A 60,948-nucleotide genomic window follows, 5' to 3' on the forward strand; every position below is an offset into this window, starting at 1 on the left:
AATTATATTAATTTTAAAGGTTCTCAGAGTAGCTTGCAGTGGTCAATAATAAGACACTTAAGACAGTTTTTTATAGTCTAAGGAACACAACAAAAAGGAAAGGGGTTGAGATGTAGGAGGGGGAAATCTCAGGCATTACTTCTTAGAGTTACAAAGTTCTTGTAAGAGTTCTATCTAGTAGAGGCTAAAAAATGCTCCCTGAAGCTGATTCCTTCCTGGCTGATAGATGGGACCAGGTTGGCCTTATTGTTCTTTCTGAGAATCCTAAAATGTTTTATTATATTAGGGCTATATATATATATATATATACCCAAGTTATAGCCCTTAAATGAAGGTGCATTTAAAATAGGGCTGTGATCTTCAAGTGATTAATGGGTTGATTAATCCCTTTGGAAACAAGGGATTGGATAGAATATATGTACAGTGGTACCTTGGGATGAGAACGGGATCCATTCCGGAGCCCCGTTCGCATCCCGAACGGAACACAAGACACAATGGCGCAATGGCACGTGCGCATGTCGCGTTTCGCTGCTTCCGCACATGCGTGTGATGTCATTTTGAGCGTCTGCGCATGCACAAGCGGTGAAACCCAGAAGTAACGTGCTCCATTACTTCCAGGTTGCCGCGGAGCGCAACTCAAATGTGCTCAACCCGAAGCACATTCAACTCGAGGTATGACTGTACAAACTTGCAACACATGAACAAGCCACGTAGAAAAGTAGACTCACCATGGACAAATTTAATGATATTTGAAATTCATTTTTATAAACAATGTATTAGGTTAGGTTTAAGATAACTACAATAATAATCAAGTAATGTTTATAGTTTTTGCTTGTTTTTTATACGGGTGTTATTTTATTGCCTTATTTTACCTTGTGCACTTACAATTTTATACTTATTTTTCAATAAAGAATGTTTAAAAAGTTGCATTATGTATTCGGGTTGCAGAATTCGGATACTTTTGACCACAGAAATTTGGTATTTAGCAGAGGCTTGCCTTCCTGCCTATGTGTTGTTCGCTGTGAGTAGAAAGTGGCTGTTTTAAAACTTTTTTAGAAGTTCTTTTAAAATATTTTTATCATACTTTTAATTTCATCCTTTTGCTGCTTTTCCACCCTGAACTTCTTTGCAAGTAAGGACAGGAAAGAAATGTCAATAACAATTAATCACCTGCCACTTGTGCCTAAAACATTCCCAAGCATGCCCACCCTCCCTCAGTTTTGCCTTCTTCACTTCCCTCTTAATGCAAGGAGTAGATAGACCAAGACCATCATTGTTGTTTTACCTAGAATTTTTATGGTTCCTTCCAAAGATCATTGTATTAATGTGATATAGATGGGAAGCACTTTGAATGCATGCACACACCCAAAACATCACAGATGTGACACATATACAGGGGAAATGTGCATTTGCAAATGCAATTTGCAAAACACATCACATGGAAATTCACTAATGCACCAGGCCACTGATTCATGGTCGTCAAAAGATGAAAAGGGTTAACCACTTGCCTGTGTGCCACGAGTTCAGCTTTGCTGAATAGATTTATCAATAGAGTTAGCACTCTAAATTATGTAATGTGTTTTGCCTAATAAGGTTGCTCTTGCTGTAATTGCTGTTCTAGGATTAGGTGGTTAATCTTTTAAGTGAAGCCGTTGAACTCACCTTCTGAGAGATGATCTAGAGCTCACCAATAAATCATTCATGGTTTCATGCCCCCCCCCCATCCTGCACTTAAATCTATGCCAGCAGTTTCCAAAAGCAAAGAATTCAGCCCCATGTTCCACTGTGATCAATTAGACCTCATGCTTAGCAATCAGAGACTTCCGCTCAGTTGGAGAAATGTAGCCTCTTTTTTCGATTTCGTGGGAGGTAGAATGGCAGATGGAATTTGCTTCTTTTATTCAAAGACTGTTTACAAGATTCATTTGGTTGAAGGATCATTCCTCCTGGGTTTTTTGTTCTTCTTCGAGGGAGGGAGACATCACCACGGGCTGCATCTCCTTAGAAAATTCATGCCAGAAAAGCTGGCATGCCCAAGGTTTCAAAATACTTAGCTTAGTGTCGTCTTACTTACTCCAAAAACAGTATCACTATCTCTCTTGTCCACATTGGCCCCATACAAGTGTCAAGATTCATTCTAACCTGTGGGTAGGGATGCACAGAATGGTACAGAATAGCAATGACAGTTTTGCTTAGAAAGGAGGAGAAGACTCTAAAGCAGAGGTGTGGTATCTGTGGTGCTCCTGATGTTGTTGGACTGAAATGTAGTCATGCTGGCTTGGGATGATGGGAGTTGGTTCAATAACATCTGGAGCAACAGCATTTAGCTAACTGAAGCAGGGATTTATTATAATTATCATCATCATAAAAATTTCATTTGGAGAAGAGGATAGAATAATGTGGATAAACACAATCATGTTTTATAGTCCTTCTAAAAGGATGTTCTCCAGTCTTTTTAGTGATGTTCCTCTGCAGTCTGGCTTGAGCCCATAAAACTGCATAAAAATGAAGGCATAGACATGGTAGCACATATGTTTTGCCTTCAGAAGGCCCTTGGTTCAGTCCTTTTTCTAGGCAGGGCAAGGGGAACAAACTCATCAGAAATCATCAAAGCCATTGTACTCAGCATAGCCGAAGATGCTAGGTTGATGTACCAGTGGTAGCCTCCTAAGTGAAGTTCTGCTCACACAATGAACTTTTCTTGCCTCCTCCTTCCTGTTGCAGTCCCTGCATTGCTCCCACTCACCTCCAAAGCTTCCCCCAATAGGCATGGAAATGGTATTGGATGAGGCAAAAGGGACTCCTTGAGTAGAGAACTGTCCGATATGAGGAAACCACCCACATAAGTGGAAATGTTACTCCTCACACCATTCAATCCAAGTCCTTAACATAGAATATTCTTTCGAAAGTTGTCTTTCAACAGGAGGCGGCTCCCAATGCCAAATCACAAACTATATTTGAAGGATCATTCATCATTTCAAAACTGATGTCCTATGTGGCCTGAGAAGCTGCTGCTCGAGGAACACAAGTCCAAAACCCCTTTAGGCCTAGGTGTGTAGTAGAGGAGAGGAATGCAGGAAATTAAGTAATATCGCAGATCAAATATTTCATTTTCATGCAAGGCTCATCAAGACAAATATTGTTAAATATTTACTTACCACCCACCAGCATATTAATAATTTTCTCACCCAATACAGCTCATAATATAGAGTGTAGGAAGGAATGTATTGCACTGCATTTGACTAGAAACATTCCATGAGTAAAGCTCATGAGGGAACAAAAATGTTGTTACTCATCTTTATCAGGAGCAGCTGAATATCCCTAGTCAGTTGGCTTGCTGAAAGAGCTGCTCTTCCGTTAATTTCTCTCTCTCTCTCTCTCTCTCTCTCTCTCTCTCTCTCTCTCGTTCAGGGTTAAACATTTTATATAACATCAGTATATCTGCACTATCCATTAAATACCATATCATACCACTTTTAACCATCATGGCTTTGCCTCAAATAACCCTGGAAGTGGTAGGGTACTGAGAGTTGTTAGGAGACCCCTATTCTCCTCAAAGAACTACAATTTCCAGAGTTTTCCTGGGAAGACGGATTGACTGTTAAACAACTCTAACAATTGTAGCTCTGTGAGGGGAATAGGAGTTGGCTAACACTCTCTGCATCCTCGACAAACTACAGTTCCCAAGATGTTTTTGTGGAAGCTATGACTGCTTCAAGTGGTGTGATACTGCTTTAAATGTAAATTAATGAGGTTAATAAGTCACAAAATAAAGTTTTCAATTGGCGCAATGGAATTAGCTGCAGCATGGGTGGGAACTTACCCACCATCTGCTCCCTGAACATTTAACTAGTGAGGTCAAGGACAGGACCTTGTGTATGCAAAGCATGTAATCCACCCCTGAGCAATGCTTCTTCCATCCAAAACTGGGTGAGTTTGTATGGAACACACTGTTCTTCAATGCTTCATGGCTATTGATAGGCCTTAAACACTTTGAATTTTGGACAAACTGTTAGCCCAGTGTTAAAAACGTGCACCAGCATTGCACGATCAATTGCAGATATGTCCATATTTTCAGAGACTGCAGGCTGTTGACGTGTTCAATAAATTGTATGCACACACACCATTGCCAATGTCAGGAAACAGCTTATTTATCCCTAAGGAACTTATATGGTCATTGTCACCACATGTATCATTTCCATAAAGAAAAGAAGTGCATAGCAAACACAAGTGGTGAATATTTTGCCAGGCTTCAGACATTACAGATTGTACAGACTGTTTGCACTAATTCCCTTTTATAATATGTATACTTGCATTGAGTACGTACTTTCTCCTAAAAGTTGTGTAGGAAGACCACTATGTGTGATGCTAGGGGGTTGTATAGCAAACATAAGAAAGAATGTCTAACTGCAAGCACAATAAACCCTTATCTCCCCCCCCACCCCTGTGCTAGGAATGGTTGTAACTCAATCTAGCCAAGGAGAGCAAATCTGCTAGTGAGTTATGTCTGCTCTTCCCAAAGGAATGAAAATAAGAAGTATATTACATTGCCGACTATTACACATTATATTTAATGATAGCATGATCCAAGAGGGATTTCTGTATTACAAACAGAGACCTAATGTTTTTGCTAATACTGATGTAGAAACAATATAATTTATTGCTTTTTAGAATGTCCCATGCTAAAATTATGCATACAAGGGAGAAATTAATGTATATGATTCTGAAAAACAGACACAGCAAAAATGTGTAGAAGTAATTTCAAAGGGGCCGTCCCCAGTTTATTTTGTATCTAAGGCATCTTCCTGGTCAATGAACCTCTGTGAAAGATTAATGTAGTTTGAACTTTTATTGAGGAATATCATTTGTGCACTGTCACATTTAGCACAAATGGTGCTTCAGTCACAGTTCAGTAATATTCCAGCATATTATTTCCAAGGCATTTGAGAGTTTAGAGAATTATTGAAGGGCATGCTGTACTCATTTGGTAATAAGGCAGAGTACAGTTGCAGTCTCCATATGATTTCAACAAATGGAATCTCTGTTAATTCCGTTGCACATAGAAGATGGTTATGTGATAATCACCCGAGTGAAATAAACCCTGTTGGAGAATATGAATGGAATCGGGCACTCCACAAGGTCTTTGGCAAAAGCTTTTTTTTAAAGGAAGAAACTGAACCTAGAGTTGTCAAAGGCTATTTGTAACAAAATATATCCCCCCCCCAAGGGCCAAGAATAGCTCAGGGTATTTTCCCCCTTGCCAGTCTGAGGTAAAATATACCTCCCCCAGGTTATAAATACAGTGGACAGCAAAACACTGGTTTACATCTGAGGCGGTGACTAGACTCAAGAGCAATCAATGTATCCATGGCAGAAGACACAATTCATAGAAAGGCTATGGCTCAAGAATAGCCCCCCTCCCCCCATGCATGCAGTAAATGCTGAGGGAGGGAGAGTGGGACTGTGTCCACCAGCCCCTCCCCTGACACAGATACAATCACTGACACAACCTGACTCATGTAACCATTTTAAACACAAGTGGGGTGGGAGAGTATTGGCTATGTGGAAGTCCTACTATTAGACAAAGAGAGGCAGCCACTTCAGGCAGCAGATGCTGAGCAATAGAAACAGAGCTGTGCATGATACACATTATCTGCCCTGTACCCTCTAAGCTAGTCTTCTGCCCTCAGGTGCAGTGGTGGATGAATGCCCCATTGTCAATGTCAAAATAAGATTCAGTTGCCAGTGTGGTCAGCTTTGGACATGGAATGAGGCAGGTGGACTGTGTTGTCTTGTCATGTGCTTCAAGCAACACAATGCCTTTGGCTGGCCCTTCCCATAGCATCCCACCAATTTCTGTTCTCCCTTTGCTTTACTTTTATAATGCTACTTGTTTTAATCCTGTCCACTCTTTGGAGCATTTCTCTTCATTTAATTGGGTGGCGCTGTGGTCTAAACCACAGAGCCTAGGGCTTGCCGAACGGAAGGTCGTGGTTCTAAACCCTGTGACAGGGTGATCTCCCGTTGCTCAGTCCCTGCTCCTGCCCACCTAGCAGTTCGAAAGTACATCCAAGTGCAAGTAGATAAATAGGTAGTACTCTGGCGGGAAGGTAAACGGCGTTTCCGTGCACTGCTCTGGTTCGTCAGCATGGATTTCTGAAAAATAAGTCATGTCAGACTAACCTGATCTCGTTTTTTGACAGAATTACAAGCCTGGTAGATGAAGGGAACGCAGTGGATGTAGCCTACCTAGATTTCAGCAAGGCATTTGACAAGGTGCCCCATGATATTCTTGTAAAGAAGCTGGTAAAATGCGGTCTTGACTATGCTACCACTCAGTGGATTTGTAACTGGCTGACTGACCGAACCCAAAGGGTGCTCATCAATGGTTCCTCTTCATCCTGGAGAAGAGTGACTAGTGGGGTGCCACAGGGTTCTGTCTTGGGCCCGGTCTTATTCAACATCTTTATCAACGACTTGGATGATGGACTCAAGGGCATCCTGATCAAATTTGCAGATGACACCAAACTGGGAGGGGTGGCTAACACCCCAGAGGACAGGATCACACTTCAAAACGACCTTGACAGATTAGAGAACTGGGCAAAAACAAACAAGATGAATTTTAACAGGGAGAAATGTAAAGTATTGCACTTGGGCAAAAAAAATGAGAGGCACAAATACAATATGGGTGACACCTGGCTTGAGAGCAGTACATGTGAAAAGGATCTAGGAGTCTTGGTTGACCACAAACTTGACATGAGCCAACAGTGTGACGCGGCAGCTAAAAAAGCCAATGCAATACTGGGCTGCATCAATAGGAGTATAGCATCTAGATCAAGGGAAGTAATAGTGCCACTGTATTCTGCTCTGGTCAGACCACACCTGGAGTACTGTGTCCAGTTCTGGGCACCACAATTCAAGAAGGACACTGACAAACTGGAACGTGTCCAGAGGAGGGCAACCAAAATGGTCAAAGGCCTGGAAACGATGCCTTATGAGGAACGGCTAAGGGAGCTGGGCATGTTTAGCCTGGAGAAGAGGAGGTTAAGGGGTGATATGATAGCCATGTTCAAATATATAAAAGGATGTCACATAGAGGAGGGAGAAAGGTTGTTTTCTGCTGCTCCAGAGAAGCGGACACGGAGCAATGGATCCAAACTACAAGAAAGAAGATTCCACCTAAACATTAGGAAGAACTTCCTGACAGTAAGAGCTGTTCGACAGTGGAATTTGCTGCCAAGGAGTGTGGTGGAGTCTCCTACTTTGGAGGTCTTTAAGCAGAGGCTTGACAACCATATGTCAGGAGTGCTCTGATGGTGTTTCCTGCTTGGCAGGGGGTTGGACTCGATGGCCCTTGTGGTCTCTTCCAACTCTATGATTCTATGATTCTATGATTCTATAAGTGGCTTAGTCATGCTGGCCACATGAGCCGGAAAAACTGTCTGCGGACAAAAAACTGGCTCCCTCGGCCAGTAAAGTGAGATGAGCACCGCAACTCCAGAGTTGTTCGCGACTGGACTTAACTATCAGGGGCCCTTTACCTTTTAAGGTAGTGCATAGATTCTTTTCCTGCCCACTGTTCATTAAGTAGAATACGATATCCTGCTGCACTTGATCAGGGAAATGTTGGTTGTTGTTTTTTCCTCTTTTTTTAGTAAAAAACATGTTTTTTTGAGGCGGGAGGAGGTTATCAGCTTTTTATCATCTGGAAAGACTCTAATATAACCATTTAGCAGGTGTGTGTATGACTTTAATTTTCTCTCTAAGTAAATGGTACAGGCAATTTAAAACAGTTTTTTCAGCTTCATCCAAGACCCAGATGGAAAACTGTGAAAGCTTAATTTCTGAGGGCATTCAGGCTGACAGCTCCTCAAGCAGGAGGCTTAATCCAACTTGTGTGAAGATAGTAAAAGGCTCTGCACAAATGCTAAGAATCCCAAACTGCTTCCATCTATCCATGAGGCTAACTTCAACCTCTAAAAATAAATAACATGACAGCCATTTAACAAGAGACAGGACAGGATGCTGTTGTCTCTTCAAAACTACAAGGGAAGCTTCGAGGCGTACTAGGATGCAGCCACCCGGACTGGATTGTTAAACTGGACGTAAACACAAATTACAGCTTTTCTTGGAAAAAGTATAATGGGGATAGCAATGATGTGAAGATCCGCAGGTGCCTGGAGGGCAGTTGCTCAGCTTTGCACCACCCATTGGGTGATTGGAGATAGGAGGAAATCAAGGGGAGAATGGCGGCATGGTAGTGATAATCCACAAGGGATGGGTGAATATGTCAATCTCAGTTTCTCATTTTTCCAATCTTAAATTCCATTCTCCACATTTCCACACCAGTTTGCATTTAAAAAACAAAAACAAAAAAACCCCCAATTCATTGTGAAAATTCCATGGCAGTCTGTGGTTCCCCAGTTTTTGCTGGGCTAGAAACTCATATCAAATGAGCTGTCAAAATTTGGAAAATTTGTTTCTTGCTATTTCTGCTGGTTAGTTTTGACTTACCTGACTCTAAGTTGTTGAAAATAAAGAAGATACAAAATAAAAACCTGACTGTTGGAGAAAGAATACAAAGTAACTAGAATCCCTCTAGAGGGGGTTCTGAGGCATTACAATGGCTGTAGATGGAAAAATACAGGCTGAGTTGGATAGGATGTTCTTTCTCCTGGGAAAGTTACAAGATCAGAGTAAAGCTTTGGCTACAGACCTAACGACCTTGAACTCTAAAGTAAATAAATTTGTGGATTGTGCCAAGGACTTGACTCAAGAAAATTCTGCAGCTAAACAGGAGGAGATACATGTTGAATTGGAGGAGGGGGGAGGAGGAGCGGAAATGCCGCAGGTGAAAAAGGACAACCAGAGGCCTGAAAGAATGGATTATAAAGAAAACAAGAACTTGATGATGAGAATGTGGTTTGAATTTGAGAATGGAGATTGGAGAGATCTTCCTATGGGGAGATCGGAAGACTCACGGATTACAAATTTGATGAAGACGAAAATTGGAGCTCTTGGGACACTTGGGACATTTGGACTTAAAAGGAACAAGAAATATGATTTGGGCTCCGAATTTGAATATGGAGGTCTGGTTGGAAGAAACATAGATCCCACTGGGACAGAGCTTCTCCGAGATTCGATGTCCAACATAAAGGATTACCAACAAAACCGGCAGAGAGGGACTGAGAGAGATTTGAGGGCCTCGGATGTGAGGAATCCAGGCTGAGAACTGATAGACTGATGGATATTTTGGGGGGATCAAAACCGGGAAAGGGGGGGGCGAGAGTTCTGGAATCCAAAGGGCGTATAATTATATCTTGTTTTATGTTATTATGTTCTTTTTTCTTTTAATTAGTTTAAAAATTGGGAAATTTGTGGAAGGGAATGTGGGTCGACCTTAGAAAAGGATTTAAATGATGAGTATCGTGGTTTAATTGAGGTTTATAACTTAAATTTGGTTAATTAAGAAGAATTAAGTAAAATATTAATAAGGTAAAAGTTGGAGATAAGAACTTGCTGAGTTAACTATTGGAATCAGGATGCAAGAAGGGGAGGTGTGGGGAAGTCATGGAAAGTGGTTAAGAAAATAAGGTTTTGAAATTATGCATGTTTGTCTTTGTGTTTGTGTGTTTGTGTTATGTCTATATAAACTATGAAAACCCAATAAAAATTTTATATATATATAAAAAATAGAAACTCCTATCATCTCTGACAAAGTGTCTTGCCAAATGCAAGGTGGTTCCTTTAAAATGAGTATCAAAGGCAATACAAACACAAGTGAGTGAGAAGATTAAGTATTTTATTCTAAACAGCAAGCATTATATACATTACCAAACAGCACTTCGATCTACCACTTGGAAGCCCTCAAGAAGTGGTGAAACGACTCCCACAAGTAGCCTCAGTTTGCAGGGCCCTGTGATTGATCAGTCCGTGCATGAGCTTCTAAAAACTATACCCGATTTATAGATAGCTATCCTGTTAGCCTTCATGGCTTGCCTGACAGCCTACATGCATTAGCCACTTCTCCCAATGCCTTACTTTCTTCAAACCATGTCTAACATCAAAGAAGGTGAAGGTACCCAGCACTATCACTTTCTTCCAACAGATTAGGACTAGGAAATTAAAGGCTGTTCTTCAGCCATCAAAGAGCTTAGAGAGGAAGAAGAGGAAGAAACAGGGGCAGGAAGAGGGCCACTGAGTTAGATCACTAAACTCCTCAAAACACAAATATCTTCAGGATTGCCCATACACAAAGCTATCTTGGACTGATGGGAGCTAGAATCAAACATCTGGAGGGCCACCCATTTCCTCGTGCCTTGCATTATAAGGAACAGGGCAAGACAGTAGCAGATCTTCAGAATATTTTTGTTTTAATCATTCATTCCTACTCCTCCACATGCAAGACATAAGCCACAACCATCTACATAAAATGCAGTGTTGTGCCTGGCCTCTCTGATTCATATTCTGCTATACATAAGCGTCTGCTGTTATACATCTGTTGTGGTGCAAGCGATTTTCTGCACTTTTATGATCTGACTCAGTATTTGTACTTCTGTCTCATAACTGTGCTGAAAACATCCCTAGCTGCACCGCTCTGTAATTGGTATCAAAATATTTGGTAGCAGAATCAACAACACCCACAACTTTCCACTTTGCCTTATGCCAGTATGGAACATTAGGGCTTCCTTGTACGTTTTCGGCAGGGTGTGGGAGTGCCGCTGGCTTGATTTATTTTGGAGAACCATCAGCATTGCATTGTCCCTGTGCAGTTTTGTGAAACTTATATATGTTTGCAGCTATCCTAGGATCGAGTTTTGTAGATCTGCCGTGGACCACTGATCCCCAAAAAAGGTAGTGGCTATAGACTGAGCCCAACAAAAAGTCCAGCATTAAATCTATCAGTGACAAATAAAGACACATGATGAGGCTCTCATAAGGGATGAAATGTATGTGTGTGCGCCTGAACAGTTCAGCTGGTTAAAGCATGGTGCTGATAACAGCAAGGTTGCAGGTTCGATCCATGTACGGGACAGCTGCATATTCCTGCATTGCAGGGAATTTGACTAAATCATCCTCAGGGATCTATGATTCTATTTCCTTACAGCAACTTCATAAAATGAAAGTCAGGGTGTGGAGCTCCGTGATTAGTTTAAAAAGCTAATCTCTGACATATATTCCCCAACTATTATTATTATTATACCCCACCTTTTCCCCTGATGGGACTCAAGACTCAGTTTCACCTAGAGAATACAACTACATTACTCAGAGGCGGCATGGGGAAGCTGTGGTCTTTAAGAAGTTGTTGAACTCCAACTCTAATCAGTCCCAACCACTGGCCAAGCTAGGTTGGAACTGATGGGAGTTGGAGACCAACAACATCAGGAGAGCCACAGTTTCCCTGTCCCTTTTTAAACACTGATCTGTATTATGCGGTTGTTGCATCTGCTCTGTCCTCTCCAAGTAGTCCCAACAGTTCCACAGAACACTTAGGTAAAAAAGGAAGAAGCCTAAATTATCTCACCTTGAGAGGACCAGAACACAAAATACTGTGTTTAGTTTCCTCACCGGAGAAAGTGACTACCCCTTTAAAATGCTCCGTCACCAAGGGAGACATCTTCCAGGCTTTCCTACCTGCTAGTATATAGGACTCTCATCTCACTCCCCAAAACACACACAAATATATCTAGCAGCTGAGAGAGAGAGGGAGATGCATCTATAGCGCCTCCCTCAATATACCAGAGTATTTAAATACGTAGGCAGTTTTAGGGGAGGTTTACCACACAGAGATATTATGTGCACGCCTTCTTAATTTGAAAAAAGTGCTGCGGCAAAACTTCAGAAGAAAATTATGGGGACCACCTAATGGGGGACCTACTGTAGTTTCCTGTGGGTCCCCCAGTGTGTGAAAGCCTTCACATAATACAGCTGCATATGAGAATGCTCTCTTCCCACAGACATTTGTGCTGTGGGCAGATGTTGTTGGCAGGGCTAACTGGGGCGCAAGTTGGGGCACAGTTAGCCAGCCCAGCACTGCTTTCTTCCCATGCAATGAGGTGAACTTCCGAACAAGGCTGACATTGCCACCTTATCAGTTGCTTCTGCAAACCAGGCCTCTTACTGATGTGTTTTTTACTGTCTTATACAAGCATTGATTTCTACAGGAGGTGAAACAGTCAACTCTTGAAACCCCTTTACAATCCCTTCTACACAACCTGTCTGGTCTATCGCTTGAGTACTTCATGTACCATTCAACTCTGCTTTTTGGGGAACTGCCAGCGCTCATTAAAACATCTTACCAAGTAGCAACTCAGAGTCTGGGGAAGGAAATAAGATTTTTGGCTACCTCTCCATTCAGGAGTCCACTTTCCAAGTGTGCCAGAAAAAAAGCTGTTTGGTTTTTTCTCCTCTCAGTTTTTGATCACTAAGCACCCAACTGGTATAAAATTCTAACCTTTGCAAAATCCTAAGCACAGATCTTGGAAGCCTTAAAAATATAAAGGAAATGGGGAACGAGACCCTAGGTTTATTAGCTTCTTTCTAATTATACGTACAATTATATCTCAAATGTGTATATGGTACCAATTCCCTTTCCAGATTTTTTTCCCATAAAATGGTCGTATTCTACACCACTGGCCTATAAATAACCTCAGCATTGTACGCAAGCAAGGATAGCATGGTCAGAATATACTTTGATGTGAGAAAACGGCCCCAAATACCTGCACACAATTACCTGCTGTAAACAGAAAATAAAAGATCTTGGTAGTCAGTTGACTGATTCACTTGGATGTGGGCAAAAGAGGCTACATCCTCCCAGAGCAGGGTCCAAAAGTGATTAGACCATTCAGTTCATAACTGAGCAAAATCTGGACATACATCATCTGCAGTTCAAGTTCAATAGCCCATCGCCAACACTCCACAGGCTCTCTAACATCTAAGGATGCAATCCTAACCCGACTTACCTGGGAGTAAACCCCAACAAGTCCAGTAAGACTTAATTTCTAAGTAGACATGATTAGGACTGTGCAGTAAGATTGGTACAGAACATAAGACGATGCTTTAGTAGCAAAAGCTACTAGGATATATAGACACACACTAGACAATATCTACCTACCAGGTTGCTCTTGATCAACTTTGGTTCATTAAAAAAATACATTTGTTTGTTTAAAGGAAAATTGTGCAGGAAAAAATATGGTAGATTGCACCCATGATAGCTTTTTTTCATGTAGACTTACTGTTGTATGATTTATGTATGACAGCCCAATACCAAAAGTTTTGAATACAGTGGTACCTCAGGTTAAGTGCTTAATTCGTTCCGAAGGTCTGTACTTAACCTGAAACTGTTCTTAACCTGAAGCACCACTTTAGCTAATGGGGCCTCCTGCTGCTGCTGCGCCGCCAGAACACAATTTCTGTTCTTATCCTGAAGCAAAGTTCTTAACCTGAAGCACTATTTCTGGGTTAGCGGAGTCTGTAACCTGAAGCGTATGTAACCTGAAGTGTATGTAACCCAAGGTACCACTGTATTCAAATATTTTGCAGGTTACTTGGATAGGTGGATTGGCATTATGTTTTGAAATTGTTTATCTTGTCATAAACAGTGTATTCAATTGTGGAGTTTTTCCAACTCTTCCCATCTTAGCCATATACATTATTCATGTCAAAAAAGAAAGAACATATGAAAACCACACATTTCCTGTATGGGCTCTCCACCTCAGCATAAAAAAAATTAAAATTCTATGAGAACTCTAAAAAAACCCCAGAGGAATCTACTATCAGATATTGAGAGAGAGAGAAGTAGTCCATCAGTTCATAGGCCTATCCTGCCGCTAATCTACATACTGCAAAATGCCAGGATAAATCATCATGCATCCAAAAATCAAACCTAAGTGCAATTCAAAAGCTTGCAGTCCAGTCTCTTTCTCAGATACTGAGTTTCTGCAATAATATTTCTATGCTGCCATCTAGTGCAGCGTTGGCAGAACATGTATGAAATTTCAAGACGAGTTAAAAAGAAAAATAGTGAACCCCAATATGGGGGGAAAATGATGCCTCCCAGACAGCAGCTTTGGAAGGAAAACTTCAATTTGTGGGATGACATACAAAAATAGAAGATGAGAGTGCAGACCATTGCAGTAATCCAGGTGAGAAATGACTAGTGTGAAGGTTGGCTTTTACTGAGAGGGGTGGAAAGGTTGCATTTCTGCAATATTGGAAAAACAAGAGTTGGTTACAGGCTAATTATGTGGGGGGGGGGCAAAGTAAAGAGGGAGCCAAAAATAAAACCAAGACTTTGTGCTTGTCAATGGATAAGAATACACAAGAATAGAGCTTAAGAGGAATGATGAGAAATTTCAACTCTGACACACAGAGATTTGGAGCTATTAAAAATAGGACATTGCATCTAATCAGAATACATATTTTCTAGCAAATTAAATGGAGTAATCTGACTTTTGGAAGAATAAAGAAAACCAATGGCGTTTTGATACCAATCATGACTTATCATAATAGGTGGCCAAGGGCAAGGGGACAAGGCCTTCAACAATGGAATAGAATCATAGAATCATAGAGTTGGAAGAGACCACAAGGGCCATCGAATCCAACCCCCGGCCGAGCAGGAAACACCATCAGAGCACTCCTGACATATGGTTGTCAAGCCTCTGCTTAAAGACCTCCAAAGAAGGAGACTCCACCACACTCCTTGGCAGCAAATTCCACTGTCGAACAGCTCTTACTGTCAGGAAGTTCTTCCTAATGTTTAGGTGGAATCTTCTTTCTTGTAGTTTGGATCCATTGCTCCGTGTCCGCTTCTCTGGAGCAGCAGAAAACAACCTTTCTCCTTCCTCTATGTGACATCCTTTTATATATTTGAACATGGCTATCATATCACCCCTTAACCTCCTCTTCTCCAGGCTAAACATGCCCAGCTCAGTTAGTAGTAGAGCTGAATCAAGTCTCATATACTATACACTAGAATCCATACTTTGTTTCTGCTAACAAGCAGTATGTTTCTGTAGCTTGCATCCATGGACATGGCAACCTGAACTCTACTTCCATGGATAATAATAGTTTCTCATTATCAATACACAGGCACCCCCAATACAAGTTGCAGTCCTTCTCCCTCAATTGTGACCATGAGCACATTTTGATCCTTATGAATTCTGAAAGCAAAAAACACCAGCTTTAAAGAAAGGGATGGAGACTCTATGGCCACCCAGATATTCTCCCTGTATTCCCCAAAAGTGTCGCTAACGGGGAGGATGACTGGAGCTGTGATCCATCAATATCTGGATGGCCACAGGTTCCCCATTCCTGCTCTAGAGACAAAAACCCTTAAAAACTCTTATAAAACTAGAGGAATGCCAGTTCATTATATTACACTTTTATTTTACAGTATTTCCAAAGCTCTTTTACAGATGCTTTAACTGGGAGAGCTGCAATACTGACCAAAGGAAAAAATATATACCTACAGATTGATTACACAAGTCTTAATATCTACTTGTACTGAACCATTAATATCCAAAGGGGTGTGTCAGGTAGGGCAGTGGGTGTGCGGCAATGCAAATTGCACAGAGAGAGAGAGAGATGTTAAAACAAAAAGTAAACATTGTATCCATGGCTACACAACAGAGGGCTTTGCAAACACGTTTGGTACTGTAACATTCTAGACAGCAATATGCTTCGAAATACATATTTAATACAATACATGCCTTAGAAAGCTTGTATTCTGTGCGTGTAAACTTCAACCAAATAAACTAGGTACGTTAAAAAATAGAAATAAAATCTGAAAGTAAGCTCTTTATCTCAAAAGTAGGCTGAATTTATGAGAACTTTGATTTATCATTGGAACTTTACACTTCCCCCTGCCATTTTGTTTTTACTAATAAGCGTCTTGATGCTACTTAATTACTGCTACTGTGCAAGACACAGAGATAAGACCTCCAAAAGGGCAAAAGCACTGCCTTGATACATGTACGTCACTGATTTAAGTAAAAATTTGTATGGCTCACACCACAAAAAGAAGCACTGCAGAATCAGCTTTAGGGTAGCATCGCAGTGTCACAGCTGTATTCCTGTGGTGCAGCTGCGTACAAGGTTTTCTAACGCACTGAGAAAAATCCCAGACAATATTTCAGTAACCTAATTGCTATGCTTCATATTTTGCCTACTGAATATTTACTTGCATGATCCTTTCTGGAAGCTAGGCAGAGACAAGATGCGATGGTCCAAGCACCTTAATTGTCTGCAAGATTGCCAAGTGAAGCCAATTCTTCAGGCGCAGGTTTCCGTGTTGTCTAGACTAGGTGAGTGCACTTACAAGGACTTTTTCCAGGATGCTCACCCCCCCCCCCCGGCATCAGGCACATGCTGGCTTTTGCCCTGCTCCAGGCTTCACTAACAATTTTTGGATTGTTCCATATTTCATAATGGTTGTCCACAGGGCATAACGGTGGAATTGGGAAGCAAAAAAGGCAACTGGGATTATACATGAAATTTCCACCAAGCAACAAAAGTCTAGATTGTAGGGCAGTGGCACAAAGGCATATTAGGCATTTTATTCCCACCCACCCACCCATTGGCCACTATATTACATTTTTAGCTCTCATTAAACCAATTGAAAACAATATCAGATTAAGGCCAACATCACACTTTCTACCACAGACAAATTCTGCAACCAAGATGTCACTGGAGTAGGTTGCAACTTTTGAAACCAGAGCTTCTTTATCCAACCTAAATTGCAATCAGTGGTTTCTGATCATATTTACAAAGTCATAGGCATCATTACAAGCATTTTTTTTACAGATTATTTACTTACACGTTCACATTTCCACCTTCATTTATTTACTAATGTTCAAATTGCGAGTGGTCAAGGGCTGACAGTTTAGAACAAAAACAAAAATTCCAGCACATCAAGGGCTGCAAAGTTCAAGTTTGAATCATTCTTGTTGCAATGGAATAATGACATACCAGCTCTGAACCAAGTGTGCAGGGGAAGGGAATAAATGGTAAACAATTCGGGTTTTCCCCCATTAGAATGACCTTCCAGGGGAAATATATAATCTGAAATAAGGCAAAAAGAAAAAGGCATTTCAATCTATGCAAAATTAAGGGCTAATAATTTCCTTGTACAGATGTCCTGAGATTTGTACTGAATGGGTTCTGTATGTGTTTATCACTAATATTAACTTAAAGCTCTATACACTCAACAAAGTTTGGTTAATCATGGACCCTTATTAAAAAGTGAGGCAATAAAACATATGAGAACAGAAGTGAGGGCAAGGGCATTAACAAATGCCTCCATCTTTCTCACCGGCCTGAAAGACCAAATGTCCAACAAAATGTAAAAGACAGCATATGTTTTGTGTAGTCTAAAAATCTGTTGTGATAACTTATTGCAAATTGCACTTGGCAGTTCACCACACCAATGGAAAACTGGGCCCCTGTTGGTTCACACAGTCCTGTAAGCCTTGACTCAAAGTCACCAGTAGAAGGATCTGGAGAGAAAGTTTGCAGCTGAGCTCAGCCAGCTGGCTGCACCTTCTGGGTGTGATCCAACCCGGGACACTGCTTTGTCTTGCTCCTTTGAAGGGCTTTCATCTTCTGGCAGATACTCAGGGAGGTCGGTATTCTGTTCCACTTCTACAGGAGTATCTTGGAATGGAACCAGCATCTGTTTAATGGGATTCAGAAAGTCGTTTTACCCAATCTGACCTTGCTGTGAAGCTCAGCATCACTCATTCATGCAACTGCTGTTTTAGACATAGTTCAGAGTTTTAGCAAAACTAGGAACTGTGGCATGCAAGATAACTTTATAGGTCTGAAAAAATAACTCCTCCATTCACTTCCTGATAACCCTCAACCAATGGGAAGAGTTTACCTACACTATAGCAGGCTTTGGACCAAGCTCTTGGAGACCTGTGTAATTAATCTGAGTTTCCAAAACGGTTGCGCTTAATATAATCACTGTAATTCAGAAGACTGCAAACGCTCTTAGCAACATGATATTAATGCCTTCATTGCATAAGGCTATTTTGCACCTCTTGCTAACTGAAATCAATATTCTACAATGCTAAACCGGTGACACACTTTCAACTTCTACCAGATTTTCCATGTGCAGTTGGCATGAAAGCTCCACAAAAGCAGAAGCTTTCTCTTGTTTCAGGAAGTGAGGTGCCCTGTATGAACACACTGCTGCTTACATTGCATAGATATAACATGCCTTGGATTCAAAGTAGAAATTAAAGGCGACGACATACACACACACCCCAAAAAAAGCCACATCAGCATACAGTTTCATGTATGTTCAGCCAGTGGGATTATTGCTGCACCCAAAGAATGGACCAATTGCATTTAATTGCTTTTCTTTAATTGCCAACGCTACCAACAGGCTTGTTTTCTAAATTACGGAGCATTCTCTCACCTCTTCTCCACTTTCACTTTTCACAACTTGCTGGGCTTTCATAACTTTGGTTGATGCTATTGCTGTTGCCAGTGCCTATACAACAAGAAAATGGAAAATTAGAAAAGAAGAGCAGGTGAGTAAGTCTTTACTCGGCGTCAGAAAAATGTGAAAGGCAAACCGCTGCAAACCTTACCTCTGCTTTCAAATCTGATCTGATTCGGACTACACATCTTTGAACTGCCATTTGAAACGTGAAGCTGATGACCCCTTTAATCTTCAGCAAGGCCTCTTCGCAAAGGTTTCTCCGAGACTAAAAATTAACGGCACCAGTTATTTGCAAACACCTAATAAATAATTGCGTACGTTAAACACAGATCAGTTAAGAAACAAGACACATGAATTGAAGCAGAATGATGCTTTTCAATATATATATATATATATTAAAAGAGGAGAAGGAATGGCTCTGAATTTAGCCATAAGAGAATTTAAAAACAACATTCCTGCCTACATTTTGACGACAAACCAGAATGGAATCAACTGTGAATAATGAGGGGAAAGTGCTGAAAAGCAAAGCAAGCTTTTCTCCGTATGATCAGCTAAACAGTCCCCTGTGGTTAAGTTCTGACTGACTGCAATGCTCATTGATGAGCAGTTAGTGTTTAAGTTGCTATTTATCAGACACCTTGTATCCATACTGACTGAATGCATCAAAGCAGCTGTTGTATCCTTCAGCTACCTCATCTGTGGCAGCTCATGGACATCACTGCACTGCACAAACTGAACTCTGATTGCAAAGGAAAATGTCCGCTCACAAAACACACAAGTGAACGCTTACGTTTAAAGCAAGTGACAGGGCCTACTGTGCAACAACACGACACTGACCTGTGCTAGTTGCACCTGCTCTACGTTAGCTCAGCGTGCTTCCGTGCATTTACTGAGTGTCTCAAAGACATCAGCATACAAATAAGTGGCCTCCTAGAACTACCACAAGTGCAGTGTGAAACACAGCCTGGCCCACATAATCATGTATACGAGCTGCTTGCTTGGTGTCTTACGACACGAACACGATCTTCTCAACCGGCACTGCATTCTTAACTCCCTCCTCAAGCCTAGCTCCCCATACCCAGGGTTTATGGCTAAGGCAGCAGATTGGCTCAGATGTAACAGGAAGCCATGGTGTTTTGCCATGTTAACAAGCCTAAACAGGCCTCAGACTGACACACTTTCCTCCTCCTCTTATTTTGCATAGCCACCAGTTTCCCATTGCATCCAAATTTGGGGATGCAGGTTCCTTAAGAGCAAGAAAGGATCAAACCATGGTTTCAGAGCCCAGTCTGAAGTTTAGCCAAAGTACAAATCCAAGTCCATACCTTATGGGGAACTCCCAGTCTCCTCGCAAACAACACAAGACATGGGGAGCACACAAACATGAGACTCATTCATAAGTAGTACAGTGGTGCCTTGCAAGACGAAATTAATCCGTTCCGCGAGTCTCTTCGTCTAGCGGTTTTTTCGTCTTGCGAAGCAACCCTATTAGCGGCTTAGCGCTATTAGCGATATAGCAGCTATTAAAGGCTTAGCGGCTATTAAAGGCTTAGCGGATTAGCGGCTAAAAGGCTATTAGCGGCTTAGAAAAAGGGGGGGAGCGAAAAAAAATTGGAACACTCGCAAGACGTTTTCAGCTTGCAAAGCAAGCCCAGAGGGAAAATCGTCTTGCGAAGCAGCTCAAAAATGGAAAACCCTTTCGTCTTGCGGGTTTTCCGTCTTGCGAGGCATTCGTCTTGCGGGGCACCCCTGTATCAAACTATGGTCTGACATTACATGAGCAACTTTCAGGTTTAGCAATTCTCGCTATAAATCACCAATTCTGCCCTATACATTCTGGTGCTTGGCAAACTGTCTGATACTACATTCATATGGAAAAAGCTGTGGTTTGTAAAAACCAGTATCGGTAATTGTCTGCAAAACCAGAACTGGAAACCACAGTGGAACATAGGAAGATGCCTCAAACAGAGTCATACCATTGGTGCATCTGCTAGCTCAGTATTATCTAGACTGAGTGTCAGTGGCTCGCAAGGGTTTCAGGCAAGGCACATTCCCAGCCCTACCTGGACATGCCAGAGGCTGCAGCTGAGATCTTCTACATGGGAAACAGGTGTTCTACCACTGAACCAGAGAATACACTCGTTGAAACAATATGTAAAACTTCAGCATGTACATCAGGCCAACACAGGTGAAATAAGATTAGTCAAATGTGCTCCAATTTTCAAGTTGTGTTTTTTGCTTCAAAGCAGCCCCATACAGAGAGCATCATTACAGTGACCTAGCCCCCGAGGTGTAACTAGGGCATAGATAACCAACTCCAAGTTCATCCTCTATAGGGAGGCCCAAAGCTTTTAGTCAATATTCAGAAAAGCTGGAAGAAAAATGAACTAAAATCCAACAAGTTCATGTTTGGCAAGATTAAGTCAAACTGCTGAATTTTATCTGGGTTTCTGCCTCAAGAGTAACCTACAGATACACCTGACTATGCATTGGAAATCTGTATTTATGAGAAAGAACAGTCCTAGTCCTACACACACACACACACACACACACACACACACACAGCAGTATTGTTTAGGGTTTGTGGCAGTTATTGAAATTATATTAATTAATTTTTACATTTTATAATGATTTATGTGGAAATGGTTCAATTATGGCTGTGCACTTTTTGATGCCTTTAATTTATTGTTTGATTATTTTTGTTATGCTTGTAATTATGCAAATCTTTTCACGTTGTGAGCTGCCTTGACCATGGTTTTAAGTATGGAAAGGCAGCATACAAACAAATGATGGTGGTGATTATGAGATGACAGGGCAAGCAGGAGTAGTGACAAAATGTTCATGATGCCCACTAAAGTATATTGCTGGGATATACATAGAGCTTTAGATAGTAATTACATAAGATTTCACAAGAGAGGACAATTAGTATCATTTCTGTGAAAAACAAAGTACAGCTGTTCAGTTATTATTGTCCTTTAGGGTTTGCATTTGCTTGCTTGTTTAATCTTCTGGGTTTTTTTAACTGCCTAAAATCTTAAGAAAAAGAGGCAAAAAGAACATGATTATCCTAGTTGTTGTTGTTGCTGTTGTTATTATTATTATTTCTACACTTGAAGATAGCTTACATTTCACGGATGAATGTAGGTGCCCATGTTAGAAGCACCTCCCTGAAAATCAGAATTGCTGCAAGTGCTGACTATAGTTTAAGATAGCACTTGGAGGTCAAAATGATTTACAAACAGTGTTTTTCATTGCCCTTTGTAGACTGAAATCGCATGCTGTGCACAAACTAAAAAGCAAGTAAAAATCTCCCTAAGAGCAGAGAAGGTTTTGAGGACAATTTAAAAAACCGAATAAACTTTAATACACATTTGCCCCTTTTTGCTCTTGAAGGAATATACTGCCAGGCCATCAGCAGTTAAGGAAGCCCTCCAAATTAAGTATGTCTACACTTCTTACTGCATGCTGGCTACTAGAAACAAGCAGCTTTACCTCAACAGAGAGGAGTAAAACTGCAAGGATCTGCATTAGCATTGTTTTAGGAGAGCAATACAGGCAGCTTTGAGATATGCTGACCACAGACCATTTACGGTGGTAACGTGTATTTAAATTGGCAGGCAAAATAGAAACAGGCAGCATTTTTCTGGCTTTTAGAGAAGCTTTAGAGACAGTGATGAGCAAACAAATGAGCTACCAAGTCAGTAAACATAATAAGGACAAGACTACTGGAACTGATTAAACCTGGCTTAAAGAAGCGGGTCGGGCAGAGGAGGGGAGAGAGAAATATAAGGAGAGAGCAAGATGGCGGTGGCAAGAAGAGGAGGAAGGTAACTCTGGGAAAGGAGGGGTACGCATATGCTCATTATTCATCCGATTAACAGCCACTGACTTTATTAAAGAAGATGGGATATATATACAGACCTGGTTCTCTTAAAAGGCTTACTTAGGCCCCCCACCCCCAAACAAATGTAAGCCAGTGCAGCAGAAGATCAGGTTTGATAATTTAAAAGGCTACAAAACTGAAACAGAGACCTGAGGGCACTTGTGGATAACATGCTCAAACAGCCTTGCATGCTGCTTGGCAGCCATAAAAAGGCAAACATGACCCTGGGGTGTTATCTACAGGGGAATGGAGGATAAATTTATAGAAGTTATTCTGACATTGCATGGAGAATCCACTGAGACCTCATTATTACAACAGTTATCCAATAGCCAAGAGAAATTTCAGGCAATGAGAAAAGATGTTAGGAAGAGCAGGCTAAGAAAATTCAACATTTCCTTAGGCCTGAACATTGGGAAGTTGATAAATTGTTATGAATGTCTCATGATGTGAAGAAGAAAAAACACCGGGGGGAAATTACCATTCATCTGATGGCTAGGTTGATCAACCTTTTCCGGTATAAAGTATCACTAGAGAGACCAATGATCTGACTCAGAAGAAGGCAGCTTGTGATGTTCTGATGTCCAAACTTAATGCGATCAATTATTTAATGTGATCTTTCTACTGTCAGCTTCTTGGGGGTATTTAACGTTTTGCATCAGTAAATTCTGATGCATAGTACAGTGGTGCCTCGCAAGACGAAATTAATCTGTTCCGCGAGTCTCTTCGTCTTGCGGTTTTTTCGTCTTGCGAAGCACGGCTATTAGCGGCTTAGCGGCTATTAACGGCTTAGCGGCTTTTAACGGCTTAGCGGCTTTAAGAAAAAGGAAACAAACTCGCAAGAACTCGCAAGACGTTTCGTCTTGCGAAGCAAGCCCATAGGGAAATTCGTCTTGCGGAACGACTCAAAAAACGGAAAACTCTTTTGTCTTGCGCGTTTTTCGTCTTGCGAGGCATTCGTCTTGCGAGGTACCACTGTAAATTCAAAAGACGTCTCCCCCCAGCCCCTTGCTGCAAAAGACGTGCGGGGGAAGCGGGGAAGCGAAGCACTTCGCTTCCTGCTGCCCCCAACCTCTTCTGAAGCAAGGGGCTGGGGGGAGATAGCGATCTCCCTGCAGCCCCTTGCTGCAAAAGACGTCCGGGGGAAGCGGGGAAGCGAAGCACTTCGCTTCCCGCTGCCCCCGGACCTCTTCTGAAGCAAGGGGCTGGGGGGAGATAGCGATCTCCCTGCAGCCCCTTGCTGCAAAAGACGTCCGGGGGAAGCGGGGAAGCGAAGCGCTTCGCTTCCCGCTTCCCCCGGACGTCTTTTGCAGCAAGGTGCTGCGGGGAGATCGCTTCTCCCGGTGCTCCGAAGCCGGGCGGGGGGCAGGGGACACCTCCCACCGCCGTGGGGACACCTTTTGAAGGCAGGCGGGGGGGAGCAAAGACTTTCGCCCCCCGCCCGCCTTCAGAAGAGGTCCAGGACCTCTTCTGAAGGCTGGCGGGGGGCAAAAGTCTTTGTCCCCCCTGCCTGCCTTCCCAGGGGCTTTTAAATCGCCCCGGACAGCGGAGAAGTCCTCCGCTGTCCGGGGCGATTTTAAAATGCCGCCCGCCAGCATTTTAAGATCGCCCGGACAGCGGAGAAGTCCTCCGCTGTCCCGGGGTTTTTTAAAATGCTGGGGGTGGGAAGAAAAGCCCTTGTCCCCCCGCCCCCCAGCCTTCAGAAGAGGTCCGGGGACAGACTGTCCCCGGACCTGGTCTGAAGGCGGTTTCCCTAGGAACGCATTAATTGATTTTCAATGCATTCCTATGGGAAACCGTGCATCGCAAGACGAAAAAACCGCAAGACGAAGAGATTTGCGGAACGAATTAATTTCGTCTTGCGAGGCACCACTGTACAGACTTCATATATGTTATTATGTTTATGGCATTTAGTACAGAGCAGTCTAAGCTGTAAACTCAAGGAATGCTTACAGAAAACAAGGTGCCCTTCACACACCTTGATACATAAGTGTGCATTGTATGCCCCAAAACACCCTTTTCTTACCGAATCATCAAGGCCATCTATGTGTAACACGACTGTTTTAGCACGTTTATTTGTACTTCCCAGAAAAAACTGAGCTTTCCGGCGCCGTGAATTCATCTCGTTCACATTGTCAACGTCGGACATTGTGGAAGACTGAAGAATATCATAGATTTCAGAAGCCAACAGTTTTGTCTCTCCTGGTGTGGTGGTCCTAAGGCAAAGCAAACTGAGGTTTGTATGGATTTTGCTTTACAATCCTTCGTATTTTAGTTTTGTTAAATATATTTCAACAGCTTAATACAGTCTCTAAGCAATTTACAAATAACATGATATATATATATATATAACTCAGAAATTAGGGTACAATGCAATGCAATAAAATAATAAAATCTGAAAGAACAAAAACATGGCACCATATCTGAAACACCTTTAGAGTCATGGACCCCTTCCCCCTTCCTCTTACCAAGGCACATCCTGACTCACCAAATACTACACATCACACTCAAGTGTTGCCTTAAAGGTAAAGGACCCCTGACAGTTAAGTCCAGTCGCAGACAACTCTTGGGGTTGCAGCACTCATCTCACTTTACAGGCCAAGGGAGCCGGCGTTTGTCTGCAGACAGTTTTTCTGGGTCATGTGGTCAGCATGACTAAATATTCTGGTGCAACAGAACACCGAAACCAGAGCAGCGCACAGAAACGCCATTTACCTTTCCACCAGAGCAGTACCTATTTATTTACATGCACTTTTTGGGGTGCTTTCAAACTGCTAGGTTGACAGGAGCTGTGTTGCCTTACATCTACACAAATCAATGATACCTACTACTTATTCAGTATCACTTGTCCCAACCTACACCCACACCTCATTCATACCCACCAATATGCACAAACACGCCATCCACTCAGTGATTCCAATACAGTGGTGCCTCGCAACACGAAAAGAATCCGTTCTGTGATTCTCTTCGTCTAGCGGTTTTTTTGTCTTGCGAAGCAAGCCCATTGACGGATTAGCGGATTAGCGCTATTAGCGGCTTTTAGCGGCTTATCTGCTGATCGGATCAGCTGATAAGCGGATTAGCGGCTTAGAAAAAGGGGGGAAGGGGAAAAAACCAGCAGGAACTCGCAAGACATTGTCGTCTTGTGAAGCAAGCCCATAGGAAATTCGTTTTGCGAAGCACCTCCAAAACGGAAAACTCTTTCGTCTAGCGAGTTTTCCGTCTTGCGAGGCATTCGTCTTGCGGGGCACCACTGTACTTCACACTCAATCACCAACCACTTTCATCAGTCGAGTCCTTCCACTGCACAAAAGTGTACTGCAAAAACTAGGGAGACAATGAAACCATTCACTGACAGAGCAGTATAAATAACAAGGGAGGTGGTCACCCATCAGTCACACAGATGAACTGCACCCCCCTGCACCTGGTACTCCTTCCTCTCACCAAAAATTGCCCACAGACAATTCAAACCACACAAGAGGAATTAAAAGAAAAAGAAAAACCTTGAAGGAAGGCACCCATATAACAATCCCAACACCCTTTGCCTCAGCAGTACAGTACTGGTTTTATAAATTTCCAAAATGCAGGTTCTCAATATGAAGCTAAGTGATGCGTTAACTTCCTCTTATGCTGTCTGGTTATCTTTAGCTGAATTAGGAACCATACATACATACATACATAATTTTATTTGGATGCCGCCTTTCCACAGTTCAAACCCCCCTCAAGGTGGTTTACAACATTAAAAAACACATAACTGCAACGTAACTGAAGTATTTATAAACAATAAATAAAACATTAAATACACAACCAAACTGAACAATTTCCACATAAATCACAATAAAATATAAAGATACAAAAAAGCCAACAGCAGCAACAGAAACACACAACCCCAACACAACCCTCCCCCCAAACAACATGAAAACCAGGCAGACATCCATGGTTTCCATACCTTGTCTGCATGACCCTTTCTAATGCCCCAATATGAAAAGTTTTCATCTGACTATCAAAACTGTATGCACCGCCTTAATTCCCATTGAGGTTTCTTGCCCACACTATGCAGAGCCCTAGTTGACTAGCAGTTCTATTGAGCTGGGCTTCTTCACCTCAGCACTGCTCCCTGCAAAGTTTTCTCTGGAACTCTCCTGTCTCCAATATTCCTCTTGCTCTCCCTCTTCTGCCTATAACATCCATCCAGCATTCTCGTTCTCCTGTCTCAAACCATGGATCTCCTGTATATCTGTGTATCTGAAGAAGTGTGCATGCACACGAAAGCTAATACCAAGAACTAACTTAGTTGGTCTTTAAGGTGCTACAGGAAGGAATTTTTTTATTTTGACTATGGCAGACCAACACGGCTACCTATCTGTAACTGGAACCATGGATCTCCTTGTTGTCTTTTCCCCACAGATACTCTGCATTTCACAGTAAGAGTGAACAGCAGCCACTTACTTTTGACAGAATGCCGTCCAACAGCACCATTAGACCAACAGAAAACCAACTGAACTTATCTGCATTGCCCCAACTAGGATTTTATTTCTTGCTCAGAGAAGTGGGGTGGTTCTTTATTTGATCAGAAAGCAATGGGTTTTGCATTTTAATGTACTTAAAATATGACGAGTGGGGGGGGGGAGTATTTCGTGACACAAGCAACTTTTCTGCATCAGCTGACAACAGAGGGACCAAGGGACCAAGCAACATTGCTCTCCTTTGGGTAACTGTAAAAACACCCTTTGAGTCAAAGGAGTAAAAGGAAAAGAAGCAAGTCCACTGCCAGTCTGGCTATTTCCCTTCCGTAGGGACTGACCTCAGCCTGGAATACTGTCAGTCTGGCATCTTTCACATACACTAACGTCAAATTAAAATATGCTGCCCCCTTTAAAAACAGCAGCTTGAGCAATCTTTGCTTTTTATTCCAGCAAGCTGTCAAGAACGGACGGCATATCAGACAAGAGCCTGTTTCAGCATTTCCCCTTCATAGCTTTTCGATTTGCACGGAAGACTACAGCATTTCTAACATCTCAGAATTCAGACGATGCCCAGCTATCAAGTTTAATGGATGCTTTAAAATACTGCTTGTTCCATCATCATCACCTATTTCCAATTCTATGCAATGAAGCCCAAAATTATTATTTGAAGGTACTTGGGGGAGGGGGGAATAATGGTTTCCACTAAAAAAAGAAGAATGGAGTGACATGACTGCTTAAAGCAAAGAATGAATTTCAGCACATACCCTCCCCTCTGGAAAGTGGAGAAATGGCACCCAAATTTGCAGGTTGTGAATGGGACAATGATATTCAGGGAGCGTTTTGGTACAGCTATAGATGAGCCCCTAACCAGTTTTGAAGATTTAATGTTTAGCATGATTGCAGAACACAATATTTGTATAAGATCACAAAACAAAAGTTGATGTTTAAGTTGTTTTGCAAAATGCTTACTGAACTCCGAATTCCTGAAATATTTTCAATTCTGAAAATTTGTAGTATGTATGTATGTATGTATTTCCTTCCGACCAACAATTATAATTCTGACAAAACACATAACAAAACAAGGTGTATCTTCTGATCAAGTAGAATTATTTTGGTCTGTTCTAATTTGACACACTAGATGGCGTTATTACCTTTTATTACGATGTCTTGCAATTCATCCAACACTGCATTCCCAAACTCTGCACGATACTCTTAGTGTGCATGAATAATTTATCTTTCGGCTAAGTGTATAAAACGTTCACAGCCCATTTAAAAGTATACCATATAATCCTGTTTATAGTGTCAGAGAGGGCATCTTTTTCTTCAAATATCCTTTTATGGGGAAGGTGTCATAACAAAGGATCCAATTTTAGAAGGCTACTTGTGACCTTCTAACCATGGTTAATTATTTGTGAGAGGTACAAGCAAGTAAAATTGTCTTAAATCAAAACTGAGGCAGTGGCTTGGTTTACAGGATTGTGTGCATCTTATCATACTTGAAAGGGACTCCTGTGCAATTAAATACATAGTTACTGAGCTAATCGTTTTAGGCAAATAATAAATTTGGGGGGAGTGAATAGATGGGTTTAGTTCAAGTAGTTCAGTATGAGACTCTGGAAGAGGCATATTATCTTGGAATAGAATGCTTCGAGCCAAGTAATTGGATTTTTGCTTTCATTAACTAGCCACTTAGTATCAAGAACTACTGAACATACCAGTATCCTCACAGTGTTTTGAATGTTACATGCAAAGCCAGGAATTCATGTATTGGAGATTATGAAAGGGATCTGCTTGAACCTACACAAGGAAGCCACCTTTGCAATCTAATTCCCAGGTCCCTTATGCTTAAAACAATTTTAAGACAGAAACAAAATATATACCGCAATAATCTGACAGTTTGTAAGGGGGTACAGACTCCCTCAGAAGGTGGTGGTAGGAAGGAAATACGTACATACTCCAACCTTCATTGGAAGATTTTAAAGCAAATGTTGGATGTCATGGATGCTCTAGCTGAGATTTCTGTATTGCAAGGGCTTAGACCAGAAGACTCTTGGGGTCCCTTCCAACTCTACAGTTCTAGGATTCTATTATAAATCATGTACTTTTACTATAGATAGCACACTATACTTACTTTTGCACAACGGTTTGTAAGCTCAGCATCATACCTAGTTCACTTTTCATCTTTTCTCTGTTGGCACGACATTCCGCCAAATAGCGGAGAGCCTGTAAGAAAGGGCAAGTTAAAGTAATCTAATAGAATAATGCTAGTGTTTCTAATTTTTCTTTTATACATCTCTCAAAAATAAACTATCAATTTTGAAGAGATTTTATGTAATGGTTAGAACATATGCAATTTTAGTTTAATAAGCTGCACCCCAAAATATTTTTGGTGTATTCTTGTCTAGAAAAATCCCAGTAATTATATAAATATGATTTTGACTAAATATTGAATTAAGAGAACTGATTCTTTCAGTTGTCTATCAGCAAATATAGTATCATATAAAACTAAGTTAACATTTCCAGCAAGTTGTGTATAATGGGATAACTCAAAATATGAATGTTAAATGTGCAGCTGTTCAAAGCATTGTATTTGCATTGTTGCTGCTGAAGAAGTGTTTTTGTGTTATATATATATAAAACATATATATATGTGTGTGTGTTATATATATATATATATATATATATATATGTAGGTTTTGGTGTCTTCGGGTGTCTTCCCGTGTAAGAGTTGGGGTGTCTAGGCGACGTTTCGACGAGGTCTCACTCGTCATCTTCAGGCTGGTGCTTTCGGCTTCTTGTTACTAGAACAGAGCAGGATCTCAGTGTTTGAGTTCCTATAAATACTGTTGAGGGGGTGTGGTGTATAGCCTCCAACGTTCTGGGCAGAGAGGAAGTTCCTAGGTTAATGTGTCTTTTCTTCTTTTGTTCATTAATTACTTGAGGGATATCTTGAGTGATTACTTGAGTGATATTCTGAGTACCACTTAGGAGGGTCATTAGGTGTGGATTAGTTGCTAAAGCTTTCGTGTCTTGACCTCTTGACCTTGTAAAGAGTTTTTCTGAGAAGATGGCTGTACTGCGCTTAGTTGTGCTCTGGCTTGGCTTCGTGTATAGGGGCGAGCTGTGGTTTTGTGCCCTGTGCCAGCCAGATCTGTGTAGGGATTGCAGGGGGGTGCAGCATCCGGAGGTGCCACTATGGTTTGGCTACTGAATGGTGTCTGTAATTTATCTGTGGAGAGGGTCTGGGTTTGGGTCTGGTGTGGTTGATTGGAGATGGCGTTCTGTGTGCCTCTGGTTCTGGTGTCGGTTTTTGTGGGGAGGGCTAATTTCCAGATGTCTGGCAGGCGGGACGTGTCGTCACGCTTGTTCATGTTGTGAGGGTGTATATATATATGCTTTCGTAGATTTTCACGGGTACAGGAATGCAGGTTTTGGTGTCTTCGGGTGTCTTCCCGTGTAAGAGTTGGGGTGTCTAGGCGACGTTTCGACGAGGTCTCACTCGTCATCTTCAGGCTGGTGCTTTCGGCTTCTTGTTACTGGAACAGAGCAGGATCTCAGTGTTTGAGTTCCTATAAATACTGTTGAGGGGGTGTGGTGTATAGCCTCCAACGTTCTGGGCAGAGAGGAAGTTCCCAGGTTAGTGTGTCTTTTCTTCTTTTGTTCATTAATTACTTGAGGGATATCTTGAGTGATTTCTTGAGTGATATTCTGAGTACCACTTAGGAGGGTCATTAGGTGTGGATTAGTTGCTAAAGCTTTCGTGTCTTGACCTCTTGAGCTTGTGAAGAGTTTTTTTCTGAGAAGATGGCTGTACTGCACTTAGTTGTGCTCTGGCTTGGCTTCGTGTATAGGGGCGAGCTGTGGTTTTGTGCCCTGTGCCAGCCAGATCTGTGTAGGGATTGCAGGGGGGTGCAGCATCCGGAGGTGCCACTATGGTTTGGCTACTGGATGGTGTCTGTAATTTATCTGTGGAGAGGGTCTGGGTTTGGGTCTGGTGTGGTTGATTGGAGATGGCGTTCTGTGTGCCTAGACACCCCAACTCTTACACGGGAAGACACCCGAAGACACCAAAACCTGCATTCCTGTACCCGTGAAAATCTACGAAAGCATATATATATATATATATATATATATATATATATATATATATATGTATGTATAAAACTAGGGGCTGCACTCCTGCTTCCTCCTCTCATCAACCTACCTACCAGTTCCCCCATCCCAACTATGCAACTACTAAGCTCGCTTTCACCTTCACCTCATTTCTGAAGCCACTTCTCTCTCATTCTGCAGTCCTGCTTTACACCCATTTTCACATTCACCCCATGTCCTTGCCTCCTCCCCCTCCTTTTGCACAATTCCCCCTTGCACACCTTCACGGTAACTTTGTGCACCTTCCTCCTTCCACATATTGCACCTACAAAGCACCCTTTTCACAATCCCCTCCTATTCTTTAGACCTTCCATCCCCTTTCATCTTCAGCTCCATTCCCATGCCTCTTGTTGTTGTTGTTGTTGTTTAGTCATTTAGCCGTGTCCGACTCTTCGTGACCCCATGGACCAGAGCACGCCAGGCACTCCTGTCTTCCACTGCCTCCCGCAGTTTGGTCAAACTCATGCTGGTAGCTTCGAGAACACTGTCCAACCATCTCGTCCTCTGTCGTCCCCTTCTCCTTGTGCCCTCCATCTTTCCCAACATCAGGGTCTTTTCCAGGGAGTCTTCTCTTCTCATGAGGTGGCCAAAGTATTGGAGCCTCAGCTTCACGATCTGTCCTTCTAGTGAGCACTCAGGGCTGATTTCCTTCAGAATGGATAGGTTTGATCTTCTTGCAGTCCATGGGACTCTCAAGAGTCTCCTCCAGCACCATAATTCAAAAGCATCAATTCTTCAGCGACCAGCCTTCTTTATGGTCCAGCTCTCACTTCCATACATCACTACTGGGAAAACCCATGCCTCTTACCCCTCCTTTTTTCAACCACCTTTACACCCCCCATTTTCACCTTCACTCCTTTTTCCTCACCCTCCTCCTTTTCTCAACTCTTCCTTGACACAGATCATTTCCATGCCTCCTCCTCTCTCCTATTCTGCAACCCCTTTTCCACATACATCCCAAGCTGATAGATGTTACGGTATCTTTAAGATGAATAGACTTTTAAGAGCAAGCCCGTCAGCTTGTTCAGTTGGAGAAGGATAAGTTTAGTTGACAAATGTTGTATGTATATGGGTGTTTGCTTTTGGGAGGTAAATTGTTATCATACAAACAATTTGGGTTTTTCATTGTTCTACTTAGCATCATATTTTCTCTGAGCTCTAAGACTGCATGTGTCACGATTAAGTGACATTCAGAAACAAGAGGACCTTGAACCAGTTGTCATTGTGTTGTGTAATTGGTCTTGTGCCAACGTTAATGTTTGCTTAGTTCCTAACAGCTCTGATACAGCATGTCCATTGCCCTAATACCTGCTGAAGAGTATTTCTGTTATGTTTCATTATTAATTTAGACTGCCAACTTACACTTTATACTGGGAGTAAGGCCCATTTATTTCAGTAGAACTAGATTCTGATTTGGAGAGTGGGAAGATGAGAACTATGACTACTTTTACCTTGGGGTGGGGGCGTGACCTGGCATCAAACAGAATTAACACTACTCCTGAACTCTCATATTTGATATACATTGCTAAACTTTGGTATCATTCAAATTTGCATCAATAAATTTCTTTCTTTTTAAAGAAATCCTCCACTTCAATGCCATAGTTTCTCAGAATGTACCAGAGTGACAAGAGCATAAACTGCATTTCAGTTTTGCTGCATCTGGGATTGTCATTTTTAGGTGATCCTCTCTGGCTAAGAATCTGTGCTATTACAATACATCTTTTCTTCTTCAGTAAAATTTTCTAAAATGTTTTGTTTTAAGATATTTTATGGAAACACACTGGTGTAAAATATGGTTGCAACAGCCAATGAGTGCTTATTTAATATTAAATCCTGAAATTTAGAGTGCCAATCACATAGTCATGCTACAGAATGCATAGGGAAAAAGTTGCACAATTAGGAAACAGATGATACTTACCAGTAGGGCTGAATGGACAACTGGGGGATTGGGATGATCCAAAAATAAAATAAGGCCTGGTAGACATCCCTGATCCTGGACAATTGCTCTTCTGTTTAGGGGATCAGCTGCAAGGTCCCTCAGCTGATTAACTACAGATAACGCATCAGGCTCTTCACTCATGCTGCTGTTCATTTTTGCTTGTCATACATAAAATTCTGCTGGAAAAGAAATGTTATTAGAAATATTGTGGAGTTAATGGCCACTGTCATTAGCTTGGTGTGGTTCAAATTATATTTCCTTAAGTAATTATTTAGGAGTCTTTAAAAGACTACATGTAGACACTAGTCAGCACATGCTGCTCAGATCACTATTCAAAATTCAACAAAAATGCAAACCTAAGACATAGTATGTATTGTTTTAAATTTTAATGCACTCAAAGTTCCCATTTCCTTTCACCAAAATCAGACAGCAAGTCAAAGAATCTAATAAATAGCACATCTTATCGCTATTTCAGCTATCAACATCAGAAGTTAGCCATTCACTCAGTAATAGAATAATTCTTGCTGGGCAAGAATTATTCCTAATCCACAGTTATCACCATCTTGTACATATAAAGATATGTAAAGCTTGACAATGCTCAACCCTTTGGCCCATCCCACTATGCAAGGACTCCCAGCTTTACCCCAAAAGCAAGTAAATGGGATAGGTGGGTGAAACAATTACTAAAGCATTTGCATTTCACCTTCACATACACACAAAGCACAAAAACATAGTGAGAACTGGCCCCAAGTTTTTAATATTGTGAAGGCTTCAGTCAGACTCCAAAATGCTATTTTAGATATAACAAGGGCTTCCATGCATTGTGAACATAACATTTCACATACAGCTTTCAAAAGTGCCTAAAGGGACTATTATACAGTAAACAGAACAGAATTCTCTTGGGTAAGCAAATGAAGACATGTGGTTGTTCAGGTCTTGACCAGTGCCCAAAGAGCTTCACGCAGCTTATGTATTTATCAGTTGCAATGCTGGATGGAACATGAAGGTATACAATCTCCATAAGGATCTATATTCCAAAATTGTGCATTGGAATTATCATCTGAATAAAGGAAGCATGGCATGAGTAGTGGAAAGTTAACCTTCTCAACTGCTGCATGCCACCCCTGGCAAAACAAAACACAAAGCACTGTTGAAACCCAAATTCAATAACTAGATTATTATAATAGCAATTTTCAAACTTTGCTCCTGAGAATCCTCATATGCTTATCATAGGTTCCTCAATTGAAAGAGCCATGATGAACAGTCAAGGGATTGAATCCAACCAAGTCATACTCAGAGTAAACCCACTGAAACAGACTTGTTAACGATATCCAATGATTTGAATGAGTCTACTCTAAGTATGGCTAATGTTGACAACAACCCAAGCTTCCTAGACAGACAGCTTGCCTATTTCTCCCTGCATAGTATGAAGACATTGTTGAGTATAATCCAGGGTGCACTCACAGCTCACATGCAGCAACAATGAGGACCAATATGGCCGGTGTTCTCTATGAAATGTCTGTTCACCTTAGTAAACATGGTCCAGAATATTCTGAATGCACAAGGTTCTTTAGGGTGGACACCCTCAACTTCTGCAGCAGACAAAGCAATGCAGAAAGGGCTCCTTGAAGGTGGAATTTGAAAACCACTGAGCTAAAAATATGAGCTAACTCCACCATGAATAAAGTATTGAGAAATTAAACTGGTCTGGAAATCAGGATATTTGTTTCCATGAAGCTAATTTCAAAAGCTGTGCTTAGGATCAACCCTAAATACTGTATGTGGCTTTTACTGAAATTGATGGTCCTTAGGGCCACAGACAAATATTTGTGCTATTTACTGATTCAGAATTACACAAATATCGCCAAAGAAACTTGATACAGCTTCTGACCACAACCTGAGCCAGAGACTGACAACATGCTCATATTAAGAATTATATGTGATTCATTAAAACAAATATGCCTCATCAATTTCACTGTTGTTGTTTTTTACTTACTTCAGTGCACAGCACAATCCTATATGCATGTTTATTCATAAATCCCACTCCGCCAGTAGGGCTTGCTCTCTGGTAAGCATGCACAAGTTCATACTCAAACTCTGCCAGGTGTATGCATGCCTTCTTAGAAGTCCTACTTGTTTCAATAGGACTTACTTGCAAGCATATGCAGTCTGATAAAAAATATCAAGACCCAAAGAAATCACTTTTGTTTCTTTTTTCAAAAACAAAAGCAACTCACCATATAGCACTGTGGCTATATTCAAACACCAAGTCTTAGATGCTGCAGCAAGGCTTTTCTAAAATGAAACAACCATTAACCAAATAGTCAGCCAAAAGTAAATCTAGCTCACTGCGATGGAACTTATTCCCAGATGTGGACATCCAAGGTGCTATGTTTGTCATTTGTAATATTTCACGCACTGGTTTGTATCGCAAAAATATCAGAAGTTCAGTACACAAGGGATGGCTACCTTATGCGCCAGCGCTTAAACCTCCTCCCCTTCCCCAGGGCCAGATAACTGAAATCAGCTTCTGCTGCAATCATATCCCCCGTTACCTGGGAGGACTACCCATTGAACCCAATGGAATTTCCATTTGAGTAGACCCACATAGTAGACCCACACTTTAGGCTAGCAGGGACTAAGCCCCACTAAACGAAATTGGGCTTAATTCAGAGTAAACATACATAAGCTGATACTGTGAGAGAAAGGCAGCCATTAGAAACCCCCGATGTTTTGGTGATTTAAAATAAGAGCTTGTGATGGGAAGAGGTCAGGGGACTCCATGTTACCCTGCCCGGGGTCACTCTCCTTGGTCTGGCTTCCCCTGCCTTCAGGGTCCTAATACCCCTTAACCCTCACCAGCCTCCTTGTCCCCACCGACTCCCCACTCCGAAGGTCCCCCATTCCCCGCCCTCACTTTCATAGGATGCGAAAGGGGAGGCGCTTTCTTGCTCCCGCCCCGCCAGAAGAAGGAACGGTCCAGGTCACGTATCTGCTGCCGCGGAGGCCGCCCTCGTGCGAAAGGAGGCCGGGCGGGGAGAAGGCGCTTTGCACCCCGGGGCGCCCGGCCAGAGGTCAGCAGGATTGGAACCTTCTACCCCCGGAGACAACATTCACCCAGCCAGGCGGGCGCTCACAGGTCTCCGGCACCTCGGCGATCCGGGGGACCCCATTGGCTGCAGCCGAAAGCACCTCCTGGCCAGTCGCGGCTCGCCTTGTTACGCGCGTCTCTAATTGGTGAAATGCGGCTGGCTGGACTTCCGCGGCATTGTGGGTTGGAGCCGGTGAAGCTTTTTTTTTTTTTAGGTGGACCTAAGAAACTACAAGTCCCAGGGAGACCTTTCTCGGCGTCGTGAGCTTTCGCTGTCACGCGAGAGTATGGCGCGAGCGGGGTTGTAGGCGAAAAGGATAAACAGAGCGATTGTGTGAGCGCTTATGGGAAGCGAGTCCCGCTCCTGTTCAGCGCGATGTATTTGTGGGTGTTGCCTCGGGGGTTTGCTACCGCAGGATGAAAAGGAAGTGTTGCAGCGCAGCCCCGCGTATGTATATTCTGAAGTAAGCCCCGCTGCGTTGAATGGCTCTTCATCTCTAGTTTGGGAATGCAGGCAGCCTTATTAGCCAGTTCTACTCAGGAGTAAGTCGTATTGAATTGAATGGGGCTTACTCCTGGGCATGTGGGGCTTGGATAGCAGCCTTAATTTCCTCTTTCACCAGCATGCCGTGAGTCTGAAAAATAAACGAATTTTGGAGTACTTTCGGAATAAAACCTTTTTTTCCACTCGTAAAAACCAAAAATAAACATTAAAAAATGGAGCGTGGGGTGACCCTGTTCGCTACCCTTAGCTCCCTGGAGTAACGGCAGGGTAAAACTTCAACAGATAAACAATTACAAATGGGATCTGCTCCACAGGAGTGCTCTTAGGTTAGAGCAGGAAGAATTGAGGGGTGGGAGGAGAAGGCTCTGAAGTTTCCCCCTGCTGTACTATACAGTACATATAGCAATAGAGGGCTCCTAGCTCCTAACGTGGGTCCCTATATGAAATAAGAGGGGAGGTATCCAGTTCTGGAGAGTGGGAAAGAGAAATGGTATTGTCTTGAAACACCCCTTAAATTATTCCGGGGAGAGGGGGGAGAGCAAGTCAATTCCCTCTCTTCCCCTGCTTTCCATCTTCCTTATTTTCAAACTGACAACATAAGACAGCATTCCATTCTATCAGCTATCTTAACTGATAGAAATCAGGCAGACTTTCTAAGTCTTGAGTTTTTTTGCCATAAGACTTTAACAAATCAGTCAGGACCAGGGGGCATTGTGGCAAAGCTGTTGCCACCCTGTTGGACTCCATCTAAAGTTGGACCACATCAAAGGAAGACTATGCGGTGTCTTGACTAGGATGCATTCTTCTGTAGCAACATGCATTTTATCAATTTCCGTACTTATAAGACGTTTTATCAGTGGTATTTAACTCCCCATAAATTTATTGAGAAATGGGCTTTTTCTTGATGTATTGAAATAGGAAGTATAATGACAACACAGCCATATGTTGTTTTCAGTTTACTGTAAAGTTTTTAGTTGGGAATTTTCGTTACTGTATTGCAAAGTTATTGCTTACTGCAAACACACTGCAATCTTTAAAAATACTAATAATAGTAATAAAATACATTTTAAAAAAAGGAGGTAGATACCTGGATAGCTCAGTTGGTTACATCATGGTGCTGATAATGCCAAGGTTGCAGGTTTGATCCCCATATGGGACAGCTGCATATTCCTGCATTGCAGTGGGTTAGACTAGATGATCCTCTGGCTCTCTTCCAACTCAACAATTCTACGATCTAAGCTTTGTAAGTAGAGTGCAGTCTTTTGGGAGTTGGCCACCCCTGGTATAGGATAAGAACCCAAGCCTAAACATACTTGGGAGTAAGCCTCATCAAAGTACAGTAGTAGGAACTTAGGAAGCTGTCTTATACCTTAGACTTAGGCATGTTTAGGCTGCTCACAAGGCAGCTTACAAGACAAAATGCAATACAAATATATAATATAAAATCTAAACAACTACGTATTTAAAACAAACGCTTGACAGCGTATCAAGCCATATTATTGCACAGGGCTACTGCAGTCCTCAAATAATTTTTAATTTGCATATTGCAGCCCTTTTGATAACGACAGTACCGATAAAAGCGAGTTGCGAAATGCTACCGTCGTAGCGGACAGGGACCTAGTCCGGACGAGAAAAGAAACAACAGTTGTACAGCTTTACTACGCTCTGCTAAGTAATCATTGGCTGTTGTACCGAGAGCTCCGCATCGGCAGATGGCGCTCTCGCGCGATCCTTCAGTACTGTTCACGCGAAGAGCAAGAATTTCCCAGCGTGTCCGCAAACCAAGTCACCCGTCTTCTTTTCCGTCTCGATGGTAGACTAACGTCTTGTGACCCGGATAAGGCGGGAGCTGAAGCCTCACCCTCCGCAACGGCAAACGATGATTGGCCAAGAGCTGTAGCCGGTGCAGCTGGAGGATTGGTTGTTGAAGGAGACGGGCGGGGGAGAGATGAGGAGCGTGTGTGGGAATGAACTGCCGGGACTTGGCGGCTGCTGAGGTGACTGAGAAAGGAGTATTACCGGCAGGGCGAGGCGGTGAGTCTGAGCGGCGAGGGCGGCGCCCTCTCCGTTCGTGCTGCGGTCCCGGGGTCCGCTGCTGCGGGTTTAGCCCTTCGCGCGGCGCTTGGTACGGGAGGGGCTTTTGAACCGGCTTCGGAGGGGGCTGAGGGAGAAGTTGGCCGTCCGGATTTGAGGATGCCCACACAGGCGCCTGAGGGGACCTGCCAATACCGGCCCGGTGCGGCTGGTGGTGGGAGCGAGTGGCTTGGCGGTGGCCGCTGCCCCAGAGCTCCTCGCGCCGAGTGCCGCTTAGTCCCAACAGTTAGTTGAGAGCACTGCTGTTTTCCCTCCGCTTTTCCTAAAAGCGGGCCTTGATCCGAGGCACACTCCAACCTGGGAGCATGTAGCACTGTAGCGCTAACAGTAAAAAAAGAAAGAAATGGGGGCGAGGGTGCCTCTGAGCATGTGCGGTGCCCTCCCCCTTGAGTAATCGCAATCCGCCATCGCGTTGTCGAGGAAAAAAGGGCACAGAGTAGGCAAAAAAGCCTGATTTCCAGGGTTAGGCCTAAATCTGGCCGCTCCTTGGGTTACAAAATAGGCACTGCTTTTTTTTGCTTTTTTTTCAGGAGTCAAGTGAAAGGTCAAAATGCTCCGCCGTCTGAGTTCTCTCTTTGTCTCCAGTGTGAGGACACTGGTTAGACAGCGGCTAACCTTGAGAAGGTTCTAACCTGTTCTTTTCTCCTACTGCGTCCTAGTAAACAACACTGTGGGCCATCGTTGCTAGCACTTTGAAACTTGCCTGTCTGTGCCAGCTCAGTGGTGACTTCTGTAAACAAAAAGCAGAGGCGGGGAAGCAAGGCATTTTGACTTTTTTGTCGGGACTGAGATCAAGATTTGTTTTTGCCATATTTGAATACATTGACACACACACACATCAAAAACTTGTATCTAACATAGCTAGACCTAGTTCATTCTGGTGCTTCTTACATTGCTAGGTATATAAAAACAAGTTGTGCAGAGAATAATAGTGTGTAGAAAACATAGTTGCATTTAGGTGGAAGTCATTTAGAAATTGCAAGTTACTGTCTTCTAATGCTGATGGGGAAACCCAGTCACATGGGTAGGGTATAAATAATAAAATAATAAAATTATTATTATTGAGACAAGTATTTTTAAGGTGACATAAAAATGAGGACTCTTTGTTCTTCAGGATTGTGTGTTCTGTTAAAGCTCAGGCAGCATTTTGGGAAAGGAGCCATAGACCAATGGTGGAACACATGTTTTGCATGCAGAAACTGGCATCTCCAGTTAAAAGGATCAGGTAGCAGGTGATGAGAATGCCTGAGGCCCCAGAGAGCTGCTGTGAGTCAAGGGAGATAATACTGGGATAGATGGAAGTATTCTGATCTCTGATACAAAGCAGCTTCCAGTATACTGTGCTTATTGTGGAAACCAGTGTTTGTACCACAAATGAAAATTCTGTGCTCCTATAAATTAGGCAAATGTTTTAAAAGAAATATAAACGCCTTGCATTTCTGTTTCATTATCATAGGTATTTGTAGGACTTTAAAATATGAACATTATCATTTCAGACTATCTAGCTTAAAATAGGGCTTGCCAAAATAAGTGGAAGTTCAAGAAAACATATCTCTGTACTGCATACAGAATAGTTGCAAATGAGCAACATGTGCAAAGCTGGTAATTTTGAGTAGCAAACCCTCACCTCTAGCCAGATCATTAGGTTGATTAATCCTCAATTAGTGACCACAAAGTCAAATGGAAAGTGAATAGGGATTGCTTATGTACTCTGAGATACAATGCCTATATTATGTTCTTGGTATCTTATGTATTACTGGGTATACTTAGAAAACACTAAATAATATTCTAAAGCACATCAGGGATCTAGGTGCTGCAGGCTTAAAACCCACTTATAAAAAAGAAGAAGTGGGGGAAGGAATGAAGAAAGACAGGAGTGTAGATATTTAAATCCAAACTGCACTTGCTTGCTGCTGTATGCAATGAAGGTTAACTGTTTGTGTCCCCTGTTGCCAAATCAGCCATTTGCATTTTGAGGTATATAAATTGATTTTTCCATTAGTTTGTGAGTTTCATTACACTGGCTTAGTTTGCATGTCACAATAAGTCACAATTCATCTTAATCAGTGTTTTAATTGTGAATGCTGGTCACATGGGTCCCTATGTCATTCCCCCTGTGCAGCACCCACACAGCTCAAATAAGCAATAACATGACTTGCTGTGTAGCTTGATTTTGGATCATGCTCTATTTGTTTCAAATAAACCAAATGTAATAAGCATATCTCAGTTGGAAGAGCATGAGACTCTTAATCACAGGGTCATGGGTTTGAGCCCCACATTGGTCAAAGATTCCTGCATTGCAGGGGGCTATACTAGATTATCCTTGTGGTCCCTTCCAACTCTGATACCAATATTTGTTCCTGTGCCAACTCAAGGTGACTATGAGTTGTATTTCATGAATTTCTATTTCTACTCAGAGTAGACCAATTGAAATTAATTACTCCAAGTAGGTCTGTCATTGACTACCATCCTATATGTTTCCTCCTCCTGGACAGAACATTTTAAAGATCAGGATTAAAAAATTACTTTAAAATATTGCTTTTCTTGACAATGCAGCCTGGCTCTGTAAGCTGCTTTTCTTAGATTTAAAGAGCTGAGGAAGCACAGTTAGGATATGGCAGATGAGTAGAGGCCAAGGAGGGGATTTGTTGCTCAGTGGTAGAAGAACACATACTTTGCATGTATGAAGTCCCCATTTTGATCTTTGGCATCTTCAGTTGGAAGAATAATGTAGTGGAAGAAAATCTGTCTAAGACTCTAAAGAGCCAATTCCAGTCAGACAGGCTCACCCGGAAGACTGTTTCATCTTTTCTTGTACAGATAGGTACAAAAAGTTAGCCATGTTAGTCTGTAGCAGCAAAAGCAGAAAATGTCTTATTATGGTATAATCACAAATAAGTGGCAGTAGAAAGCCATGCAGGTACCCTTGATAATTTCAGATTGCTTTGATGAGAAGCCAAGGGGAAGTCAAAGTTTGCAAAGAGGGCTCCTGATATTTTCCCCTTCTACGGCTTCCAGAATGGAACCATGGAATTACAGTATGTATTGTCATGTTTAGGTTTGAGAGTGGGGTGATACATTATTTCCCAGATGGGTCAGAGAAGAACTTGCTGCTAGCAGATATTTGTGCTTTCTTAAGAAAGTATGCTTTAGTCTTCTGGAATGATCCATCTAAGTCTAAGAAAATGATTCCAAGTTCAAAGGGATACAAAATAAATGGCAGCCCTGAAGTGCATACCATGTACTGCATGTGAGAAACTGTCAACTGAACAGCTGCACCAGCATCTCAAACATCCCATAAACGGTAAACCTCAACGCAGTGCAACTGAGGTTGCCTGTGCCAAGTTTCCACATGAAGATATTATTACCTAGGAGTGGTAAACTGTTGACTAAAACAAGCTTGTAATGAAAGCACTGGCAATGAATTAACTACAACAGTTCTTGCTAGAACTGTCCCAAGTGTCTTGTAGTCTGCTGACTTGTCATTTTTTTAAAAATTCCATTCAGTTTTTCCATTATGTAGCTGACTAAGAAGTTTAACAAGTTTCCAAAATGATCATAATTATGTTCACATTATCAAATTCGTCTTCTTTCTTAGAGGGACTAAACTGAGACCAGTAGGTATTTGTAGGTTTTTTGATGATTTATGCATTTGATTAAAAAATCCTGAAATACACCATTTTCAGGCCAAGGGCATATATTGACCCTTAGTCAAGTTGCCATGTATATGTGGGTATGCAAGACCAAACTGTAAATGGAGACATGGTGAGAACTGCAGCTCTCAAGGCTATTTTCTGAACAACTTTCTCACCAACTATTTCATGCTATCTTAAATCAAGTTTTATCATTTATTATTTGTTTCTGTTATAAAAAAATTTAAAAGGACAAATTTTGGGCATTTGTCACAGGACTGGAAGCAGTGTAAGATTTTTAAAAATTGAAACATTGTGGGGTAAGGCTTAGATGTGCACAAGATATAACCAACGTTCCTTGTGAGAGGTGTTTGAATGAAATATAAGCTTCTTGAAAACATAAGCTCTTAAGAATCTTGTCTTTTAATTATCACTAGTACTTTTTTGTCAGTTATGTTCCATAGATACACACATTCAGAGTGGAGCCCTGGCAGCTGCATTCTGAACCACCTGAAATTTCCAAAGGCAGCCCCACATAGAACACATTGCAGTAGTCTGGTTGGAATATGACCAAAATGTGGATGACTGTGGCAGAGTCATCCCATTCATGTTAGGGGGGCAGTTGGCATACGAGCCAGTGCTGAGAAAACAAAAACCGAAAACACTCCTGGTCACTGATACTTACTGGGTTTCCCCAGTCAGTGCCAAATTCATGAGCACTCCCAAACTGCACACTTCTTCTGTCAGGGAGAGTACCAGTCCATCCAAAACCAGTTGTAAACTATCATCTGGAACTAGGGAACTCCCCACCCACAGCATCATCTTGCGCTGATTCAATTTTAGCTTGTTTGCTGCATCCATCCCAGAACTGCCACTAGGTACGGTCATACCTCATGTTATGGATGCTTCAGTTTATGTGTTTTCGGATTGCGGACTGCGGGAAACCCGGAAGTACTGGAATGGGTTACTTCTGCGTTTCACCACTCACGCATGTGCAGAAGTGCTAAATCACACTTTGCACATGCGCAGCCGCACCAATTGTGCCTGTGCAGACCCGGCGCTTCAGGATGCGAACGCTGCGGATTGCGGACGTGCCTCCGTCATGGATTATGTCCGCAACCCGAGGTTCCACTGTACTGGTTTAGGATTTCAACAGCCTCCTTGGGAACTGAACATGGAAAGGAAAGGTAGAGCCAAGTGACATCAGTATACTGATGACCAAACCTGCTTGCACCCTAGAACTTTATTTTCAATTTCTGGAAATCCTACATGACAGTTTTGACAGAGCCTAAAAGTGAGTTTACAAATTACAATCAATAAATACTGATTGCGTACTTGCGGTGAAAATTGTGGACTTAGCTTTTTTGATATGTTTTCTTCTAGGTCATTTCTCATAGTTTGAAAGAGTTGCATACAGATACTCATGGTTTCACACTTGTGTTTTTTCTCCCCAGAGTGACTATGGAACATTTGCATTCCATCAAACTGAGGTGGTTAGCTAACAAGATTGTGGAAATCCTGCATTGTTCCAGATGATTTACTGGATTAAGCACCTACTTAGGGTGATATTTGAGCAAGCAGCATTAACTATGGAATCGGTAAGTGCTACAGTGAAGTTCAGACCTGCCTGGCTGTTAGGATCAGTGTGAAATACCCTATTGACAGTGCCACCCTTTTGAGGGTCATGTGGCAGTAGTGTTTGAGAGCATCTTTTTGTGCCTGTGGCCCCCAGGTTATAGAAATCTCTCTCCTCCAAAGTGCATTTGGCCTTGCCATCATACACTTTTTGTCAACACATCACAGTATGCTTTTTTGCCCAGGAGTTAAATGAATGTTACATTAGAAGGGGTAGTCAAATCTCTGTACAGTGGTACCTCTAGTTACGAACTTAATTTGTTCTGGTGGTCCATTCTTAACCTGAAACTGTTCTTAACTAGAGGCGTGCTTTCGCTAATAGGGCCTCTTGCTGCCGCTGCACCGCCGGCACACAATTTCCATTCTCATTCTGGGGCAAAGTTCTCAACTCGAGGTAACTCTTCCAGGTTAGTGGGGTTTGTAACCTGAGGTGTTTGTAACTCGAGGTACCACTGTATTATAAACACTTAATTTTTTTTATTTATTCAGGCTTTGATCCCATCCTTCACCCTAAGGTTCCAAGGAGGATTACTTAAAATTGGGAAAATAGATTAAAACAATAAAGCATCAATTAAAATATAATTTAAAAGAAAGTGGAGCTTGAAGTCACTACTGATCATCAGTAATTTCAAGCCCTGCTTAATTGGTCTTGTATTTCTATTTTTAGCATGGCTTGTCATGCTACGAAAGAGAAATGACTCACCTTACGTCAAGGAATTGACAAGTGAGTGGGCTTGTTTGTCTGCATCCATTTCAAAACTGTCAAAATGGCCTGGTGGTGGTGGGTGGAGGAACTCAAGGTCTGGCCCACTGGCCAGATTCATTTCCTTATCCTTCTCTAGTCTTCTGTCCACATGAGAATTCCAGTGTAGATTATCCTTGTTAAAACATAATGCATGAAATCTCATATTAGCTGTTCTGACAGCCAAACAGATTTCCTTCCCCCCTGCACATCCCCAAACCTGCCCTGTTCCTTTTTTTTGGTTGGGGGGGGGGTGGGGGGGAGAGAGAATGAAAAAGTTCCATTGCACAAGTATTTGTGTGTTGATGGATGCTGCTGCTGCACAATGTACTTTTCTTTATACAGAGGCATTGCAGTGCACATCTGCATATTTATTCAAAAGTGCATTAACTGGGGTTTACGCCCAGGTGATCTGGATTTGCAGTGAAACTTAAAGAAACAAATTATTTCCATGATAGGCAGATCATGTTAGGCAGTAATAAAATTGTTTTTCTTTTATCCTTCCAGTTGCTTTGGTCTAGTAAGCCTTATGGTCGCGATAGAAGTATTGTAAGGAAAATTGGCACCAACCTCTCGCTGATACAATGTCCAAGAGTTCAGTTTCAGGTAAGATTTTAAATATTTGTTTCACTTTCCACAGGGAAATTAAATTAATCTTAGTGGTCAGAGCAAACTAATTGGATCTGGGTCTTGCATTCATATATACTGCCTTTCTGCCAAGGCAGTTTACAATTTTTAAGTATGAAAAGAAACAATATAACATGGCGAGTAGAGCAGGCCATGTAGTTTGTCTATACATGCCTCCCTTGATCTCTTCCTCACAGGACAGATAGTGTCCATCAGCTCAGGGGTGGGAAGGGAGAAGGAACAGTGTATCTGAAGCAGGCCTTGATGTTTTAGATAGGGAGGAGGCTTCTCCAGGGAGGGAGACAATATAAATATTGTCAGATAAAGAGAAAAAATATTCTTGAAAAAAGCTTGAAAGGACCAGCTTTCAGGATGTACTAATGTGTCAGGTGAGGTGTTCTGAGTCGGAGAGAGAGAATGGATCTGTTGAAGCACCTAAAACTTATAGCAAATGTGTTTGTGAGCTTACAATACTCACCTCTTTGTGCCTCATCTGACACATTAGTACATCCTGAAAGCTGGTCCTTTCAAGCTTTTTTCAAGACTATTTTTTCTCTTTATCTGACAATACACCACTTAGAAGGTCTGAAGAGACCTCAAAGGATCCGCTTCTTAGGAGCTGGAGACATACTACAGCATTTTGTTGAAGGTTCTGTATAATTATTAAAATTTACCTTTGTTATTATGTTTTAATAGTTTACATTCTCTATCTTCTGAGCAGCCTGCTAACCCAGCAGACAGGTTTTGCACATTGTATAACTTCCTTTAAAACTGTACCTCTGTTAGTTGTTTTTAAAATTGTTGAATGTCATGGGGAAACGTCTTAAAATACATCTTATGGAAACATTTATTCAGCAAGATATTGTGAGTTGGAAGCTTAATAGTATTGACTCTGGGGAATAGTAGAGATAGCTGTCATTAAACATCTGCCTACAAGTCCAGGGAACTCTTTCAATGAATATTCTGGTGCACTTCCTAGTGTAGATCTATGCTTTGAAAAGTTTGCTTTCATGAAAATAAAGTTAAGCAGTTTTAAAACTTTGCTGTGTCTCTGTCATCTTAGAAGAGGGATTTATCCCAGTCTTCTTCCTATTGTAGAAAGGTTATGCATGTTGTATTAACTTGCTGTAGAGTAACTTTGGGGAGCAGCAGAGCCTATTACTGCAAATGTTGAGTGAGTGATTGTCTCTAATGCAGCTAGAAATTGGCTCTGAACTTGGGAATTTTTTTATTGAAACAGAGCTCCTTTTGTCTACAGCCCCAGGAGTCACATCTATGACTCTTTTTAAATCTTGGCATGTTGACAGAGTAAATGGTAATTATCTTCTCGGATGTTTCCTTCACTGCATACCCAAATTCCCATTCTATGTTATTGTTATGAAGCTTTGGAAATGGGGTTCAGCAGTGGCTTGTTAAGGTGTCACTGTAATTTGAAAAAAAATCTGTATATGGCCAGCTCTTGCACAAAGACTTTCTATATGCTTAGAAGGGAAAGCTCCAATTGCATTTACTCAACCCACACTTTGCCATGTAAAAGCTGCTTGTGATTCAGCTGTGTTAAGAAAGGTCAGACAAAGGATAAAAAGTATCAAGAAGCTTTTAACGTGTTGTGTTCTGTTGTGTTTTCATATATTCTGTTGGAAGCCACTCAAAGTGGCTGGGGCAACCTAGTCAGATGAGTGGGGTACAAAAAATAAATAATTATATTATTATAACTACTAGAGAGTTGATAGGGACACAACGCCCTTGTTACAAGAGCTTCACTAGCTACCAGTCTGTTTTCAGGCACAGTTCAAAGTGCTGGTTATGTTATCTAAAGCACTATACAGCTTTGGTCCAGGCTATCTGAAGGGTCATATTCTCCTATATGAACGTGTCCAAGCTCAGATCTTTGGGGGAGGTTTTACTTTTAGTCTTGCCACCTTCACAGGCATGCCTCATGGGGATGCAGTAGAGGGCCTACTTGGTGGCTGCTCTGAGACTTTGGAACTCCCTAAAGAAGCTGGACTAGCTTCCTCCTTGTCCTTTTGCCAGCAAGTGAAGTCTTTTTTCCCCAGGCTTCTGCAAACTGGCTGTTCTTAAGGAAAGCCCTCTTAATAGTGTGCTGTACGGTTTTTTACTATCTGCATTTTAGTAGTTTTTTACATTGTTTTAATTCAGAATACAATTTAATTACTTTTTAACAATAACCATTTATATGTTTTTAGCTACAGTGGTGCCCCGCAAGACGAATGCCTCGCAAGACGGAAAACCCGCTAGACGAAAGGGTTTTCCGTTTTTGAGCTGCTTCGCAAGACGATTTTCCCTATGGGCTTGCTTTGCAAGACGAAAACGTCTTGCGAGTGTTCCGATTTTTTTTCGCTTTCCCCCCCCCCTTTTTCTAAGCCGCTAATAGCCTTTTAGCCGCTAAGCCTTTAATAGCCGCTAAACCGCTAATAGTGCTAATCCGCTAATCCGCTAATCGGGTTGCTTCGCAAGACGAAAAAACCACTAGACGAAGAGACTCGCAGAACAGATTAATTTCGTCTTGCGAGGCACCACTGTATTTGTGTTTTATTGGTATTTGTTTTAATTTTTGTGAGCGGCTGTGAGTCCTAGTTTTGGGGAAAAGGCACAGCATAATTACAATTAAATAGAATAAATAAATAAATAACAATTTTGTGGCACCTAAAAGACTAACAAATTTCTTATGGCATAAGTTTTCATGGACTACAGTCCACTAAATCAGATTAGCTTACAAAAGTATATATTATAATGTGTTACATTTTAGGGTGCCACAAAATTCTTCATTTTTGCTGTAAATACATTACTAACATTGCTTCCCAGGTGGAGGATTAATATATACAGGTATACACTGTCATAATCATTTCTTCTCAGTGTTAGCCTGGAGTTGTATAAGTGCATTTTTGAGTTGTGGAAACACAGTTAAATGGGATGGAGTTGGATGAAAAGTCCTAAAGATACATAGAATAGTAGGCACTTTTATTTATAAATAAGTGAAAATCAGATGGAACAAAATGGTGAAACAGGGCTGGGGAAGAAGTGTTGGCACTTCATATAAAGGTGGAGAGAAATAGATACATAGAATCTTTGAAGGGCAAACAAATGTAATAGAAATACATGTTTCAAACATAAAGAGCATTATTTTGACTTTTAGAATAATATGTGTTCCTTCAATATAAGCAAGTGTGACCTTTTTGGAATCTTAGTTCTGTAATAATACAAGTCATATTGTGATTATATGCCAAATGCCAGATAAGTGTTTGTAGGCTGAGGGTGCCACTGCCACCCAGGATTCTGGTTTTGCAAATGCTTGTTCTTCTGCGACGTTTCTGACAATAGTTCCACAGATTTAAATAAAACTGTGTCCTTGTGATGCATGCAGTTCTGAAGTTACTGTTTTAATTAAACGTGATTTGCAATAGCATTCATTCTTCAAATTTGAAAGTGGGAGGAAAGAAATCTTTCAGGGAATTTTACATTAGTTGTGAATTCTGTGTTTTTATTGTAGTCGTATGACAGTAGCATTTAATTTTACTGAAATCTTGTGGGTTCTAAATTGTTCTTGAAGAGAAAACATATTCAAGTATAGTAATGATTTTAAATTTATGACTACATTGATGTTAGCTGTTTCAAAATACACTTGCATGATACATTCAAATGAGCATAGTTTCTAGCCTTTTTATAAAAGGTAAAAAGAACAGATGTTTCCTTCCTTTGTTGGTCCACCTGCATTCAAACTTCTTTGTTACACACTTACCTGTTTCCAGTTATAATGGGCTTTGAGGTTTAGATGTTACCTCTTAACGTGAAAATGGACTGCGTCAACAAGATTTATTTGGGAAAGAAAGGAGTAGGAAGCAAGGAGTAATATTTCATCTCTATCTGCAAAATTTTCTCACTGGCCTGCATCCATAAAATTATTCACCAGGAATAAGAGCTTTGGCTCTCTGGTAAGCCAGGATTCCTGATAATGGAGAGGATCCTCACTCACTGAAGTCTATTATTTGACACTGAGCTTTTGAGCCTGCTTGTATTGCTTGAAAGCTCAGTAGGACATGAAACCTTTCCTCTCACTTGCAGAAGTGGGGAGAGGTTGGTTCTTTCTGTGCTGCTGACCATGCAAAAGCAGCACAAGGGATTGGCTTCAGCCTGCTCCAGAAGCCCAGCACCACAGAGACAAACACCCCTCTGTAAATCCTTTGGCATATGTGCCAAATGATGGCTTTCTCTAGAACTGAGCCAAGAATGTGTGAACCCTACAGATATTTCCAACAAAAGTGGGAAGCGGCTAGAGGAGAGAGTATGCAAACATATTCTTTGGGTACAGTTAATGCTATTTCCAAGCTGAAAAGGTTATTATATCCATTCCCTAAATTGAACAGCCTTATATTACTCAGTTGTGGGGATTTGATATGTGTCACAGCAGCAGAATCAGTGCCAAGGTTGAACTCTTGCTTTTTTCTAGATTGTTGCTACACTGAAACTTTTCTATAGTGTTCTCTCTTTCCCTCTTTTTTCTTTCTTTCTTGCTTTAGCTATTATATCACAGGATCGTGCACTGAACCTGCAGTAAGTCAGTTTTGTCCTTTCTCATTAAACTTGATTAAGCTATTAGTGCATGCTTGTAATCATAATGAACTGCTATTAAGAACCATAAATCAAATTAACTTTTAGAGCCTTAATTTTCTGCTTGATCTTACATAGGGGGCTTTAACTGCTGAAAGTTTTTGTTCTGCAACTGTGGGAGAGAAACGATTGAGGCAGTCCTGTACACACTTACTCAGATGCAAGACCCGCTATATTAAATGGGACTTATTCTGCTCAAGTGGGCATACGATTGCGGCTTTAGACGTTGTGACTTTAAAGTTGTAGTATAGTTGGACAAAGAAATGTGTGGTGGGTGATTTGGATGCTTGCCACAGACGGGGATATGGGACTCTTGTACTCCCATCAGCCCTAGCCAACATGGCCAGTGGAAAGAGATAATTGGAGTTGTAATCTAACATCTGGAGGTTTCCATGTCGGCTGCCCATAACCTAGAGACTGAAGCACTAAGAAGATGAAAAGCTCTAAACTAGCACTTCTCAAGTTATCTGATGTGATGGATCAGCTATTCCCTCCCCTAATGTGCTAAAAACTAGTAACATATTTGGTCCCTGAAATGCCCCACCCAACCTGGGCTGTGTCGAGTTTCCAGGGGCCAGCAACTGATGACTCACAGAACAGCACTGGTCCATGGACCACCACTTTACAATAATAATAATACAGTAATAAATTTATTATTTATACCCCATCCATCTGGCTGGGTTGCCTCAGCCACTTTGAGTAGCATTGCTCTAAACCACTATGTGCCTGTACATATGGGAGCTCAAACGTGGTTTACATTAAACTATTGTTAGTGTGAGTCACAGTTGAGTGTCATGTCTTAATTGAGCTTCAAATGTAGAGTTTAAAGCTATACTGCAACTTGCTATTATAGTCACCTTGGAAGTCATGTCAGAATAACCCAGTGATAGCCAAGGGATAGGTGCACTTGACAATCTCTGTCTGTCTTTCTTTCTTTCTGTCTTTCTTTCTTTCTGTCTGTCTGTCTCAACAACTAGATCCACACAGAATATGTAATAGCAAACCTCTGCTTAGGCCTGTAAATTTGGCTCCAAGTCTTTAAGGCTAAAAAAATATTTCATATATTTGGAGTTGGCCTCGGGGGGGGGGATCCACAGTTGCTAAACAGCAGTATCAACCCTTTATGTATTGATCATGGTGCTTTCTTAGCTTTGTTGGCAAATCTGGAAACAGATACTATTTGACATTAGAACTGCACCCACATCCTCTGGCCACATAGAGCATATTCCCAGTGTACATTTTTCACTTTCTATCTTTACTCCTATTTCTCACCAAAGTATTACTAACTGGAAGAGCACATTGAATGCAGACCAGGTTTCTTACTAGCTCTGCCATGTAAAAGATTATTCCCCTGTTTACTTTAATCTTTAATCTGAACTTTCTTTTGCATGAAAACATTCCTTTTTGGCACTTTGAAAGAATGGCACTGCTAGATGCTTGGTGAGATTAGTGAATTGTCCATGGACTGTAGTCAGTAACTATTAGCTTAGGTAACTTTCCAAATTGCAACTAGTGACTTATGGTGCAGGTTAAAGTGAAACTTGCCTGGCGTTGTACACATTGGAAAACATAGGTTTATTTGCAATTTGTTGTACTGTATTAGTTCATGTGTTGTATTTCATAGATTAATTGTGCTAATACTAAAATTTCTGTGTTTAGTTCACATGCAGTATTCTTTGTGGGATTTAACCCTGGTGTGAAATCTTTCTCCTTTTCCATCTATTTCTCTCCAACATAATAGGAGGATGTTTCATCCTCCCACTACCCTCATGGAAACAAGACTGTGTGAAATCATTGTCAACTTAGTGCTATTGAATTCTAATATGTAATCTTGTCCACTCAAATCTAGCTTCCATCTCAGTCTGCAGAAGGCAGTCATTCTAATCCACTGAGAGATGATGGAGTGGTCTCCCTTGCAGATGTGGGGTGGGTTGCTGAAGAAGAAAGTGAAGTCTTTACACGGCTCAGGTATGTTTTTTGAAGCTGCCCCTCTGTGGTTGATTCTTTAATTCAACCTGTGTCAAGGGAAGAAGCAGTGTGTTGAACTGAACTAGATATCCTGTTCATTTGAATGCTGTCAAGTGTTGTTTTCATGGGTAGAGAAACAGCAGAGTCACCTAGACAGTCACAAGTTTCAGCACCCCTGGCACTTGGAAGATAGGGAATGAACAATGTAAAGGCAGGTGCTTCCAATGTTTAGATTATTGGGTGTAGGCTAGGACTCTGTAATGTGATGTAAACCCAAAGAACTGCCTCTGGGATGCACCAGTTTCATTTTGACAATATGAGAAGCAGAAAGTTGACATATTGGTGAAGTGGGGTTGGGAGGAGATTGGTTCCATTTTGCATTACTGAATGATGATCCTACAGTCCATAAAGCAAGAGAAGACTGCAGAGAAAGCCACAATATTGCCAGTGCTCTCTCCCATTCCTGCAGAAATTGATACGCTGTTATGAAGTGTTTCACATTAAGTGTGACTATAGGTTAATGTATATTCCTGTGTTGATAGTGACGCATGAAAATACTTTGGCTGCCATTATACATTAAATTTACAGAAAGATGAGAAAGGGGTGGCTGTGTCTTAATGAAAAAAAAATCAGATTTGGGGAATTTAGTTTGAAGTGAGAACTAGCTAGTTGTGGCAGTCTTAATAGCCTATGCAGCCATTCCCTGTACAAAGGAGTAGTAAAAAAAACACCTCATGCCTATAGAAGGTTTAGGCTGCATAAGATGCTGTGCACATGGAGTTTCAATCACACAACAGGACTTCCCCTTCCTCTCCCCCTCTTCTCCTCACCATTGCTCCCTTTAGCTGTTTGATAATGGGTTTTTTTAAAAAAGTAAGTACTACTGTATATTGTTTTGTCGATTACAGATCAGACGTTTGGTCAAAATCCCAAACATATCCTAGAGGTGAAGGCTGCTCAGGAAGAGATCCAAATATTCAAGTACCTTTGCCAAAGCCATTGCAAGAAAAAGAAGACTCCAAGATTGCTGTGGCCACAAATGATGAAGCTCTGCAGAAAATCAGTGTGCTAGAAAATGAACTTGCCAGTTTAAGAGCGCAAATAGCCAAAATCGTAAGCTTACAAGAACAGCAGAACATGACAGCAGGTATTTAAAAAAATATATATATAACAAAGCTGATTTTATAACTTTTCTTTCAAATTGACTTTCATTCCAATGGGTCTGATTATTCTTTGCATTAGAAGTGGTGACTTCCATAGTTGTGGTATCTCACCTCTTAACTCACCTTGACCGGAGAGAACTAGAAGTGGAACTTTGCTGTTCCATCCACTGGACTATTCATACTTTCGTAAACAATTGCAGAAACGTAGGCTCAAGGTGATATTGAGCCATTGCTGTGTTATCTGACATTGTTGATTTTAAAGGTGCTGAATGGCAGTAGTTGAAAAAGCTTGTCTGATTACTATTCTGATGTCTAAAAACAACTTTATGAAAGCTTCAGTTAACACATTTTGGATGTTGAATTATTCTTTAAACCATATTTCCAACTTATTCATCTCTGATTAGTGACTGCTAAACATGAATTGGAAGACTGCCAGTACTACTTGGAAGAAGTATAAAGACATTAACTACTTGATTGCCTTGCATTCTCTTTCCTTTGTCTCATTTATTCCCTCTTAATAATCTACTTTTTCATAGCAATCTGAACATGACAGTGGAGGGTATTAGAAGGACGAGAAGAAGAACCTTGTTTCCTAGCTGGCAAGGTCTTTAGTGTTGCACGTTAAATTTTCTGAGACTGCTGCCAAAATCAACCCAGTATCTGCAGTTGTAAGCTCTAAAGCACTGCTGCACTGTTCAAATATGTTTGATTTGGTCATCATTTTATAAGATGGCTGGTGATGGCTTATTATTTATACATTTGTCATACTTAAAGACTTCTAGCATTCTCTAGTGGCTTGAACATAATCCACACCCACTGGGTAGAAATTTTAAAACTTGTTTAACACTAGTAAGCCTAACCAGAGAATGGGATTCCAAGCCCTTTTGGCACCCTCTACTCTTCTTGCATTTCCTTCCTAGATAGATGTCTGTCCCCAATTGAAAAATACTACATTGCTTTGATGGGCTTTGTTTTTGAAATGATAACCATTATTTACTGAAGAATATTGTTGCATAATTAAATGGACTATTTTGTTACAGCTGGAGTAAGTTCTGCAGCATCAGTTCCTGTCCTAGCAGGAGTGCCAGCACCGCCCCCGCCGCCCCCACCCCTTCCACCTCCACCACCGCTCCAGCAGAGCACTTCTGCCATTGATCTTATTAAGGAGCGCAAAGGAAAAAGAGTAAACTCCGGACGGACTTTTATAGATGATGATTCGAAGAAGCCTGAAATACCAAACATGCTAGATATTCTCAAAGATATGAACAATGTAAAGCTGCGATCTGTGAAAAGGTGAATCTACTACAGCTCTCTGTTCAGGAAGGTTGGGGGGATGGGGCTTTCAGTGAGGAAAATTAACAATGGATGGTTGCCTAGATTACACAAGTAGCCAGTCATTTGCTTAATCAAGGTAACACATACCGCACTGCAGCCCCCTCTTGCACCATCATGCACTCTTTCGGATTAGGAGGAACATCACATCCCTCTTTAGGTAAAGTTAGTAGCTCAGGGCCAGGAGACGTGCTGTATCAGATAAGAGGCTGGAAGATGTGTTGTAGCACTTGTAGCTGGTAGTACCAACCCTTCCGGGTTGGGGGGTGGAGAGAGAGAGAGAGAGAGAGAGAGAGAGAGAGAGAGGAAGCCACTCTCTTTGCAGGCATTTGAAGTGTCTACAACTCAACAGTTTTGCTCTATTCTTTTGAAGACCAGAGGAGAGCACCAAACGAAAAGCAGCCGACCCAACAGATCCTGCCGCACTAATAGCTGAAGCTCTTAAAAAGAAATTTGCTTATCGATATCGAAGTGACAGCCCAAGTGAAACTGAGAAACAGGCTCCTGAATCTGACACAAGGCTGGTAAGCACTGCATCCAATTTATGATTCACTGGACCCTAGTGACTAGGATTTTAATCCTCCCTCCCAGTTCTCCCTTGACCTTTAAAACTGTAATTGTAGCCAACTGCATATATCTTAAGGATCATGCACTGGAAGTTGACCCGGCTTGCCACTGGAATATGTAGAAGTCTCTCTGCCCCCTCTGCACACAATTTCTGAGGAGAGCTTTTCTGACTTGGACTCTTTCTGACATGTTCCAGCCAACTGCTGGAGGGGCTGGCCTGTGTAGCTGTGAAACCCTTCTCACATGTGGAGTGTAGGATTATAAAATGGGTCTATCTACAGAAAATGCAGTGGGGAGCATGAAGATGCAGGCTGCTAGTCTGTCTTATTTTGTACCAAACAGACTGGTGAAGTTAGCATGATGTCATTTGTCTGTCCCTCCATTAGCCTACTTGTTCACTTGCATGTAATTCCTTGCTACATATAGACTAGAAAAGTTGTTAAATACTATAGGGCAACCTTATTAAGCCCATAAAAATTACTAGCCTGCCCAAAAAGCCCAATCCTGCTTTTTTCTCTCTCCTAAAAGGAGTCCCTCTTTTACCACTTTGCTACAAATTTCTATAATTTTTACTATTTATTAAATTTGTATATTGCCCCATACCCTTAGGTCTCAGGGTAGTTCACAGGATCAGGCTAGCAGTGCAGCAGGCTGGCAAAGGGGAAACAAAGCACTCTCCTCCTTTGCCAGTCTGCCTTGCTACCACAGTAGCTACAGAGAAGGGGTCTCACTGTGTCTTAAAACATGCTCATCCTTAGCAAAATTCACATACCCACAGGCAGACTCTTGATCCCCAATGTCAACCAGAAAAATAGTTAAATACAAGCCTTCTATAGAGCAGCTGCAATATAGTGCTAGATTACTGAGGGCAAGGTGAGCAGGAAGCTTCTTTTCTAGTCTCAGAACAACACTTGCACTGGGGAGGGGATTTCCCAGCTACGAAGGCCCCCTAATATGTTCTGTTGTAACAGTCAGCTATCACCAATAACTGGGCTAACTTACACAGTTTGTCCCATTGCTAGTTGGTCTTTGATGCCATTCTGCCTAGAGGGTATGTTGCAACTATTGTTCATTATTTCAGTTGGTGGGCAAGAACAAGTATGTAATGAAATAACTGGTCACTGTACTAGAGGTACATAGAATTTAAGGGGGTTTGGAAGGCAAGACAGACATGATGGTGACGCCTAATTCTAACTAGAGAGCTTCTTGCCAAACAAAGGTTTACTTGTACTGCAAGAATGCTGAACACAGGGTTGACTCCATTTGGTGCCCTGGTCCTAACAGAAGTGTTTTTGATGCTGCAGGTGCCTCTAACAGAAGATGAGGCCCTTTTTGCCAAATCGCTCTTCCTCTAGCACCTGCAGGAGATTGGCCCCAGAGAGTAGAGGGGCCTTGTGGAGTAGCAGGGAAGGTGTAGGATTTGTCAAAAACATACCCACATCATGCTCTTCTGTCAGTAAATGTGTCTGCTGCATCAAATGCCCTTATACAAGTGCAAGACCACTAACTGAATTCCACTCTTTTATTTGACGAGATTTATATACCACTGAATCAACAAAACCTCTAAACAGTTTATGTAAAGCATAAACTAAAAATCAAATGTTAAACATTCATATAAATAAAATCAGCAGTTTTAAAACAAATGTAAATATTTATAAACCCTAGTTGGTTTTTAAGCTCCATTATTTCACTTCTGGGTTTGCTTCTTAAATTTCTCAATTTTAAAATTGATCAGGAAAAACCACAAGTAGAAGAAATGTGTAAGAATGACTTCTGAGTACATGCTAGCGGTAGCCTGTAGCCTTGGTGTATGAACTTACTCCCAGTATGTGCAGATCCTTGTTCTTACTCTCATTCTCTTTTTATAGTTTGGGCCACACATGCTGAAGCCTACAGGAAAAATGAAGAATCTAATTGAAAACTCTTAAGCAGGGGAAAAAAATACCTCACTACAAAAGGACTTTTTACAACTACTTCTGCTTTTTTGAGAAACAAGTGTTTTGTTTTTTAAAAAAAAATCCAGGGGCCTGAGTAATAGGTTTAAGAATATAAATATTGTATTGTGGTAACACAGCTTTTTAGTACAGAAATGTCAATGTGGTATTAGAGTATTAATAGACAATATAAGAATGACTGACACTCTTAAACACCATGTGTACAAAAATTAACTTTAAGTTATTATAGTTCCAGTGCAATAACTGGTAAAATGTAAGGGTAATTTTTAATGACTTATTTTTAGTTTGTTACACATTAATTTTGAACTATGTTCTGCATATAGAAATCTCATGCTGTGTTTTCAGCTTCTTTAAATGAAGCACTCAGACTTTACTAAAGCTACTCTACCTCTCAAACACTAACCTTGAAGGCTTTAAAAACCTTATTCTCCAGCAATACAAACTTCAAAATTTAGTAATTATCTTTCAATAAATCAACTCATTTTTGCTTCAAAACACGTTACATTGCAGCATATTTATAGGCAATAAATTAGCCAAAGTTTGGACTATATTTTTTACAGGACTAAACATTACAACTGCAATAGAAGTAATGCTGCATATTCTGTGTTAGGAAACCAGAGCAGAATATATAATTTACCAATGGAAGGATAAACAGGGCTTCTTCACCTCAGACCTTAAACTGTCAGGTTACAGAGCCTGGGTTATATTTTTCTTAGTAGTTCTCTTATGATCATTCTTGTCAACAGCTGCAGTATTTGTCCCAGCAACTTGGTACCAAGTCCAGTCAGTTCAGTAGGAGTTTGCAATTTTACAGGGAACAAACAACTGAAGATGTAGAGCATGACCCATCCTGGCTAGGTTTTTTGGGTGGGGGAACCAACAAACTGAAAAGTTGTATTTGGAAAATGGTACAGTGCTGCATAAAATTTCATTTCTAGAAATAGAAGGCAATTATTTTGTGAATGCTTGTTACTTAATTACAACAGCAAGATCCAACTTGCAACAGCAGATACAGTGAGACTTCACCTCCTCCCCCTGTAGCCCATCAATGTGCTCCAACCCTCAACAGCACGTTTGAGGTGAGGGGAGTGAAGTGGAATAACTGTTTTCATGTGCAAGTCCACTGACACCCCATGTCGTCAAACAATTATCACTGTTTTTCTATGAAGAGCTAATTTAGTGTCCCTGAAATGTTTGAAAACTTTGATTTTTAAGTTTTTAAATTTAGAACTTTGTTTTACAGATTATTTTTTATCTGATCTGTAGAATGCTGCAAGATGCCTTAACGCCAACTGTTGTTTTTCCACGCTCATGTGTATTTAGCCATGTACCACCAATGTAAAAAGTTAAAATCAGAAAGATACTTACTGGCTCTTGATTTCATTTTTTGTTCATCACATAGCATGAGACTCTTATTCTCAAGGTTGTGGGTTCAGGTTCCATGTTAGGCAAAAGATTCCTCCATTGCAAAGGGTTGAGTTACATGACCATTGTGGTCCCTTCCAACTACAGTTCTATGATCCTATGACTAATGTATGCAGGCATTAGTTCAGTGTTGAGACAGCTGCTACAAGTACACTGGGAATAGGATCTGGAAAGATCTGAACCATTAAGGGCGTACATAGCAGAGAAAGTCCCACTGGACTGGGAGGAATGTCTGAGTAATTAACTCTATTGAGGCACAAATTCATAATAGAATTAGAGAAGTACTATAAAGCTCTTTTCAGGTAGTTCTGGAAAAATCCCTAGACCTGAATTACCCAGCAAGTACTAATACATTTATATAGTACTGCTACCGAGTTTTCAAAGAACTTCACATGCATTATCGAATTATAACCCTTACAACAAACCTGTAAGGCAAGTATTATTCCCCATATGGGAATGTCGAGACAGAAGGACTTGCCTAAGCCCAGGAAGAGTAAGATTCAAATCAGGAGTGTTGCTAGGAGACAATTCCCATCATCCCTTGTGGCACAGGCTAGTGGGAGTCTATCATCTTCAGGAGGGTCACAGGTTCCACACCATGTTTGTAGAGGTAATAAGAGTACAGTGGTACCTCAGGTTAAGTACTTAATTCGTTCCGGAGGTCCATTCTTAACCTGAAACTGTTCTTAACCTGAAGCACCACTTTAGCTAATGGGGCCTCCTGCTGCTGCTGCGCCGCTGGAGCACGATTTCTGTTCTCATCCTGAAGCAAAGTTCTTAACCTGAAGCACTATTTCTGGGTTAGCGGAGTCTGTAACCTGAAGCGTATGTAACCTGAAGCGTATGTAACCTGAAGCGTATGTAACCTGAGGTACCACTGTACATGTAAATGTGACACTTGGTGATAGGTGGCTGTTCAGTAAGTTTGAAACATTTTTTAAAACTGTTAAATCCAGATTTTTATTGTATACATATTTTTGGGATACATTTTCTTATGTCAGTCAAGGAAGGCTGTAATCCTGTACCTATGTATTTAGGAATAAAATCAGACATAGGCTACAATCTTGTATGTAAGAAAATGCATCCTAAAAATATTTAAATGCCTAAAAAAATGGGTCCAGAACCAGAAAGTACAGCTTTGAAATCCTCAAAATAGCATGCATTGTCCTAATTGGTTATTAGTTATAGAAGTTTGAAGTCACACCACCATGTTTCTCTATGGCGCTTGGACCAAACCTAATCCCTGATAATCTGTTTCTATAAGTGACTTCATGTTGACAAATGATACATTTGCGTAAAACAATATAAAGCATAGCTTACAATTGGTTGAACATTTTCAGTTGCTATATTTTAGTTATAAGCTATTGACTTATTTGTATTCTAAAAGTTTTTTATCAATTAATAAATACATAAAATATACACACCTATATCCAAGACTGCCAAGTAGCAGTAATTTGTGTTCATGTTGGGTACTCTTTCATATATTTGACAACTTGAAATATTCCTTTTAGTGGTGCCTACAGACTGCATATAAATTTATTTTTAAAAATCCATACTGGACTTTATTCTTTGTTTCCGTTCTTATTCTCCCTCACTTTATTTTCAGATAAATAATGTATTCCAGTATTTTTTCAAAGTAGGCAGTACAACCCGGTTAAATGCTCTCCAAAATTTAGCACACCAGCTAAGAAAACAAAGCGTAGATATAAACGTTTTATAAGCATTGATGAGTCCTCTAAGTTGTACTGAATTTGTTCTTCAAATTACTCAAATGTATCATACAAGGCTAGTCTTTCATTAATGCAGTTACCTTAGCAATTGTTTTTATCAAAAGGGATACAACAGAATGGCAACACTAGGGATAGGGCAGGATGTATAATAATTAGATGCAACTCCTAAGATCTGGAGAACTTTTGGCCCTCCAGATGTTGCTGGGCTACAAGTCCCATCAGCCCCAGTAAGCACATCCAGTGGACAGGAATGATGGAAGTTGCAGTTCAGCAACTTCTGGAAGGTCAAAAGTTCTCCACACCTGTCGTAACTGCATGTGAAGTGACTGCAGGGAGCCTAAGCAGAAAGTCCTCTCAGTATACCAACCTTTGCTGCCTCTTAAAATATGCGCCCAATGGAATAGGGATTTGTGGGAAAGCTTGAATTGTTGATGGTAAATAGCCCACTGCTTTTTATGTTGGTTTGGTTACAATTTCTATCTAAATTAGCTTAGCACTTAAAGCATTTGTCTAAAGCGATGGCCAAACTTGGCCCTCCAGCTATTTTGGGACTACAACTCACATCATCCCTAGCTAACAGGACCAGTGGTCAGAGATGATGGGAACTGTAGTCCCAAAACAGCTGGAGGGCCAGGTTTGGCCATCACTGGTCTAAAGCAATCCTCTTAGTTTCCCAAACATATTCCCAATGCTATGATACAGTATAAGGAGAGGATAAAATTGAGAATGTTACCTGTAGCAGAATAAACTTGGATTACGCACATGATGACGCAGGTAACTATCAAGCCACCTAGAGTTTAGAACCTATCACTAAGGAGGTGTCTTTACATACTACCAAGTGGCAGAAATAGTAAAAATATAAGTCAAGCATGAACCTGCTATTGCATGTGCCGCATAATATGCACATCCTATAGTGAGATGCATTAGGAGTTTATACATCTGCCTCACAACATACAAAAAAGTGCTGG

General features: G+C 41.3%; 2 protein-coding genes and 1 long non-coding RNA gene across 5 annotated transcripts; 1 reads left to right on the plus strand and 2 right to left on the minus strand.

Moving 5' to 3' along the window:
• Positions 1-15,366: 15,366 nt before the first annotated feature.
• Positions 15,367-36,080, minus strand: ARMC1 (armadillo repeat containing 1). 2 transcript variants are annotated; one of them, XM_081205125.1, is made up of 7 exons: positions 35,803-36,080; positions 32,865-33,064; positions 28,926-29,017; positions 24,355-24,544; positions 18,597-18,713; positions 18,422-18,496; positions 15,367-17,671 (listed from the first exon to the last, which is right to left on the minus strand). In XM_081205125.1, exons 2-7 carry the CDS (start codon positions 33,036-33,038, stop codon positions 17,480-17,482), a joined length of 840 nt encoding a protein of 279 aa, XP_081061251.1. In that variant the 5' UTR covers positions 33,039-33,064; positions 35,803-36,080; the 3' UTR covers positions 15,367-17,479. The 2 variants fall into 2 exon arrangements, with proteins under 2 accessions (XP_081061251.1, XP_081061250.1); XM_081205124.1 differs by having other exon boundaries at positions 32,865-33,061; positions 35,803-36,079.
• A 2,215-nt stretch (positions 36,081-38,295) lies between these two features.
• MTFR1 (mitochondrial fission regulator 1) lies at positions 38,296-58,188 on the plus strand. 2 transcript variants are annotated; one of them, XM_081205031.1, is made up of 8 exons: positions 38,296-38,515; positions 43,662-43,805; positions 45,092-45,190; positions 51,690-51,808; positions 52,717-52,955; positions 54,012-54,264; positions 54,677-54,827; positions 56,739-58,188. In XM_081205031.1, exons 2-8 carry the CDS (start codon positions 43,740-43,742, stop codon positions 56,796-56,798), a joined length of 987 nt encoding a protein of 328 aa, XP_081061157.1. In that variant the 5' UTR covers positions 38,296-38,515; positions 43,662-43,739; the 3' UTR covers positions 56,799-58,188. The 2 variants fall into 2 exon arrangements, with proteins under 2 accessions (XP_081061157.1, XP_081061158.1); XM_081205032.1 differs by lacking the exon at positions 38,296-38,515 and adding an exon at positions 38,586-38,606.
• On the minus strand, positions 57,739-60,648 carry LOC308593149. The gene is made up of 2 exons (XR_014010786.1): positions 59,101-60,648; positions 57,739-59,068 (listed from the first exon to the last, which is right to left on the minus strand). It is a non-coding gene; the product is annotated as an uncharacterized lncRNA (long non-coding RNA).
• Between the last annotated feature and the right edge of the window lie 300 nt (positions 60,649-60,948).

This window comes from Podarcis bocagei, assembly GCF_964188305.1.
Source record: "Podarcis bocagei genome assembly, chromosome: 8".
Lineage (NCBI taxonomy): Eukaryota > Metazoa > Chordata > Lepidosauria > Squamata > Lacertidae > Podarcis > Podarcis bocagei.

What these genes read in the sequence shown, in the direction of transcription:
- ARMC1 (XM_081205125.1), bottom strand. Translation starts at nt 33,038, where the DNA reads ATGAACAGCAGCATGAGTGAAGAGCCTGATGCGTTATCTGTAGTTAAT. An exon ending in TTACAAACCGTTGTGCAAAA is followed by an intron (nt 24,545 to 28,925) that starts GTAAGTATAGTG and finishes GCTTTGCCTTAG; the next exon opens with GACCACCACACCAGGAGAGA. An exon ending in GATCAGATTTGAAAGCAGAG is followed by an intron (nt 18,497 to 18,596) that starts GTAAGGTTTGCA and finishes CTTGTTGTATAG; the next exon opens with GCACTGGCAACAGCAATAGC.
- MTFR1 (XM_081205031.1), top strand. Translation starts at nt 43,740, where the DNA reads ATGATTTACTGGATTAAGCACCTACTTAGGGTGATATTTGAGCAAGCA. An exon ending in GAAGTCTTTACACGGCTCAG is followed by an intron (nt 51,809 to 52,716) that starts GTATGTTTTTTG and finishes TGTCGATTACAG; the next exon opens with ATCAGACGTTTGGTCAAAAT. An exon ending in CTGAATCTGACACAAGGCTG is followed by an intron (nt 54,828 to 56,738) that starts GTAAGCACTGCA and finishes CTCTTTTTATAG; the next exon opens with TTTGGGCCACACATGCTGAA.